The following is a 64,932-nucleotide window of genomic DNA, read 5'->3' as shown; positions in this document are numbered from 1 at the left end:
CGCCCCCAGCCCCTGCCAGGGGCTTTGCCCTGCCCCCCACAGCAGTGGGCAGGGGGTGGGGGTTGGAACTGGATGATCTTCCAGGCCCCCTCCAGCCCTGGGAGATGCCAGCAGTGGGGGGAAGCTGTTGGCAGGAGCTGCAGGGGGGAGGTGGGAAAAGCCCAGGGGAAGCTTCATCCAAAGTCCCACCCCGGGGTGTGGGGGGGTCTCATTCTGCTCTCCACTTGCTCAGCATCAGGACTTGCATCTCCCCCAGGCCCTTGGTGTGGGGCTGAGGCACAGCTCTGGCCCTGTGTGTGTGGCTCCCCCCTTCCCCTGCTGCCACCTCCTGCTTTCTGGGGGGGGGGGAGGGGGCTGGTGGGCAGCAGGGGGAGCGTGGTGGGGGCTGGCCAGGGAAGCAGCTATTGTGTGGAGGCAACAAGGCATAGTGGTGAAGCCAAGCAAGCAAATGGGCTGGGGCCAGGAGGTGCCTCCAGTTCCCAGGCTGTGGGCATCCCCCCCCCTGGTGCTGCTGTGGTGCCAGAGGACACCTGGCATGGGCAGAGCCTTGCTGCCAGCTCCCCTCCCTGGGCTTCCTGGCAGGATGGGGTGAAGAGAATGGGAGCTGCCCAAGGGGAAAGGAGCTGGAGGGGGATTTGGTGCCAGGGGGGTGCCCAGGTGGCACCAGAAGGGCACCCAGAAGCCTGGCTTGGAGCGGGGCAGGGGTTGGGCACTGGGGGAGGGCACAGCTTGGGGAGCTGGGGTGAGGTTTGGGCTCCTCACTGCCAGGAGGACCTTGAGGAGGTGGTGCAGGGCCAGAGCCTCACTTCAGGCTGGGGCTGATTTCCTTGCTCTGGAGCTGGCCTCAGCCCCGAGCTGGAGCTGGTCTCAGCCCCAAGCTGGAGCTGGTCTCAGCCCCAAGCTGGAGCCGGCCTCAGCCTCCAGCTGGCCTCAGCCCCAAGCTGGAGCTGGCCTCAGCCTCAAGCTGGAGCCGGCCTCAGCCCCAAGCTGGAGCCGGCCTCAGCCCCGAGCTGGAGCTGGCCTCAGCCCCGAGCTGGAGCTGGCCTCAGCCCCGAGCTGGAGCTGGCCTCAGCCCCGAGCTGGAGCTGGTCTCAGCCTCAAGCTGGAGCTGGCCTCAGCCCCGAGCTGGAGCTGGTCTCAGCCCCAAGCTGGCCTCAGCCCCGAGCTGGAGCTGGTCTCAGCCTCAAGCTGGAGCTGGCCTCAGCCCCGAGCTGGAGCTGGTCTCAGCCTCAAGCTGGCCTCAGCCCCGAGCTGGAGCTGGCCTCAGCCTCAAGCTGGAGCTGGCCTCAGCCCCGAGCTGGAGCTGGCCTCAGCCTCAAGCTGGCCTCAGCCCCAAGCTGGAGCTGGTCTCAGCCTCAAGCTGGAGCTGGTCTCAGCCTCAAGCTGGAGCTGGCCTCAGCCCCAAGCTGGAGCTGGTCTCAGCCTCAAGCTGGCCTCAGCCCCAAGCTGGAGCTGGTCTCAGCCTCAAGCTGGCCTCAGCCCCGAGCTGGAGCTGGCCTCAGCCCCGAGCTGGAGCCTCTCTGATCTCCTCCAGCATGGGTGCAGATGCCTCCAGCCCAACCTTCCTGGCCAGGCCTGATGCTGCTCAGTCCTGGCTGTCTCTCTCTGCCCTTGGCTGGGAGCTGGGCTCCCCCCAGCCCAGTCCTGAGGCTCTGGTGCTGGGTGGGACAGGGAGGGAGCCCCATGAAGGGGGTTGGCAGTTTGCTGCCCCATCCAGAGAGCCTCTCCTGACCTCCCCAGGGGATCTGGAGCTGCTTGGAGCCAAGAGAGCTTTCTCTCACCTCAACCCCCCCTTGGATGTCTTCTTCTGCTGGGTGTTCCCTTGGAGCATTTGAATGCCCAGGAGCTGCTTTGTGTTTGAGGTTCCTGCTCTCAAAGGCAGCAGGGGGAGGGCAGCAGAGGCTTCCCTGCCCTCCCCAAAGCCTCACTCAGCTCACAGCTGCTTTTGAACCCCTCTGATGTTCTCCAGCAGCACCCCAAGAGAGCATCCAGTCTGGACTTGAAGATGTCAGGGAGGTGGCAAATCCTCTCTCCTCCTTCCCCCTGGGGAGGTTTTGTTCTGCTCTTCACCTTCCCCCCTCCCCTCCTGCTCCTTTGCATGTGGCTGGCTCCGGCTGCCAGCCCTCAGAGCCTCTCCCTGGGCCCTGGGAAGCTGAAGCTGCTTCCCCTGCTGGGTTCCAGGCTTCCCTTTGCAGCTTCTCCCCCTCCCTCCCTGCTGCTGAACCTGCTCTTCCCCCACTCTGCTGGGCTCCAAACCAAGCCCTCTTCTACCTGGGGGCTGCAGGGTGGCCAAAGCCACCTGGGGGGGGAGCAGCTGGGGGCTGTGTGTGTGTCCCCCTCCTCCCCCCCAGCTCCACTCACTCCCTGGTTTGCTATGAACAAGGTTGGGACCAAGCCTTGGTTTGGAGGGGGGGTGGGATGGAGGTCACCCTGTGCTTCATCCATGGGGCAGGCTGCTGCAAACCTTCCTCCTCCTCCTCCTCCTGGGGTGGCCAAGCCAGGAGCTCTCCTGGGGCTTGCAGATGGGACAAGGCCTTTGCCTGGCAGCATCCTTGTGCCAGAGGGGGGCACACACAGCCCCCTCACATCCTTCTCTCTCTTCCTTCCTCCAGCTCCCCCCTGGACCCCCAGCCTGGCCACCCAGCCCTTGAGGGCAGCCTCCCTTCCCTCCTCCCCCCCTCCCCCCCAGTGGCCACCACCTGGATGGCTCCGGCTGCCCCCAGCCCCTCGCCGAGTGCCCCAGCAGCAGCCCCCAGCAGCAGCACCCAGCCAGCCCCAGCAGCACCCAGCAGCAGCACCCAGCCAGCCCCCAGCAGCAGCACCCAGCCAGCCCCAGCAGCAGCCCCCAGCAGCAGCACCCAGCCAGCCCCAGCAGCAGCACCCAGCAGCAGCACCCAGCCAGCCCCAGCAGCACCCAGCAGCAGCACCCAGCCAGCCCCAGCAGCACCCAGCAGCAGCACCCAGCCAGCCCCAGCAGCACCCAGCAGCAGCACCCAGCCAGCCCCAGCCTCCTGCAGTGCCCAGCTGGTGAGTGCCTTTGGCTCCATCCCTCCCCTGCCCCCCCTCCAGTGTCCTCCTCCTCCTCCTGCTGGTGCTGATGGTCCGGGGTGGGGAGCAGCCCAGCCCCCTGCCCCAGGCATTGTTCCAGGGGGAAACCTGATCCCAGCCCACAGACAAAGCCCCAGGAGAAGGGGGCTGGCAGGAGGCTGTTTGAAGGGGGGGGACACACACACACAGAGACACAGGGGGGTCCTTTCTTCCCCAACCCCTTCCCCCCCCCTGCCCCAGCCCTCGCTGGGGCTGCTGGGACGAGCTCCTGGCCCCAGTGCCATCTCCTAGACAACCAGCACAGGGTAGGGGGGGGGGGAGGAGAAAGGGGGGGGGGGGGTCCTGTTGCCATGGTGATCAATGGGGGAGCATCCAGCAGCTGGGACAAAAGGACACCACCAACACCACCCCCCCACCCCCCAGCCTCTCCTGGCTCCTTTTCTCCTCCTCGCCCCCCCCCCCCCCCCCCCAGCTCCCCCTCCCTTCTTTGAGGCTCTGCAGAAGAGGCCACAAGACAATTGGGGGGGGGGGGGGGGGCTTGGGTTGGGTCAAAGTGGCATCTCCCTGGGAGCCCAGAGTGGTGGCAGCATGCCACAGCCTTCCCCCCCAGCCCCTTAGCAGCTGCTGGGGAGGGGGATGTGGGGCTCTGGGTGATGCCTGCAGCCCCCCCCCCCCCCAAAAAGACCTTTAGGTTGGGTTTGGAAGGCCCCCAGCAGGGCTCAGGCAGCACCTGGTGGCTCCAGCCCCCATCCCTGCTGGCAGCACAGGCCCAGCCAAACCAGCTCCATGCTCAGGGAGGTCCCCAGACCCCGGTGGGGTGACCCCCAGCAGGCCACCAGTGCCACCCCCAAGCCCTTCCCTGAGCTCCCAGAGCCTCCTGCTGCCCAGCTGGCATCTTCCTTGCCCATCCCAGCAGCTCCCCAGCCCCTTGGTGGCTACAGGCTCCTGGAGGGGTTGCCCCTCCAGCTGGCCACTTGGGGGGCTGCTGGTAAGGATGTGGTGGCCACAGGGTCACTGCCCAAGGCCTGCTCCAAGCCCCCCCCCTGCAACCCTGGCCCAGTCCCTTGGATGCTCCTGGGCTTGACCCAACCCAACCCAATGATCCCCTTCAACTCCTCAGTGGCTCCAAGGCAGCCTCCCCCTTCCCCCTCCCCTGGCAGCCCTGAGCTCTTGCCCACCTTGGCTGGGAGCTGGAGGTGGGGGGGTTGGAGAGATGCTCCTGGAGGAGCTGGGAATCATCTCCCTGGGTGTGAGATTCCCAGCTCCCTGCTGGGGGAGGGGAGGGGGGAACGTGCCCAGGCAGAGCCCTGTGCTGCCAGCTGGGCCTCAGACCTTGCCTGCACCTCAATTATTCATCCCTGGCTTTGGTTGGGGCTTTTTATGGGCTCCCTCCTGGCCCCCACCCTTGGCACTCTCTGAACTGAACCCTGGTGGCTCCCAGCAGCAGCTGCTGGTGGGGGTCCCCCTGGGGAGGGAAGGGGAAACCACAGAGCCAGCAGAGAAAAATGCCCCCCAGGTGCCCCCCAGGGTCTCTTCCCCTCCTGGTCTGCTGGGCTGGCTGAGGGGATGCTCCCTGTGGCCTCTCAGCAGAGAAAAATGCCCCCAGGAGCCCCCCAAGGTCTCTTCCCCTCCTGGTCTGCTGGGCTGGCTGAGGGGATGCTCCCTGTGGCCTCTCAGCAGAGAAAGATGCCCCCAGGTGCCCCCCAGGGTCTCTTCCCCTCCTGGTCTGCTGGGCTGGCTGAGAGGATGCTCCTTGTGGCCTCCCAGCAGAGAAAAATGCCCCCAGGAGCCCCCCAGGGTCTCTTCCCCTCCTGGTCTGCTGGGCTGGCTGAGAGGATGCTCCTTGTGGCCTCCCAGTAGAGAAAAATGCCCCCAGGAGCCCCCCAGGGTCTCTTCCCCTCCTGGTCTGCTGGGCTGGCTGAGGGGATGCTCCTTGTGGCCTCCCAGCAGAGAAAAATGCCCCCAGGAGCCCCCCAGGGTCTCTTCCCCTCCTGGTCTGCTGGGCTGGCTGAGAGGATGCTCCCTGTGGCCTCCCAGCAGAGAAAAATGCCCCCAGGAGCCCCCCAGGGTCTCTTCCCCTCCTGGTCTGCTGTGCCTGCAGGGCTGGGCTGGCTGAGGGGATGCTCCCTGTGGCCTCCCAGAGTCTAGCAGGAAGCTGGGGAGGGACTTCTGAGGGTGTCAGGGAAGGGTAGGACTAAGGGAGGGTGGAGCAAAACCACCTCCAGAGCATCCCAAGGGGAGGGTGAAGGACTTGAGGGACCCAAGCAGAGGAGGGGGGGGGGGGGGGGCACCCCAAAAGCAGCCAACCCACCCCAGGGGCTGGGAACAAACCACTTGCAGGACCTGCTGAGCCAGCTTGAGACCTTGCTGGGCAGCCTTGGGTGGGCCATAGGAAGGAGACCTTCTCCTCTGCTCTGAGGATAGGTTGAGAGGGTTGGGGTTGTGCAGTCTGGAGAAGAGGAGGCTCCAAGGAGACCTTCTGGTGGCCTTGCAGTGTCTGGAGGGGGCTCCAGGAAAGCTGGGGAGGGACTTTTGAGGGTGTCAGGGAGGGGTAGGACTTGGGGGAGGGGGGGCTGGGATGGAGCAAAACCAGAAGTGGGGAGATTCAGGTTGGGTGTGAGGAAGAAGTTCTTCCCCAGCAGGGTGGTGAGAGCCTGGCACAGGCTGCCCAGGGAGGGGGTGGAAGCCTCCTGCCTGGAGGTGTTTGCAGCCAGGCTGGAGGTGGCTGTGAGCAACCTGCCCTGGGCTGAGCTGTCCCTGCCTGTGGCAGGGGGGCTGGAGCTGGATGAGTCTTGAGGACCCTTCCAAGCCTAACAGTTCTCTGACTCTGTGACTCTGATTCTGTGATCTAGCAGGGGGTGTCCATGGCCACAGCAGGGGGTTTGGAGCTGGATGAGCCTTGAGGTCCCTTCCAACCCTGACCACTCTCTGACTCTGTGATGATCTTTGAGGTCCCTTCCAACCCTGACCACTCTGTGATGATCTTTGAGGTCCCTTCCACCCCTGACCACTCTCTGACTCTGTGATGATCTTTGAGGTCCCTTCCAACCCTGACCACTCTGTGATGATCTTTGAGGTCCCTTCCACCCCTGACCACTCTCTGACTCTGTGATGATCCTTGAGGTCCTTTCCAACCCTGACAGCTCTATGATCTAGCAGGAGGTGTCCCTGCCCATGGCAGGGGGTTTGGAGCTGGATGATCCCTGAGGTCCCTTCCACCCCTGACCACTCTCTGTGACTCTGATTCTCTGCTCTGCCCTGAGCTGTCCCTGCCCATGGCAGGGGGGTTGGAGCTGGATGATCCTTGAGGTCCCTTCCACCCCTGACCACTCTCTGTGACTCTGATTCTCTGCTCTGCCCTGAGCTGTCCCTGCCCATGGCAGTGGGGTTGGAGCTGGATGATCCTTGAGGTCCCTTCCACCCCTGACCACTCTCTGTGACTCTGATTCTCTGCTCTGGCCCTGAGCTGTCCCTGCCCATGGCAGGGAGTTTGGAGCTGGATGATCCCTGAGGTCCCTTCCACCCCTGACCACTCTCTGTGACTCTGATTCTCTGCTCTGCCCTGAGCTGTCCCTGCCCATGGCAGGGAGTTTGGAGCTGGATGATCCTTGAGGTCCCTTCCACCCCTGACCACTCTCTGTGACTCTGATTCTCTGCTCTGCCCTGAGCTGTCCCTGCCCATGGCAGGGGGTTTGGATCTGGATGATCCTTGAGGTACCTTCCACCCCTGACCACTCTCTGTGACTCTGATTCTCTGCTCTGCCCTGAGCTGTCCCTGCCCATGGCAGTGGGGTTGGAGCTGGATGATCCCTGAGGTCCCTTCCACCCCTGACCACTCTCTGTGACTCTGATTCTCTGCTCTGGCCCTGAGCTGTCCCTGCCCATGGCAGTGGGGTTGGAGCTGGATGATCCTTGAGGTCCCTTCCACCCCTGACCACTCTCTGTGACTCTGATTCTCTGCTCTGCCCTGAGCTGTCCCTGCCCATGGCAGGGGAGTTTGGAGCTGGATGATCCTTGAGGTCCTTTCCAACCCTGACAGTTCTATGACCCAGCAGGAGGTGTCCCTGCCCACGGCAAGGGGGTTGGCTCTGGATGCTCCCCGAGGTCCCCTCCACCCCTGCCCCACTCTCTGACTGCATGCTCACCCCAGCTGGCCCCCGCTGGGCTGTTGCCCCCCACGCCCACCCTTGATCCCACTCCCTCCCCCTCTGCTTTGCCTCCCCCCGCAGGTGGCCCAGCCCTTTTCTCCTGAGAAGAGCCCAGCCAGGTGATCAAAATAGAGTCCCTCAAGGTGACAGTCGACTTCCTGAAGGTGCCCTTGGGCCTGAAGAAGCCACCGGTGAAGGAGGCGCTGGCGGCGGCGCCGGGGCCGGGCCGGGGGCAGGGCTGCGGCGCCGAGCGGCACCGGGGGCGGCGCTCGGACGCCATGGACAATGAGTCGCAGTACTCAGGCTACTCCTACAAGTCCGGCCACTCCCGCAGCTCCCGCAAGCACAGGTGAGGGGCCAGCCTGCCCTGGCCCAGCCCTGCCCCCCAGACCCCCAGCCAGCCTGGGAAGAGCCCCCCAGAATGCAGCCTGGGTGAGCCCAGCCTCCCTCGATGCAGCCCTCCCCCTCCCCGCCAGCTCCTGCCTGCGGCGTCCCTGCGGCATCCCCGGGCTGGGATCTGCTTCTGCTACCCCTGCAGGTGGTCAGGGCCAGGCTGGGTGAAGCTGGTTGTGTCCCTCAAGCCCTTGCCCTCCTCCCTTGGGATGCTCTGAGGTGGTGGTGGGGAAGTCACCAACCCAAACCCTCAGTGCTGTGGTCCAAGCTCATGGACCCATCCCTGGAGGTGCTCAAGGCCAGGTTGGATGAGGCCCTGAGCAGCCTGGGCTGGTGGGAGGTGTCCCTGCCCATGGCAGTGGGGCTGGAACTGGATGCTCTTGAAGGGCCCTTCCAACCCAACCCATTCCATGATTCTCCTCTGCCTCCTCCCTGGAGGTGCTCAAGGCCAGGTTGGATGAGGCTTGGAGCAGCCTGGGCTGGTAGGAGGTGTCCCTGCTTGGGGCAGTGGGGCTGGAACTGGATGCTCTTGAAGGGCCCTTCCAACCCAACCCATTCCATGATTCTCCTCTGCCTCCTCCCTGGAGGTGCTCAAGGACAGGCTGGATGAGGCTTGGAGCAGCCTGGGCTGGTGGGAGGTGTCTGCCCATGGCAGTGGGGTTGGAACTGGAAGCTCTTGAAGGGCCCTTCCAACCCAAACCTCTCCATGATTCTCCTCAGCCTCCCTCCACAGAGGCTTCCCCTCTGCCTCCTCCCTGGAGGTGCTCAAGGCCAGGTTGGATGAGTCCTGGAGCACCCTGGGCTGGTGGGAGGTGTCCCTGCCCATGGCAGTGGGGCTGGAACTGGATGCTCTTGAAGGGCCCTTCCAACCCAACCCATTCCATGATTCTCCTCTGCCTCCTCCCTGGAGGTGCTCAAGGCCAGGCTGGATGAGTCCTGGAGCACCCTGGGCTGGTGGGAGGTGTCTGCCCATGGCAGTGGGGTTGGAACTGGATGCTCTTGAGGGTCCCTTCCAACCCAAACCTCTCCATGATTCTCCTCAGCCTCCCTCCACAGAGGCTTCCCCTCTGCCTCCTCCCTGGAGGTGCTCAAGGCCAGGTTGGATGAGGCTTGGAGCAGCCTGGGCTGGTGGGAGGTGTCCCTGCCCCGGGGCAGGGGGTTTGCACCTCGCTGATCTTCGAGGTCCCTTCCAACTCAACCCATTCCGTGGATGCCAGCCGAGCCCCTAGCCAGCTGTAGGTGGGCAGGGTGGGCACAGGTCTTTGGAGGAGCTCCCCCACCCCACTCCCTCCTTCTTGCCTGCCAGGGACCGTCGGGACCGGCACCGCTCCAAGAGCCGCGACGGGAGCCGCGGGGACAAGTCGGTGACCATCCAGGCGCCGGGAGAGCCCTTGCTGGACAATGAGTCCACCCGGGGGGACGAGAGGGTGAGCTGGGCACGGGCTTGGCATCTCTGCAGCCCCTCCACCCCTCTGCTGCCGAGGGCAGGGCGCGGGGGGGGGGGGCCCGGGCACGCCTGCCGTGTCCCGGTCGAGCCGGTTGGGCTGGCCCCTGGCCGGGCTCCTGCGCGGTGCCCGCGGGCAGGGCGGGCAGGCGGCGCCGGCTGCAAATGAAAGCGGCTGCCACGGTGCCCTGGGGATGCCGCCGGGGTGGGCACAGGGCTGGAAAACGCCCTGGGGGGATCCAATCCTTAGGGACGAGCTCTGCCTGCTCCGCCGCAGCCCCAGCCCGGCTGCCGGCGCCATCGGCGGCTCCTGCGCCGCGTCCCTCCGGTGCCAGCCTGCCACCGGGGACCCCCGGCGTGGGTGCCAGCAGCCCCCTACCCTCCACGCTGGGCACTGGCACTCCTCGGGCTGCCAATCCGCAGCTCCCGGCGGCTCCCAGCCGCCCACGCCGGCGGCTCCCTGGCTCCTTTCATCTTCCCCCCCCCTCCCCCTGCGGAGCCGGCGGCGGCTGCTGGCTCGACCTGCCCGGGCCACCAGCTGATGGCAGCCTTGGGGTCACCTGGGGATGGGCTGGGGTCCTCCCGGGCCCTCCTTCCCTTCCCATCCCTCCGGAGAGCCCCCAGCCCGGCTTTAGTTTGCTGTTGGGAAGGGAATTGCTGGAATCTGGTGGGGGGTGGAGAGGGGAAATGAATCCCAAAGTCTGAGGGACGTCAGAGGTTCATGGAAGGGGTTGGGTTGGAAGGGGTTGGGTTGGAAGGGACACTCAGGACCATCCAGTTCCAACCCCCCCCCTGCCACCTCCCACCAGCCCAGGGTGCTCAGGGCCTCATCCAGCCTGGCCTTGAACGCCTCCAGGGATGGGAAAAGAAGATCCCAATTGGGATCACCCTGCAGGAGTGGTCAGGGTCTGGCCCAGGCTGCCTGGGGAGGTGGTGGAGTCCCCATCCATGGAGGTGTTCCAGAACCCTGTGGCCACTTGGGGCTGTGGTTTGGTGGCCATGGTGCTGCTGGCTTGCTGCTTGGCCTGGATGCTCTCAGAGGGCTTTTCCAACCCAAACCATTCCATGTTTCCATGTGTCCAAGGCTCTGAGCTCCCTGTCTGGGTGCTGGCTGGAGGAGGCAGCTCCCTCCCTCCCTCCCTCCCTCCCTCCTGCACGGTGGTGGTTGGGGTGTGTTGGGCTGGGCATGTCCCTTCTGGCCCTGCTAATGAGGGGGTTTGACTGGGAGCTGGCAGCTTCCCACTTCCAGAGCTGGGGCTGGAGAGCTGGAGAGCACAGCACAGAGCCACCAAGGAGGCTTTCCTGGAGGGTCCTGGGCCGAGTCGTTGTCCCCAGCCCACCCCAGGCTGAGGTCTCCACCGGCTGGATGGGGGTGATGGTGCCAGGCAGTGCCCCGGGCTTGGAGGTTTGGTGGAGGGGAGATGTTGGAGCTGGGGTGGGATGGGAGGGTCCTGTGAATCCAGCAGCTTCCCCCCCACCCCAGGGTGCTGGGGATGGGAGAGACCTGGAGCCAACCCCCTCCCCCACCCCGTGGTGAAGGAGCAGCCCCAGAGGGGGTCTGAGCAACGCTCAGCAGGAGCTAAAGGCTGGGGCAGGGGGCAAGAGGCTGGGGGCACACTCTGCTCAGTGGTGCCAAGGGGGCACAAAGTGGAGGCCAGGAGGGAGAAAGCTGTTTGGAGGGAAGCTGCTGGAGGCCTGGAGCAGGCTGGAGAGAGTCCAGGGGAGGCTGGGAAGGTGCTGAGGGGCCTGGAGCAGCTCTGGGAGGAGCACAGGCTGAGAGCTGCCTGAGGCAGCCCCAGAGGGCATCTGAGCAACGCTCAGCAGGAGCTAAAGGCTGGGGAAGGGGAGGGCAAGAGGCTGGGGTGCTCAGTGGTGCCAAGGGGGCACAAAGTGGAGGCCAGGAGGGAGAAAGTTGTTTGGAGGGAAGCTGCTGGAGGCCTGGAGCAGGCTGAGCCCAGAGAGAGTTGTGGAGAGCTTCCGACCCCCACCCCTGGGCACTGTGCCTCCCCTTGGGCGGGGGAGCCCTGCTGGGGCAAGGGGAGGAGGAGGAGGAGGAGGGGGTACAGGAGCTGCCCTCCAGAGCTTCCCTCCCATGCCTCCCTGTGTCTCCCCCTCCTCAGGACGACAACTGGGGGGAGACCACCACGGTGGTGACGGGGACCTCGGAGCACAGCATCTCCCACGATGACCTCAGCCGCATCGCCAAGGACATGGAGGACAGCGCCCACCTGGACTGCTGGCGGCACCTGGGGGTCACGCTGGCGGGGGCCCTGGCCCTGCTGGCCTTCCTCACCCCCTTGGCCTTCATGCTGCTGCCCCAGCTGCTGTGGAGGGAGGAGCTGGAGCCCTGCGGCACGGCCTGCGAGGGGCTCTTCATCTCGGTGGCCTTCAAGCTCCTCATCCTCCTGCTGGGCAGCTGGGCGCTCTTCTTCCGCCGCCCCAAGGCCTTCTTCCCCCGCGTCTTCGTCTTCCGCGCCCTGCTGATGGTCCTGGTCTTCCTCCTGGTGGTCTCCTACTGGCTCTTCTACGGGGTCAGGATCCTGGACTCCCGGGACAGGAACTACCAGGGGGTGGTGCAGTACTCGGTGTCGCTGGTGGACGCCCTGCTCTTCGTCCACTACCTGGCGGTGGTGCTGCTGGAGCTGCGGCAGCTGCAGCCGCAGTTCACCCTCAAGGCCGTGCGCTCGGCCGACGGCGCCAGCCGCTTCTACAACGTGGGGCACCTCAGGTACCCGCCCCACCCCCACCCCCGAGGGCGGGGCAGGGGGGCGGGGCCGGCAGGGGGAGGCGCCCCGGAGGGGAGCGAGGATGGGGGGAGTCCTAGAGGGGAGCTGGGGAGATGGGGAGGGGACGCTCAAGAAGCGCAACCAGGGATGGGTTCTGCTGGGGGAGGTGGAAAGGATGGGGAGAGGAAGCTCAAGAAGCTCAGCCAGGGATGGGTTCTGCTGGGTGAGATGGGCAGAAGAAGCTCAGGAAGTTCAACCAGGGTTGGGTTCTGCTGGGGGAGGTGGAAAGGGTAGGGAGAGGAACCTCAAGAAGTTCAACCTCAAGAAGTTCAATCTCAAGAAGCTCAACCAGGGTTGGGTTCTGCTGGGGGAGGTGGAAAGGATGGGGAGAGGAAGCTCAAGAAGCTCAGCCAGGGATGGGTTCTGCTGGGTGAGATGGGCAGAGGAAGCTCAGGAAGTTCAACCAGGGTTGGGTTCTGCTGGGTGAGATGGGCAGAGGAAGCTCAAGAAGCTCAACCAGGGATGGGTTCTGCTGGGTGAGGTGGGCAGAGGAAGCTCAGGAAGTTCAACCAGGGTTGGGTTCTGCTGGGTGAGATGGGCAGAGGAAGCTCAAGAAGCTCAGCCAGGGATGGGTTCTGCTGGGTGAGATGGGCAGAGGAAGCTCAGGAAGTTCAACCAGGGTTGGGTTCTGCTGGGTGAGATGGGCAGAGGAAGCTCAAGAAGCTCAACCAGGGATGGGTTCTGCTGGGTGAGGTGGGCAGAGGAAGCTCAGGAAGTTCAACCAGGGTTGGGTTCTGCTGGGTGAGATGGGCAGAGGAAGCTCAAGAAGCTCAGCCAGGGATGGGTTCTGCTGGGTGAGATGGGCAGAGGAAGCTCAGGAAGTTCAACCAGGGTTGGGTTCTGCTGGGTGAGATGGGCAGAGGAAGCTCAAGAAGCTCAACCAGGGATGGGTTCTGCTGGGTGAGGTGGGCAGAGGAAGCTCAGGAAGTTCAACCAGGGTTGGGTTCTGCTGGGTGAGATGGGCAGAGGAAGCTCAGGAAGTTCAACCAGGGTTGGGTTCTGCTGGGGGAGGTGGAAAGGGTAGGGAGAGGAACCTCAAGAAGCTCAGCCAGGGATGGGTTCTGCTGGGGGAGGTGGAAAGGGTAGGGAGAGGAACCTCAAGAAGTTCAATCTCAAGAAGCTCAACCAGGGTTGGGTTCTGCTGGGTGAGATGGGCAGAGGAAGCTCAGGAAGTTCAGCCAGGGATGGGTTCTGCTGGGTGAGGTGGAAAGGATGGGGAGAGGAACCTCAAGAAGTTCAACCTCAAGAAGTTCAATCTCAAGAAGCTCAACCAGCGTTGGGTTCTGCTGGGGGAGGTGGAAAGGATGGGGAGAGGAAGCTCAAGAAGCTCAGCCAGGGATGGGGGTTCCTGGGTGAGGAGTTGGGGAGAGGAAGCTCAAGAAGCTCAACCAGGGATGGGTTCTGCTGGGGGAGGTGGAAAGGATGGGGAGAAGAAGCTCAGCCAGGGTTGGGTTCTGCTGGGTGAGATGGGCAGAGGAAGCTCAGGAAGTTCAGCCAGGGTTGGGGGTTCCAGGGTGAGGAGCTGGGGAGAGGAAGCTCAGCCAGGGATGGGGGTTCCTGGGTGAGGAGTTGGGGAGAGGAAGCTCAAGAAGCTCAACCAGGGATGGGTTCTGCTGGCTGAGATGGGCAGAGGAAGCTCAGGAAGTTCAAGCAGGGTTGGAGGTTTTAGATGAGCTGGGCCCCGGTGAGGAGCTGGGGAGAGGAACCTCAAGAGGTGCAGCAGGCTGGGTTCTTCTGGGAGGGATCAAAAGGTTGGAGAGAGGACCCTGGTAGGGTCAGACTCTGTTCAGTGGTGCCCAGGACCAGGCCAAGGGGCACAGAGTGGAGCCCAGGAGGGAGAAAGTTGTTTGGGGTGAGGCTGCTGGAGGCCTGGAGCAGGCTGAGCCCAGAGAGGTTGTGGAGAGCTTCCAACCCCCCCTGGGCACTGTGCCCCCTGGGGGAGTCCTGCTGGGGCAGGGGGGGTGCAGGAGCTGCTCTCCAGAGGTTCCCTTCCCACCCCTCCAGGCTGGGCTTGGGGCACTCTGGCTGCCCACTCAGCTGCCCCACGCTGGGCACAGCCTCTCTGCCTCCCTGGGCCGAGCTGTTCCCGCAGCCCTCCTCCATCCCTCCCTCCCTCCTCTCCCTCTGTGTGTCCCCAGCCCCTGAGCTGCTGCTGACAGCCTCCCCTGTGTCCCCCCCACCCCCTGCCCCCCACCCCCACCCCTGGCTGTGTCTCCCTTGCAGCATCCAGCGAGCAGCTGTCTGGATCCTGGAGAACTACTACCACGACTTCCCGGTCTACAACCCTGCCCTGCTCAACCTGCCCAAGTCTGTCCTGGCCAAGAAAATGTCTGGCTTCAAAGTCTATTCCCTTGGCGAGGGTGAGCTCCCCAGCCCCTGCCTTCCCCTCTTCTCCTCTCCCCCTTGCTCCTTTCCCCCTTCCTCCCTTCCCCCCCTTCCCCCTCTCCTTCTCTGGATCAGCACAGCTTGGCCCTGGGGAGCATCAGGCAGCCCCCAGCACCTCAACTGCTTCAGGGGTCTGGAAGAAAGGGCTTCAGGGCTGGGGTTGGACCTCTGAGGGCTTCAGGGCTGGAGAGTGGATCTCTGAGGGCTTCAGGGCTGGGGAGTGGACCTCTGAGGGCTTCAGGGCTGGGGTTGGACCTCTGAGGGCTTCAGGGCTGGGGAGTGGACCTCTGAGGGCTTCAGGGCTGGGGTTGGACCTCTGAGGGCTTCAGGGCTGGGGAGTGGACCTCTGAGGGCTTCAGGGCTGGGGAGTGGACCTCTGAGGGCTTCAGGGGGGACCTTTAAGGTCTGTAGGGGCTAAGGTCAAGCTTTATGAATGTTGAAGGTGTCTCCAACCCAACCCAATCCATAACTCAATGACTCTTTGGAGTCTTCAATTCAACCTCTATGACCTTGGAAGGTGTCTCCAACCCAATCCATAACTCAATGTCTCCTTGGAGTCTTCAATTCAACCTCTATGACCTTGGAAGGTGCCTCCAACCCAATCCATAACTCAGTGCCTCCTTGGAGTCTTAAAGTCAACCTTTATGACCTTGGAAGGTATCTTCAACCCAATCCATAACTCAATGACTCCTTGGAGTCTAATCTCAACCTCTATGACCTTGGAAGGTGCCTCCAACCCAATCCATAACTCAATGACTCCTTGGAGTCTAATCTCAACCTTAATGACCTCGGAAGGTGCCTCCAACCCAACCCAATCCATCCCTCCCTGGGAGCCCAACCTCAACCCTCCTGCCCAGGCAAAGGCAGCTCCAACCCCAACCCCTTCCACCCTTCTGCTGGGCCTGGGGAGGCCTAACCTGAGCCTTTCTCGGCAGCAGAGAACTCCACCAACAACTCCAGCAGCCAGTCGCGGGCGGTGATCGCGGCGGCCGCGCGCCGCAGGGACAACAGCCACAATGAGTTCTACTACGAGGAGGCCGAGCACGAGCGCAGGGTGCGCAAGCGCCGCGCCAGGTACCTCCCCCTGCCGCCCCCTGCCCCCTGCCCCCTGCCCTGCCCGTGCCAGGACCCCCCCCCCAGCGGCCACCCAAGGGCGCTAGGGAGCTCCTTGGCTCCCCTCCGCTGGGGGCTTGGGGAAGAGCAGCCTGGTGGTGGAGGTTGGGTTGGGTTGGGTTGGGTTGGGTTGGGTTGGGTTGGGTTGGAAGGGAGCTTCAAGAGTGGCTGCCACCAGAGGTGGTTGCTCAGCCAGGGCCAAGGGAGCTGGAAGGTTATCCAGTCCCAGCCTGGGGATCGTCCAGGCCCAGCTTGAGGATCATCCAGTCCTAGTTTGGGGAATATCCAGTCTCACCTTGAGGATCATCCAGGCCCAGTGTGAGGATTATCCAGTTCCAACTTGAGGATTATCCAGTTCCAACTTGAGGATCATCCAGGCCCAGCTTGAGGGCCGTCTAGTCCCAGCATGAGGATTATCCAGGCCCAGCATGAGGATTATCCAGGCCCAGCATGAAGATTATCCAGGCCCAGCTTGAGGAATATCCAGTTCCAACTTGAGGATCATCCAGGCCCAGCTTGAGGATTATCCAGTCTCAGCTTGAGGATCATCCAGGACCAGCTTGAGGAATATCCAGGCCCAGCTTGAGGGTCATCCAGTCCCAGCTTGAGGATTATCCAGTTCCAACTTGAGGATTATCCAGTCCCAGCTTGAGGAATATCCAGTTCCAATTTGAGGATCATCCAGGCTCAGCTTGAGGAATATCCAGTCCCAGCTTGGGGATCACCCAGTCCAAGTGTGAGGAATATCCAGTTCCAACTTGAGGATTATCCAGTCCCAGCATGAGGATTATCCAGTTCCAATTTGAGGATCATCCAGTTCCAACTTGAGGATCTCCCAGGCCCAGCTTGAGGAATATCCAGTCCTACCTTGAGGATCATCCAGTCCCACTTTGAGGACCATCCAGGCCCAGCTTGGGGATCATCCAGTCCCAACTTGAGGATTATCCAGTCCCAGCTTGAGGATCATCCAGTCCCAGCTTGAGGAATATCCAGTTCCAACTTGAGGACCATCCAGTCCCAGCTTGAGGATTATCCAGTCCCACTTTGAGGATCACCCAGTCCCAGCTTGGGGATCATCCAGTCCCACCTTGAGGATTATCCAGGCCCAGCTTGAGGATCACCCAGTTCCAGCTTGGGGATCATCCAGTCCCACCTTGAGGATTATCCAGCCCCAGCTTGAGGCTCATCCAGCTCCAAGCCTGTGAGGAGCAAAGGCAGAGAGCCCTGGGGGCAGAGAGCCCTGGGGGCAGAGAGCCTTGGAGAAGAGCAGCCCCAGAGGGGCTCTGAGCTGTGCTCAGCAGGGTGGGGGGCAAGAGCCTGGGGCCAGACCCTGCTCAGTGCTGCCCAGGTACAAGTTGGCTTCCTGCTGCCAAGTGGCTGCTCAGCCACCCTTGGAGACCCCCTGCCCCTCAACCTGCCCCTCAACCTCCCACCCCCCAAACCTCTCCTGTGGTGCAGGTTGGCTTCCTGCTGCCAAGTGGCTGCTCAGCAACCCTTGGGGACCCCCTGCCCCTCAACCTCCCACCCCCCAAACCTCTCCTGGGGTGCAGGTTGGCTTCCTGCTGCCAAGTGGCTGCTCAGCAACCCTTGGGGACCCCCTGCCCCTCTACCTGCCCCCCTCCCAGACCTCTCCTGGGGTGCAGGTTGGCTTCCTGCTGCCAAGTGGCTGCTCAGCCACCCTTGGAGACCCCCCTGCCCCCCATGGCCTGCTGCAGCAGACACCTCCCTGCCTCCCCTCCCCCACAGGCTGGTGGTGGCAGTGGAAGAAGCCTTCACCCACATCAAGAGGCTGCAGGAGGACGACCAGAAGAACCCCAGGGAGATCATGGACCCCAGGGAGGCAGCTCAGGCCATCTTTGCCTCCATGGCCAGGGCCATGCAGAAGTACCTGAGGACCACCAAGCAGCAGCCCTACCACACCATGGAGAGCATCCTGCAGCACCTGGAGTTCTGCATCACCCATGACATGACACCCAAGGTGTGTGGAGCTGGGAGGCCTGGAATGGGTTGGGCTGGAAGGGACCTTGAAGGGCATCCAGGTCCAAGTTGAAGATCATCCAGTCCCAAGCCCCCTGCCCTGGGGCTCTGATCCTTGAGGTCCCTTCCAGCCCTGACCATTCTGTGACTCTGATTCTCTGCTCTGGTGTGAGCTGTCCCTGCCCATGGCTGCAACTGGCTGAGCCTTGGGGTCCCCTCCAGCCCTGACCATTCTGTGACTCTGATTCTCTGATCCAGTCTGAGGGGTCCCTGCCCATGGCTGGGGGGCTGCAACTGGCTGAGCCTTGGGGACCCTTCCAACCCTAACAATTCTGTGACTCTGTGACTCTGACTCTATGATTCTCTGATCCAGCCTGAGGTGTCCCTGCCCATGGCTGGGGAGGGCTGGAGCTGAATGATCCTTGAGGTCCCTTCCAGCCCTGACTGTTCTGTGACTCTGATCCAGTCTGAGGGGTCCCTGCCCATGGCTGGGGGGCTGCAACTGGCTGAGCCTTGGGGTCCCTTCCAACCCTGACAGTTCTGTGACAGAGATCTCTGACTCTGATTCTCTGACTCTGTGACTCTGACTCTGTGATCCAGTCTGAGCTGTCCCTGCCCATGGCTGGGGAGGAGGGAGGACTGGAGCTGAACGACTCCTTGAGGCCCCTTCCCACCCTGACAGCTCTCTGACTCTGTGACTCTGACTCTCTGACCCAGTCTGAGCTATCCCTGCCCATGGCTGGGGGGGGGGGGGTGGAGGGAGGACTGGAGCTGAACGACCCCTTGAGGCCCCTTCCTACCCTGACAGCTCTCTGACTCTGTGACTCTGACTTTCTGACCCAATCTGAGCTGTCCCTGCCCATGGCTGGGGGGGGGGGGGAGGACTGGAGCTGAACGACCCCTTGAGACCCCTTCCCACCCTGACAGCTCTCTGACTCTGTGACTCTGACTCTCTGACCCAGTCTGAGCTATCCCTGCCCATGGCTGGGGGGCTGGAGCTGAACGACCCCTTGAGGCCCCTTCCTACCCTGACAGCTCTCTGACTCTGTGACTCTCTGACCCAGTCTGAGCTATCCCTGCCCATGGCTGGGGGGGGGGAGGGGGAGGGAGGACTGGAGCTGAACGACCCCTTGAGACCCCTTCCCACCCTGACAGCTCTCTTGCTTCTCCTCCCCTCCCTCTCCTCCCCCCCCACCCCCAAGGCCTTCCTGGAGCGCTACCTGAGCGCCGGCCCCACCATCCAGTACCACAAGGACCGCTGGCTGGCCAAGCAGTGGACGCTGGTCAGCGAGGAGCCGGTGACCAACGGGCTGAAGGACGGGGTGGTCTTCGTGCTGAAGAGGCAGGACTTCAGCCTGGTGGTCAGCACCAAGAGGATTCCTCTCTTCAAGCTCTCCGAGGAGTTCGTGGACCCCAAGTCGCACAAGTTCGTCATGAGGCTGCAGTCGGAGACCTCGGTGTGAGCCGCGGAGAGGCCTGCGAGAGGGGCTCAGGGCTGGGGCTGTGGGCAGCACCTCTGCTCCCCCCTCCCCTCCTCCTCCTGCTGCTCCTCCTCCTCCTCCTCCTCCCCGGCTCCACCTCAGGGAGGCCACAGCTCGAGGGCAGAGCTGTGGTGGGCACCGGGGAGCTCCGGCGCCAGCGCCGCCGCCTGTGGCCGCCTGCCCTCCGCGCCCCGGCTCCGGCCCTCCTTGGGGGTGGGCTGAGCACCTTCCTCCCCCTCCTCCTTCTCCCCCTCCTCCTTCTCCCCCCTCCTCCTTCTCCCCCTCCTCCTTCTCCCCCTCCTCCTTCTCCCCCTCCTCCTTCTCCCCCTCCTCCTTCTCCCCCTCCTCCTTCTCCCCCTCCTCCTTCTCCCCCTCCTCCTTCTCCCCCTCCTCCTTCTCCCCCTCCTCCTCCTCCCTGGCTCCACCTCAGGGAGGCCACAGCTCGAGGGCAGAGCTGTGGTGGGCACCAGAGAGCTCCAGCACCAGTGCCGCTGCCTGCCCTCCATGCCTCAGCTTGGGCCCTCCTTGGGGGTGGGCTGAGCCCCTTTCTCCTCCCTCTCCTCCTCTTCCTCCTCCCTCTCCTCCTCCCTCTCCTCCTCCCTCTCCTCCTCCCTCTCCTCCTCCCTCTCCTCCTCCCTCTCCTCCTCCCTCTCCTCCTCCCTCTCCTCCTCCTTCTCCTCCTCCCTCTCCTCCTCCCTCTCCTCCTCCCTCTCCTCCTCCCTCTCCTCCTCCCTCTCCTCCTCCCTCTCCTCCTTCCTCTCCTCCTCCTTCCTCTCCTCCTCCTTCCTCTCCTCCTCCCTCTCCTCCTCCCTCTCCTCCTCCCTCTCCTCCTCCCTCTCCTCCTCCCTCTCCTCCTCCCTCTCCTCCTCCCTCTCCTCCTCCCTCTCCTCCTCCCTCTCCTCCTCCCTCTCCTCCTCCCTCTCCTCCTCCTCCTCCCCAGCTCCACCTCAGGCAGGCCACAGCTCGAGGGCAGAGCTGTGGTGGGCACCAGGGAGCTCCAGCGCCGCCGCCTGCCCTCCGCGCCCCGGCTCAGGCCCTCCTTGGGGGTGGGCTGAGCCCCTTCCTCCTCCCCCCTTAAACCCAGGTCCTTGTAGCATCCCCCCCCTCACCCCCCCCAGCTGGCAGGGGGGCAGCAGGAGACTGTTTTGGTGCCATCACTCAAGGGCTAACTCCAGATGTTCTTCACCAGCATCTTCGAGGCACCACCAGGTGCCAAGGACCTTCGGACCTGGCTCTGGCCTTCAACCACTGCCCAGTGCCTGGGCCTGGGGGGAGGGGGTTTCAGCTTGGGGGCTGGGGGGGGGGGAAGGGAAGGAAGTGGTTTCCAAACCCCTCTGTGACCTATGGCTGCTATGAAAACCTCCCCCCCGCCCCCAGCACCCCCCCCCAGGGACCCCAGCGTGGGCACAGAGCTGGCTTCTGGCTGCAGGCAGCTCCCCCTCCTCCTCCTCCTCCTCCTCCTCAGCTCTTGCCACAACCCAGGGAGAATCTGGCCCTGAGGAGCAGCAGAAAGGTTGAGTTCTTCCCTCCCCACCCCCCCCACCCCAAGAGTGCTTCCCCAGCTGCCAAGCTGTGCCCCAGGCCCCCCCTCCCCCCCTCCAGCAGCACCTCCAAGGGGCTCTGCCCCACGCTGCTCAGGGCTGGGGGGCTGTGGCTTGCAGGCAGAGCAGCTTCAGAGGTCCCTCAGGGTCCCATCCTGCACCTGCAGCCAGCTTTGGGGGGGGGGGAGGGAGGGAAAGGACTTGAGGGGCTTGGGGGGGGGGTCAGGGAGGCTCTGAACTAAGGTCCCGTTGGGAGCTGGTGGTCCCCAGGGGGGGGCTGCAGAAGCTTTTGCCCTCCCTTGGCTTTGGTAAGGTCACAAAATACCTCCTGGAATCCCTCTGAAGTCTCTTTTGTGTCCCTCGGGGTCTTCCTGCTGAGCTGGGGGGGTCGAGGAGGGGGGGGGAGTTGGTCTCCTAGGGTCCTGAAGTTGGGGGAGGGCAAGGTTGGGGGCCCAGGGGCTGCCAAAGGTCACCCCCCAGGGGCTGGGTGGGCAAGGGGGGGTCCAAACCTCACCCTAAGGAGCTGGGTAGGCAAGGGGGGGTCCAAACCTCCCCCTAAGGAGCTGGGTGGGCAAGGGGGGGGGTGTCCAAATCTCACCCCCAAGGGGCTGGGTGGGCAAGGGGGGGTCTGTGAGTGACTGAGCAGCACCAGAAGCTCCTTCCCACCCCCTCCCCGCCCCCCCCAGCATAGTTTGGCCTCCAGCTCAGCGTTGAGGCACAGGGGAAACAGTGATGAGTGGCTGGGGGGGGTCAGATCCCGGTGGAGAAAGTCCAAGGGGGGGGGGGGGGGGGGGGAGAGGGTTTTGGGGTGAAATTCAGCTTTATTGGCTCAGCCAAGTCCTCCTCCTGGCAGGGGGGGGCAGCAGGCACCGAGAGTGGGGACCCCTCCTGCTCCCCCCAACCCCGGCGCCACGCAGGTCCTGGCTCCCGGCGGGAGCTGGGCACAGAGCCCCCCCCAGGAAGGAGCCAAGGAGGGGGAATTGGGGGGGGGGAGGGGGGAGCCTGAGGCTTGTGGCCCTCAGCTCCGTGCTCCTGGGGCCCCGGCTCGGGCTCCCAAGCTCTGCCCGGGGGTCCCTGCCGGCCCCGCAGCGCCCCCCCGCGGAGCCCTCAGTCACCGCCGGCGGCTGGGCTGGAGGCAGCCTGCGGGGAAGCAAAGCTGAGAGCTGGGAGGGCTCCGACCCCCCCCCAGCCCCCAGGGAGCTGCAGCTCAGCTGGCAGCACCCCCGGGCCCGGGGCTGGGGCTGGGGAGGGGAAGGGAGGCAAATAGCTGGGGGGAGGGGGAGGCTGGCTGGCAGAAGCTGCTCTCGGTGACCTCCAGGCCGGGCAGCTGCTTGGAGCCCTTCCTCTGCTCCTGCAGGGGGCAGAGCTCAGCCCAGCGGAGCCCCAGCGGCTCAGCAGATCCCCCAGCAGATCCTCCGGGTTCTCAGCAGATCCCCAGCAACTCAACAGAACCCCCAGCGGCTCAGCAGATCCCTAGCAGATCAGCAGATCCCCAGCAGATCCCCCAGCGGCTCAGCAGGTTCCCCCACAGCTGAGCAGATCCCCGGCAGCTCAGCAGATCCCCAGCAGATCCTCCAGGTGCTTGGCAGACCCCCAGCAGCTCAGTAGCTCCCCATAGCGGCTCAGCAGCTCCCTCAGCAGCTCCCTCAGCAGCTCAGCAGATCCCCAGAAGATCCTCCAGGTGCTCAGCAGATCCCAAGCAGCTCAGCAGAACCCTAGCAGAGCAGTAGATCCCCCCTGCAACTAACAGGATCCCCCAGCAGCCCAGCGGATCCCCAGCAGCTCAGCAGATCCCCCAGCAGCCCAGCAGATCCCCCAGCAGCCCAGCGGATCCCCAGCAGCCCAGCGGATCCCCGGCAGCTCAGTGGATCCCCCAGCAGCTCAGCGGATCCCCAGCAGCCCAGCAGATCCCCAGCAGCTCAGTGGCTCCCCAGCAGCCCAGCGGATCCCCAGCAGCCCAGCAGATCCCCAGCAGCCCAGTGGATCCCCAGCAGCCCAGCAGATCCCCGGCTGAGCTGACCTGGGGGGCAGGGATCATGGGGGTGGTGTCCTGGGCAGGGCAGTGCAGGGCTCCCAGGTCTGGAAGCAAGGAGCTGAGCTCAGGGCTGCTGCCAGGGAGGGCTCCAGGCCAGGGGGCACAGAGTGCCCTTCCCTTTCCCCTTCCCTTCCCCCTTCCCTTCCCCCCCTTCCCTTCCCCCCTTCCCTTCCCTTTCCCCTTCCCTTTCCCCTTCCCTTTCCCTCTTCCCTTCCCCCCTTCCCTTCCCCCCTTCCCTTCCCTTTCCCCTTCCCTTCCCTCCTTCCCTTCCCTCCTTCCCTTCCCCCCTTCCCTCTCCCCCGTCCCACTCCCCCCGTTCCCGTTCCCTTCCCTCTCCCCCTTCCCTTTCCCCTTCCCTTCCCCCCGGGGCAGGGGGATGCAGGAGCTGCTCCCCAGGGCTCCCTTCCCCTGCTCCCGGCTGGCCTTGGGGCTGGCCCTGGCTCACCGGAGGAGTCGCTGGCGGCGGCGGCTTGGTCCTGGCTGCCTGCGGGGCCAGGGCAGAGGTGGGAGGTGAGGGCGGGGGGGGGCTCCGGGGGGCTTCACTGGAAGCCCAGGGAGACCCTCCCGGGGCAGGGGGAGGTGGGGTGGGGGGTCCGGGTTAGAGCAGAGAAGCAGTCATTGAGGGGGGGAGAGGGCAGAGGTGGCACTAGGGGGGCAGGGGTGGCACCGGCAGGGGCAGAGGTGGCACCGGGAGGGGCAGGGGTGGCACCAAGGGAGGCAGGAGTGGCACCAAGAGGGGCAGGGGTGGCACCAAGGGGGGCAGGGGTGGCACCAAGAGGGGCAGGGGTGGTACTGGGAGGGGCAGAGGTGGCACCAGGAGTGGCAGAGGTTGCACCAGGGGGGCAGAGGTGGCACCAGGAGGGGCAGAGCTGGCACCAAGAGGGGCAGGGGTGGCACCAAGGGGGCAGAGGGGGCACCAGGAGGGGCAGGGGTGGCACCAGGAGGGACAAAGGTGGCACCAGGAGGGACAGAGGTGGCACCAAGGGGGCAGAGGTGGCACCAAGAGGGGCAGGGGTGGCACCAGGGGGGGCAGAGGTTGCACCAGGGGGGCAGAGGTGGCACCGGGAGGGGGGGAGGTCCGGGTGGGGGAGGGTCCTGCTGGGGAAGGGTCCTGCTGGGTCTCACCTCTGCCCTTGCTCCTCCTGTACCTGAGGAAGAGCAGCAGCAGGGCTGGCAGCACGAAGAGGGCAGGGGCCCAGTACCTGATGGGGACCCCTGAGGGGGGCACAGAGAGAGAGGAGCTGGGGGGGGGGGCGGTGGGCACCCGGGGGTGGGGGGGTGCTGGGGTGGGGAGGGGGATTCGGCCCCTCCCGAGGCGCCGGCAGCTCCCTGCCACTCACCGGCTGTGTGCCCCGGGGCTGGCCGGGGGCTGGGGCCGGGGTCCCCGCTCCGGGGGGGGCTCGGGGGGGCTGCTGGCAGCTCGGCCTCACGGCCGGGGGCCGCGGTGGGGTCTCCCCTGGGGTCTCCCCCGGGGTCTCCCGTGGGCTCCGGGCCCTGGGGGTGCTGGGCGGTGCTGAGCTGCCCTGGATCCTCCCCCCTGCAGGCCGAGGGCTGGGGGGGGGGGGGGGGGGGGGGCAGGAGGGGCTCAGGTCCTGCCCCCCCGGGGGGCGCAGAAGCGATGCGGCCGCGGGGCTGGGGGCTGCCCCACCCCGGAGCCACGCCCGGGGCGGGGCCGCTGCCCTGCGGGCTGAGAGCTGGGCTCGGGTGGGCACAGCCCAGCAGCCACCCAGGGCTGGGGGGCACTGGGGGGGCGCAGCACGGCTCGGGGGGGCATGGCACTGGGGGGCACAGCATGGCACTGGGGGGCACAGCACAGCTCGGGGGGGGCACAGCATGGCACTGGGGGGCACAGCACAGCTCGGGGGGGGCACAGCATGGCACTGGGGGGGCAGCATGGCACTGGGTGGCACAGCACCGCTCGAGGGGGGGCACAGCATGGCATTGGGGGGGGCAGCATGGCACTGGGTGGCACAGCACAGCTCGGGTGGGGCACATCATGGCACTGGGGGGGCACAGGATGGCACTGGGGGGGCACAGCACCGCTCGGGGGGGGCACAGCATGGCACTGGGGGGGCACAGCACGGCTCGGGGGGGGCACAGCATGGCACTGGGGGGGCACAGCACCGCTCGGGGGGGGGCACAGCATGGCACTGGGTAGCACAGCACCGCTCGGGGGGGGGCACAGGATGGCACTGGGGGGGGCAGCATGGCACTGGGGGGCACAGCACCGCTCGGGGGGGGGGCACAGGATGGCACTGGGAGGGGGCAGCACGGCACTGGGGGGGCACAGCATGGCATAGGTGAGTCCAGTCCCCCCCCCCCCCGGCAGCCCCAGCCAAGGAATCTTTGCCCCCTTCCCCCCCCCCCATCCTGCCCTCCCTCCAAGCCTCCCCCCGGGACGGCTCCAGGGGCCTCCACCTTCCCCCCGACCCTTCTTCCTCTTCCTTCTCCTAGCCCCGGAGGTGGGGAGCAGCCCCCAGCCCCCTCCTCCCCAGCTCCCCCTCACTCAGCAGCCCCCTCCCCAGCCCTCCCCCCCCCCTCACCAGCCCGGGAGCAGAGCACCGCGATGCAGATCCAGCCCCTGCCGGCAGCTCCTGGCTCCATCCTCTGCCTCCCCAAACCTTCCCCGGACCCCCCCCCCGGACCCCCCCTCCCCGACCTTGCGATGGTTTCCTTCCCCTTTCTGCCTTACCAACGGCCTCCAGGGGGGGTGCTGAGCGGGCAGGATCCAACCCCGGGCAGGGGGGGGAAGGGGCTGCCCGGCCCGGGGGGGGGGGGGAGAGACCCCCAGCCCTGGAGGTCTCTTCCCCAGCCCTGCGGCCCTGGCACTTGGGGGGCAGGGTTTGGTTGCCCCCCCCGGGCGGGGGTTGGGTTGATGTGGGAGAGGAGGAGCCCAGAAGGCTTTTCCAGCCCAAACAGCGCCAGGAGCCCAGGGCTGGAGACCCCTCCCCACCCCCCACCCCCCACCCCCCCACCCCGGGGTGGGTGCAGGAGGAGCTGCTCCAGCCCTGCCCCCAGCTCCCTGCGGGCTGCTCCCGGGGGGGGGCAGCACCGCGGCCCCAGAGCCTGGCCCCGGCTGGAGAGGGGGCTGGAAGGGACCTCCAGAGATCCACTCAGCTGCTGGGGATCTGCTGGGGATCTGCTGAGCTGCTGGGGATCTGCTGAGCTGCTGGGGGAGGGTGCAGGAGGAGCTGCTGCTCCCTGGGGCCAGCAGCACTGCCCCAGAGCCTGACCCAGGCTGGGGAGGAGGTTTAGAGTCCCAGGATGCAAGGAGCTGGAAGGGACCTCCAGAGATCCACTCAGCTGTTGGGGATCCACTTAGCTGCTGGGGGTCTGCAGGGGAGCTGCTGAGCTGCTAGGGAGCTGCTGAGGATCCACTCAGCTGCTACAGATCTGCTCAGCTGCTGGGGATCTACTGAGGGGCTAGGGAGCTGCTGAGCTGCTGGGGAGCTGCTGGGGATCCACTCAGCTCCTGGGGATCTGCTCGGCTGGTGGGGATCTGCTGGGGATCCACTCAGCTGCTGGGGGAGCTGCTGAGCTGCTGGGGATCTGCTGGGGATCTGCTGGGGATCAGCTGAGCTCCCGGGGATCAGCTGAGCTCCCGGGGATCTGCTGGGGATCCACTCAGCTGCTGGGGATCAGCTGAGCTCCCAGGGATCTGCTGGGGATCCACTCAGCTGCTGGGGGTCTGCTGAGCTGCTGGGGGATCTGCTGGGGGATCTGCTGAGCTGCTGGGGGATCTGCTGAGCTGCTGCCCAGAGCCTTGCCCAGGCTGGGCAGGGGAGTTGTAGTCACCAGCTGGGAAGGGCTGGAAGGGATCTCCAGCGATCCTCCACTCCCCGAGCCCACCACAGCCATCAACCCTCCCCCCCCGGGCCCCCCTCCCCCCGGGCTCCCCTCCCCCCCCCCCGGGCCGGGCTCGCAGGTTCCAGCTCCAGAGGGCTCTGCGGAAGGAGGCTGCAGGACAGAGTCGCCGCCAGGGGAAGCCCTGGGCTGGGTTTGTGCCCTGCTGAGGGCTCTGCTCTCCCCCACACCAAGCTCCTCAGCCGGCTGCAAACCTCCACCAGCAACCCCAGGACCCCCGGGAGGGGGCTGGGGAGGGGGCTGGAAGGGCATCGATGCCAGGCTGGGTTCCTCCGCGGGGAGCTGAGCTGCAGCCCGGCTCCAGCAGCCCCCGGAGGGCTCTCCGGGGCCAGGCAACATCAAAGGCAGCTTAGGTTTCAGCCCTGAATTATTCACCAGCGGTGCAGGAGAGACAAAGAGCAGGGGGGGAGGGGAGGGGGGGAGGGGAAGCAGCTCCCCCTGGCTGCCCCCTGGCACTGCCAGGCTGCTGCCAAGCTGAGGACTCAGAGCTGCCCCTCCAAGACCTGCAGGGAGGCTGCAGAGGGTCTGGGACAGGAAAGGGTTGGGAGCTGAGGCAGAGGAGGGACAGAGTGGAGCTGAGGGAGAAGTTGTGCAGTGCCAGGGTGGGTGAGAGCCTGGCACAGGCTGCCCCAGGGCAGGCTGGGGATGGCTCCTCCCTGGGGGGTGCTCAGGGCCAGGCTGGATGAGGCCTTGGGCAGCTGAGCCTAGCTCAGAGGCGTTGGAGGTTGGAGCAGAGGAGCTCTGAGCTCCCTTCCACCCTGAGCCTTCCTGTGCTGGTCTGGAGCCCATCCTGGCCCAGGAGCACCTTGGGACTGGCACCTCCAGGGCATCCTCCAGGAAGGATGCTGAGCCCCAAGCCCTCCCTGCCCCCTCCCCAGGCAGGCCAGGGGGCAAAGGAGCTGCTTCCCTCTCTGCTCTGCCCTGGGCAGCTCTGTGGTGCTGCAGCCCAGCTGGAAGGGGATGGGGGGAGGGTTGGAAATGTGCTTGGAGCAGCCTGGGGAGGGGCTTGGAAAGAGCTCCAAGGATGGAGCTGGGGCTGCTGCCCTCCCCCCACCCAGTGCTGGGAGGCTGAGAGGGGAGCCAGCAGCACCAGGGACCAAGGGCTGAGGGAGGTGGAACTCCTGAAGCCAGGGAGGGAAAGCAAGGGGGAGGGAGAGGAGGAGGAGAGGAAGGAAGGGAGGGAGGGGAGGAGGAGAGGAAGGGAGGGAGGGAGGGGAGGAGGAGAGGAAGGAAGGGAGGGAGAGGAGGAGGAGAGGAAGGAAGGGAGGGAAAGGAGGAGGAGAGGAAGGAAGGGAGGGAGAGGAGGAAGAGAGGAAGGAAGGGAGGGAGAGGAGGAAGAGAGGAAGGAAGGGAGGGAGGGGAGGAGGAGAGGAAGGAAGGGAGGGAGGGGAGGAGGAGAGGAAGGAAGGGAGGGAGGGGAGGAGGAGAGGAAGAAAGGGAGGGAGGGGAGAGGAGAAGGAGGGAGGGGAGAGGAGAAGGAGGGAGGGGAGAGGAGAAGGAGGGAGGGGAGAGGAGAAGGAGGGAGTGAGGGGAAAGGAAAAGGAGGGAGGTCACAGCAGTGCTGGGGCAGGGCTGGAAGCTCTCTGCTGGGAGGCTCCAGGCTGGCAGAGTTCAGCCTGGAGGAGCAGAAGGCTGCAGGGAGACCTCCTGGAGAGCTTCCAGAGCTGAGCAGAGAGCTGGGGACAGAGCTGGGAGCAGGGCAGGAGCAGGGGAGATGGTTTGGAAGTGCCAGAGGGGAGAGGGAGAGGGCAGAGGAGGAGCAATTGGTGCTGCTGAGGCTGGGCAGAGCCTGGCCCAGGCTGCCCAGGGGGGGTTGGGAGCTGCCCCCCAGGGCTGTCCCCAGCCCAGCTCAGCCTGGCTTGGGGCTGCCCCTGGGGGCTGCTCTGGGTGGCCCTTTGGAGCTGCCTTGAAGCCCCTCCAGGACTCTCTGAGCAGCACAGGGAGCAGCAGGCTCCACCCTGCAGCAGGCTGCAGCCCTGGGGAGCTTGCAGGACCCTTTTTGGGGGGGGGGGGGGGGAGGAGGGCCAAGGGCAGAGTGACCTTGCCCTGGCCTGGGCCTTGCTCCTGGGGGTGGGGGTTGGGGGGGAGGTGGTTTGGTTGCATTGCAGCAACTCTTCCCTGCAAGCAGCTGAGGCAGGTTGCCCTGCAGCACTGAAAGGAGGAAGCTGGGCTGGGGGTGACACCAACTCTGCTCTCTCTCTTCCCCTGCCCCAAGGCTGAGCCAGCTCCTGGCAGCAGCCTTCCCCCCTCGCTGCACCTTTATCTCCCTGCCCCTCAGCCTCAGCAGCTCAGCCCAGTTAGGCTGGGACTATAAAGCACTTCCCAGCTATGGGAAGGGGCTTGGGAAAGCTTTCCCAGCCCTGAGCCTTTGTCCAGGGCCACCTCCAGCAGCCCCACGCTGGGGATTGCTGCAGGGGAGCTGCCCTGGGCAGGGGGTGGCCAGGGGCTGCCTCACCCCCTCCCCAAAATCCACCTCTAAATGGTCCTGCAGGGGCAGCTCCAGCTCCTTGCAGCAGCAGCAGCAGGGGACAAGGGGGCGGAAAAGTCTGAGGGGGACAGGGGCAGGGTCCTGAGCTCCCACTGGCACCAGTGCAAGGCTGGGGCTGGGGCTGGGGTCAGGGCTGGGGCTGGGGTTGAGGTTAGGGATGGGCCTGGGGCTGGAGTTGGGGCTGGGCCTGGGGTTGGGGATGGGGCTGAGGCTGGGGTCAGGGTTGGGGCTGGGTTTAGGGTTGGGGCTGAGGCTGGGGTCAGGTTTGGGGCTGGAGTTAGGGATGGGGCTGAGGCTGGGGTCAGGTTTGGGGCTGGGGTCAGGTTTGGGGCTGGGGTTAGGGTTGGGGCTGAGGCTGGGGTCAGGTTTGGGGCTGGGGTCAGGTTTGGGGCTGGGGTTAGGGTTGGGGCTGAGGCTGGGGTCAGGTTTGGGGCTGGGGTCAGGTTTGGGGCTGGGGTCAGGGATGGGACTGGGGTTGGGGTTGGGGTTGGGGCTGGGGCTGAGGCTGGGGATGGGGCTGGGGTCAGGGCTGAGGCTGGGGTCAGGTTTGGAGCTGAGGCTGGGGTTAGGGCTGGGGCTGAGGCTGGGGTTAGGGCTGGGCTCAGCCCCGAGGGGATTGCAGAAGTTTCTTCACCCCTTGGGCCAGAGCAGAGGTTTTGTAACCAGCTCCAGGGCAGAGGTTGCCACTTCCACCCCTTCTGGTCCTTTCCCCCTGCTGCTGAAGCCATTGGGTCACCAGCTGGGGACTCTGGTGGCCACAGGATGAGGCTCAGCTCCATCACGAGGGGATGGGGCAGGGGGATGGCTGCCTGGGATGGGGAGAGGGGAGAGAGGAGAAGGGCTGAGAGCCACCCAGAGCTCTGTGCTCAGCCCAGGGCTGCCTGGGATGGGGAGAAGGCAGAGAGGAGAAGGGCTGAGAGCCACCCAGAGCTCTGTGCTCAGCCCAGGGCTGCCTGGGATGGGGAGAAGGCAGAGAGGAGAAAGGCTGAGAGCCAGCAGAGGTTGCCATTTCCACCAGTTCTGGTCCTTCCCCCCTGCTGCTGAAGCCATTGGGTCACCAGCTGGGGACTCTGGTGGCCACAGGATGAGCTCAGCTGCTTCAGGAGGGGATGAGGCTGGGGTCCATCAGGAGGGGATGAGGCTGGGGTCCATCAGGAGGGGATGAGGCTGGAGGCCATCAGGAGGGGATGAGTCTCCCCTGGGGTCCACCAGGAGGGGATGAGGCTGGGGTCCATCAGGAGGGGATGAGGCTCAGCTCCATCAGGAGGGGATGAGTCTCCCCTGGGGTCCCTCAGGAGGGGATGAGGCTGGAGGCCATCAGGAGGGGATGAGGCTCCCCTGGGGTCCCTCAGGAGGGGATGAGGCTGGGGTCCATCAGGACGGGATGAGGTTCCCCTGGGGTCCATCAGGAGGGGATGAGGCTGAGGGCCATCAGGAGGGGATGAGGTTCCCCTGGGGTCCCTCAGGAGGGGATGAGGCTGGAGGCCATCAGGAGGGGATGAGGCTCCCCTGGGGTCCATCAGGAGGGGATAAGGCTGGAGGCCATCAGGAGGGGATGAGGCTCAGCTCCATCAGGAGGGGATGAGGCTCAGCTCCATCAGGAGGGGCTGAGGCTGGGGCCCAGTCCTGCTCCAGGGACCCCTCCCAGAGCTGCCCCAGGGCTGCTGGGCTCCTTGCCCTCCTCGGTGCCAGTCCTGTCTCCACTCCTCGTGGCCAGCTGGGGGGTGGTGGCCAGAGCCCTTCTGCTCCCCCCTGACTCCTTCAGCCTCTGCCTGGCCCCCGGCAGCCACAGCCTGGGGAGGCTTCTTGCCTCGCTCCAGCGCCGCTCTGGGCTCCAGCAGCCCTCAGCTTGCTGCTGGGAAGGCTCAGGACCTGCCCCAGGGCTTTGCTGCCACTCCTCAGGGAGCTCTCTGCAGCTGGGGCAGGTGGCACTGGGTCCCTGGTGAGCAGCAGCCTGGCCTGGGCTGCTGCCCTCTGCCTGGGGAGGCTCAAGCCTTGGGCAGCATCACGCTGGCATAGACTGTGGTGGGCTCCTTGCTGGGGCTCTGTGGTGGAGGACAAAGGGGTCAGGGAGGAGGGGGAGGGAAGGAGAGGGTCCTGGGGGTGCCCCATGGCGAGGCCCAGCCAGGCTGAGGACCCTGGGAGGGCAACCACCTCACCTGAGAGAGGGTTGGGTGGCCCTGGGCTGCTGCTGCTGGCTGTGGTGGGAGGTGAGGAGCTCGGGGGGGGAGGGCTGTGGCCAGGGGCTGCCCGGTGGCTGCAGCGTAGATGGTGGTGCAGGAGGGGAGCTTGGCCGGGGGGAGACCTCTCTGCTTCTGCAGGGGGAGGAGAGAGGGGGGAGAGGGGGAGGAGAGGGTGGGGAGGGGGGAGGGAGAGGGTGGGGAGGGGGGAGAGAGAGGGTGGGAAGGGAGTAGGGTGAGGAGTGAAGAGAGGATGGGGAGAGGATGGGGAGAGGGTGGGGAGAGGGTGAGGTGAGGATGAAGAGAGGGTAAGGAGAGGGTGGGGAGGGGGGAGGGAGAGGGTGGGGAGGGAGTAGGGTGAGGAGTGAAGAGAGGATGGGGAGAGGGTGGGGAGAGGGGGAGGTGAGGATGAAGAGAGGGTAAGGAGAGGGTGGGGAGGGGGTGGGGAGGGGGGAGGGAGGGGGGAGGGTGGGGAGAGGGTGGGGAGTGAAGAGAGGATGGGGAAAGAGTGGGGAGAGGATGAAGAGAGGGTAAGGAGGGGGTGGGAAGGGGGAGGGGGGAGGGAAAGGAGTGAAGAGAGGATGGGGAGAGGGTGGGGAGAGGGTGAGGTGAGGATGAAGAGAGGGTAAGGAGGGGGTGGGGAGGGGGGGAGGGGGGAGGGTGAGGAGTGGGGAGTAAAGAGAGGATGGGGAGAGGGTGAGGTGAGGATGAGGAGAGGGTAAGGAGAGGTCAGGGTAAAGAGAGGGTGGGAAGAGGGTGGGGAGTAAAGAGAGGATGGGGAGAGGGTGGGGGCAGGGTGAGGAGAGGGTAAGGCAAGGATGAGGAGAGGGCAGGGAGAGGGTGGCAGCTCAGCAGGGGATGTCCTTCCCTTCCTCCACCCAGGCTCTCAGAGCTCTTTTCCCCCTGAGCAGTGCCAAGGGCCTGGAGCAGCTCCTCTGAGCCAGCCCCAGGGCAGCCTGGGGTCTCCCTGGGGTCTCCCTGGGACCTCCCTGGGCTCTCCCTGGGGCCTCCCTGGAGCCTCCCTGGGGCCTCCCTGGGCTCTCCCTGGGCTCTCCCTGGGACCTCCCTGGGCTCTCCCTGGGCTCTCCCTGGGACCTCCCTGGAGCCTCCCTGGGCTCTCCCTGGGACCTCCCTGGAGCCTCCCTGGGCTCTCCCTGGGACCTCCCTGGAGCCTCCCTGGGCTCTCCCTGGGACCTCCCTGGAGCCTCCCTGGGCTCTCCCTGGAGTCTCCCTGGAGCCTCCCTGGGCTCTCCCTGGGCTCTCCCTGGGACCTCCCTGGGCTCTCCCTGGGCTCTCCCTGGGGCCTCCCTGGGCTCTCCCTGGGCTCTCCCTGGGCTCTCCCTGGGACCTCCCTGGGACCTCCCTGGGGCCTCCCTGGGGCCTCCCTGGGCTCTCCCTGGAGCCTCCCTGGGGCCTCCCTGGGCTCTCCCTGGGCTCTCCCTGGGCTCTCCCTGGGGCCTCCCTGGGGTCTCCCTGGGGTCTCCCTGGGGTCTCCCTGGGCTCTCCCTGGGGCCTCCCTGGGCTCTCCCTGGGCTCTCCCTGGGGTCTCCCTGGGCTCTCCCTGGAGCCTCCCTGGGCTCTCCCTGGGCTCTCCCTGGGACCTCCCTGGAGCCTCCCTGGAGCCTCCCTGGAGCCTCCCTGGGACCTCCCTGGGGTCTCCCCGGGGTCTCCCCAGCTGTGGCTCACCTCTGGGCGCTGCACCTGGGAGTAGATGGTGTGACCCACGCTGTCCTCTGGGGGGGTCAGGCAGGGGTCCTGCTGCTGCCTGCCTGTGGGGGGGGGGAGGAGAAATCACCAAGCAGTGAGGGGAAGGCAGAGCCTTCCCCTCCCCCCTCCCCTCCCCCCTCCTGGGACCCCCTCTGGGCTCCCCAGTTGAAGGCTGGGAGCTACTGGAGCCTGGAGGAGCTGCAGGGGTCCCTCCCAGCTCCCTGCCCCCCACTCCCTGGGGCTGGCTGAGGGCAGCTCCTGTCCTGCAGGGCTCAGCAGCGCCCTCCCGTGGCCAATCCGGCACCCCACGGCCCCCCCCCCCGCGGCACTCACCCACGGGCACGGCCGAAGGGGTCGCCAGGAGGAGCCCAGAGATCAGCAGCACCACCAGGAGGGGCACCAGCACCACCAGCAGCACCAGGAGCCAGGTGCTGAGCCCAGAGCTGCCTGGGGATGGGGAGAAGGGAGAGGGGAGAAGGGCTGAGAGCCACCCAGAGCTCTGTGCTCAGCTCAGGGCTGCCTGGGGATGGGGAGAAGGGAGAGGGGAGAAGGGCTGAGAGCCACCCAGAGCTCTGTGCTCAGCCCAGGGCTGCCTGGGATGGGGAGAGAGGAGAGAGGAGAAGAGCTGAGAGCCACCCAGAGCTCTGTGCTCAGCCCAGGGCTGCCTGGGGATGGGGAGAAGGGAGAGAGGAGAAGGGCTGAGAGCCACCCAGAGCTCTGTGCTCAGCCCAGAGCTGCCTGGGGATGGGGAGAGAGGAGAAGGTAGAAGGGCTGAGAGCCACCCAGAGCTCTGTGCTCAGCCCAGGGCTGCCTGGGGATGGGGAGAGAGGAGAGAGGAGAAGGGCTGAGAGCCACCCAGAGCTCTGTGCTCAATCCAGGGCTGCCTGGGGATGGGGAGAGAGGAGAGAGGAGAAGGGCTGAGAGCCACCCAGAGCTCTGTGCTCAGCCCAGGGCTGCCTGGGGATGGGGAGAAGGGAGAGAGGAGAAGGGCTGAGAGCCACCCAGAGCTCTGTGCTCAGCCCAGGGCTGCCTGGGGATGGGGAGAAGGGAGAGAGGAGAAGGGCTGAGAGCCAGCAGCAGCATCCAGAGCTGGGCAGGAGGAGCTGCTTGGAGGGAGAGCCTGCAGCTCTTCACCTAATTTGGGGCTGATTGTTTTGGTAGGGCAGGAAATGGGGGCAGGAAATGCCTCCAGCCAGCCAAAGAGAGTGAAACCCTGCTGGGGGGGGGCAGATAAAAGGCCTCAGAACATCTCTGGAGGCTCTGTGGGTGCCCTGCAGGAGGGGCAGCAGCCCCTGGGCACAGCACCCTGGGCCCTGGGCCATGGATGGAGGGGGGAGAGGTTTGGGGGACCCCAGCCCCCCCCTCTTGGAGCAGCTCCAGAGTCACAGATTGGGTTGGGAGGGACCCTCCAAGGCCTGGGGCAGGCAGCAGGGGCAGCCCCAGCCGGAGCAGGCTGCTCAGGGGCCACATCCATCCAGGTGTGCAGGGAGAGGGAGGCTCAGCACCCCCCTGGGCAGCAGCCAAGAGAGCTCAGAGGCTGCCCAGGGAGGTGCTGCAGTCACCACCTCTGCAGCCAGCTGCAGGATGTGGGGGGAGGAGGTGCTGGGGGGGATGTGGTTGAGTGGTGCTGGCTGAGCTGCAGGGAGGAGGTTGGGAGCTGCAGGCTGCACCCTGGGTGACCTCTTTGGGAGGCTGCACCCTGGGGGATCCCTTTGGGAGGCTGGGCCCTGGGTGACCTCATTAGGGGGCTGCACCCTGGGGGATCCCTTTAGGGGGCTGCACCCTGGGTGACCTCTTTGGGGGGCTGCACCCTGGGGGATCCCTTTAGGGGGCTGGGCCCTGGGTGACCTCTTTGGGAGGCTGGATCTTGGGAGATCCCTTTGGGAGGCTGGAGCCTGGGGGACCCACAGGCTTGGGGGGGGTGAGGAGGTGTCAAGTGGGACCCACAGGCTCTGGGGGAGGGGGACACAAGTGGGACCCACAGGCTCGGGGGGGGGGTGGGAGGGGGGACCCACAGGCTCCATGGCAGGGGGGGGGACACAAGTGGGACCCACAGGCTCCGTGGGAGGGGGAGGGGCAGGAGCCAGGGCTGCTGCTGTGGGGGCAGGGGAAGTCCTCCTGCAGGGCTGGAGCCAGCTGAGCGCAGCCCAAGCAGCCCCTGGGGGGGAGGAGGGAGAGGGGGAGGGAGGGAGGGAGGGAGAGGGGAAGGGAGGGAGTGAGGAAGGGAGGGACAGAGTGAGGGAGGGAGGGAGTGGGGGAGGGACAGAGGAAGGGAGGGACAGAGTGAGGGAGGGAGGGAGTGGGGGAGGGAGGGAGTGAGGGAGGGAGGGAGAGAGTGGGGGAGGGAGGGAGAGAGGGAGGGAGAGAGTGGGGGAGGGAGGGAGAGAGGGAGGGAGGGAGGGAGAGGGGGAGGGAAGGAGTGGGGGAGGGAAGGAGTGGGGGAGGGAGGGAGGGAGAGAGGGAGGGAAGGAGTGGGGGAGGGAAGGAGTGGGGGAGGGAGAGAGGCAGAGAGGGAGGGAGGCAGAGAGGGAGGGAGGGAGGGAGAGGGGGAGGGAAGGAGTGGGGGAGGGAAGGAGTGGGGGAGGGAAGGAGGGAGGGAGGGAGAGAGGCAGAGAGGGAGGGAGGCAGAGAGGGAGGGAGGGAGGGAGAGGGGGAGGGAAGGAGTGGGGGAGGGACGGAGTGGGGGAGGGAAGGAGTGAGGGAGGGAGAGAGGCAGAGAGGGAGGGAGGCAGAGAGGGAGGGAGGGAGGGAGAGGGGGAGGGAAGGAGTGGGGGAGGGAGGGAGTGAGGGAGGGAGAGAGGCAGAGAGGGAGGGAGGGAGGGAGAGAGGGAGGGAAGGAGTGGGGGAGGGAAGGAGTGGGGGAGGGAAGGAGTGAGGGAGGGAGAGAGGCAGAGAGGGAGGGAGGGAGAGAGGGAGGCAGAGAGGGAGGGAGGGAGGGAAGGAGTGGGGGAGGGAGGGAGCCCGAGGCGGCGGCCAGGGACCGACCTGCCGGCTCCTGGGCGCAGCTGGAGGCGCTGAAGCTGACGCGGAGGCTGCTGACAGGGTTGGTGGCCCTGCAGGAGCAGCTGAGGCTGGAGTTGTGCTGGGGGTAGGAGAGGTGCAGGAGGCTGCCCCGGGGGGAGCAGAGCCCCGGGGGGGTGCAGAGCCCCGGGGGGGTGCAGGCCCAGCCGTAGGAGACGCTGTCCCCCCGCGCCGAGCAGTTCAGGGTCAGGCTGCAGCTGCCGTTGGCCGGCGCCCGGCTCAGGACCTCGATGCTGGGCTGGGACACAGGCTCTGGAGGGAGGGGGAGGAGGAGGAGGAGGAGGAGGGAGAGGGTGGAAGGGGTTGGGCCCCGGAGGGGGAGGAGGCTGACCTCGCCCTGGGGAGTCCCTGCCGGCCTCTCCTGGAGCCGGGGAGGGGGAGAAGGTCTCTGGGGAGTTCTGCTGTGGCCACCTCCCCCCTGCTGTGGCCATCTCCCTCCTTGCCCTCCTGCCGTGGCCACCTCCCCCCTGCTGTGACCATCTCCCTCCTTGCCCTCCTGCCGTGGCCACCTCCCCCCTGCCGTGGCCACCTCCACCCTGCCGTGGCCACCTCCCTCCTGCCGTGGCCACCTCCACCCTGCCGTGGCCACCTCCTCCCTGCTGTGGCCACCTCCCCCCTGCCATGGCCATCTCCCTCCTGCCCTCCTGCTGTGACCATCTCCCTCCTGCTGTGGGCACCTCCCCCCCTGCCGTGGCCACCTCCCCCCTGCCGTGGCCACCTCCCCCCTGCCGTGGGCATCTCCCCCCTGCCGTGGGCACCTCCACCCTGCTGTGGCCACCTCCCCCCTGCCGTGGGCCACCTCCCCCCTGCCGTGGCCACCTCCCCCCTGCCGTGGCCACCTCCCCTCTGCCGTGGCCATCTCCCCTCTGCCGTGGCCACCTCCACCCTGCTGTGGCCACCTCCCCCCTGCCATGGCCACCTCCCCCCTGCCGTGGCCACCTCCCCTCTGCCGTGGCCACCTCCCCCCTGCCATGTCCACCTCCCCCCTGCCATGGCCACCTCCCCCTTGCCGTGGCCACCTCCCCCCTGCCGTGGGCATCTCCCCCCTGCCGTGGCCACCTCCCCCCTGCCGTGGGCCACCCCCTCCCCCCCTCCCCCCTTTTGCCAGGCCTGCTCCCACCCTCCCCCCGGGGGCCGGAGCCTCACCGTAGACCTCCAGCTGGATCTGCCAGACCTCCTCCTGCTGGCCCCTGCTGGTGGCATACTCGTAGAGCTGCCCATCCTGCCTGCTGGTGTTGAGGAGCTCCAGGGAGAAGTCTCTGCTGTGGAACTGAGCCCTGCCCTGCAGGTAGTTGTGGGGCCGGCCCCCGGCGTAGCGCAGCAGCACCTCCTTGCGCCGGGGGTCCCCCGTGTCCCGCTTCCAGGTGGCCTCCCCGAAGCTCAGGCTCAGCTGCTGCAGCTCCAGGGGGATCCTCAGCCTGGTGGCCTTGCCCAGGGTGCCCAGCACCCTCTCCCTCAGGCCGGGAGCTGTGCCTGGAGAGAGGGCGGGGGGGGGGGGAGAGAAAGGGGGGAGGTGGGGGGAGGGAAGAGGTGGGGAGGGAAGGAAGAGGGAGGGAAGAGGGAGGGAAGGAGGGAAGAGGGAGGGAAGAGGGAGGAAGAGGGAGGGAAGAGGGAGGGAGGGAAGGAAGAGGGGGGAAGAGGGAGGGAGGGAAGAGGGGGGGAGGGAAGGAGGGAGGGAAGAGGGAGGGAAGAGGGAGGGAGGGAAGGAGGGAGGGAAGGAGGGAGGGAAGGAGGGAGGGAAGAGGGAGGGAGGGAGGGGTGGAAGGGGGAGAGAGGGAGGGAGGGAGGGAAGGGTGGAAGGGAGAGGGAGGGAGGGAAGGGTGGAGGGGAGAGGGAGGGAGGGAAGGGTGGAAGGGGGAGGGAGAGAAGGGAGGGAGAGAGGGAGGGAGGGAGGGAAGGGAGGGAGGGAAGGGTGGAAGGGGGAGAGAGGGAGGGAGGGAAGGGGGAGGGAGGGAGGGGTGGAAGGGGGAGGGCAGGAAGTGTGACTCCTCTGTGCCCTCAGCCCCGGGCACAGGAGGCTGCTGGTGGCAGGAGGGAGCTGTGGGGGGCGCTGCCAGCCGGGCAGGGACCTCCCTGTGCCGCCCCCAGGGCTTCCCAGCCAGGGATTTCCGTCCCAGCAAGAGTTGGTCTGGGGAAGCCCTCGGAGCTCATCCACCCAAACCCAGCCCCAACCCCTGGCCCCAGGGCTCCAGAACCCCCTCCAGGGCTTGGGGACTCCACCACCTCCCTGGGCAGCCTGGGCCAGGCCTGGGGAAGCCTTCCAGGGGAGAAGTTTCCCCTCGTGGCCAAGCTGAACCTCCCCTGGGGCAACCTGAGGCCATCTCCTCTCCTCCTGGCCCTTGCTCCTTGGGGGAAGAGACCAAACCCTGGCTCCAGCCTCCTCTCAGGGAGGTCTCCCCTCAGCCTCCTCCCCTCCAGCCTCCCCATCCCCAGCTCCCTGTGCTGCTCTTCCCCAGCCCTCTTCCCCAGCCCCTTCCCCACCTTCCTTGCCCTTCCCTGTCCCCTCCACCTCCTCAATGCCCTCCTGGCTCTGAGGAGCCCAACCTTGCCCCCCAGGACTGGAGCTGTGGCCTCCCCAGCCCTCCTCTCCAGCCCCCCTCCCCACCTTCCTTGCCCTTCCCTGCCCCTTCCCCATCCCCAGCTCCCTGTGCTGCTCCTCTCCAGCCCCCTCCCCACCATCCTTGCCCTTCCCTGCCCCTTCCCCATCCCCAGCTCCCTGTGCTGCTCCTCCCCAGCCCTCTTCCCCAGCCCCTTCCCCACCTTCCTTGCCCTTCCCTGTCCCCTCCCCACCTCCTCAATGCCCTCCTGGCACTGAGGAACCCAACCCTGCCCCCCCCCAGGACTGGAGCTGTGGCCTCCCCACCCCCAGGCTGCTCAACCTTTGCCTCTGAAGGGAAACAAAAAGAGGAGGAGCAACCACCAGAAGCTTTGGGGGAGCCCCAGGTCAGCCCTCATGGCTCCAGCACCAGCCCCCACTGTGCCCCCTCTGCCACCCCATCCCTCTCCCTCTCCCTGCAGGTCCTGAGAGCTGCCCCTTGTGGACCCCCAGCAGCTGGGGCTGCCCCACAGCCAACCCCCAACCCCCCCTGGGGGCCGTTTCTGGCTGCCAGCTTCTCAGCCCTGGGTGCTGCTGAGGCAGCTGGAAATGCCCTGCTCAGGTCATGGGAGAAAACCCTGCTGAGAGCCTCCCCTCTGCTGGGAAGTTGACTCAGCTGCAGCAAGGCTGGGGCTGGAAGGGTCCTCAGAGACCTGCCAGAGGTCCTCAGAGGTCCTCAGAGACCTTCCAGAGGTCCCCAGAGGTCCTGAGAGGTCCTCAGAGCCCAGACAGAGGTCCTCAGACCCCTGCCAGAGATCCTCAGAGCCCTGCCAGAGGTCCTCAGAGGTCCTCAGAGACCTTCCAGAGGTCCCCAGAGGTCCTGAGAGGTCCTCAGAGCCCTGCCAGAGGTCCTCAGAGCCCAGCCAGAGGTCCTCAGAGCCCTGCCAGAGGTCCTCAGAGATCCTCAGAGCCCTGCCAGAGGTCCTCAGAGATCCTCAGAGCCCTGCCAGAGGTACTCAGAGCCCTGCCAGAGGTACTCAGAGGTCCTCAGAGCCCAGCCAGAGGTCCTCAGAGCCCAGCCAGAGGTCCTCAGAGCCCTGCCAGAGGTCCTCAGAGCCCTGCCAGAGGTCCTCAGAGATCCTCAGAGCCCTGCCAGAGGTCCTCAGAGCCCTGCCAGAGGTCCTCAGAGCCCTGCCAGAGGTCCTCAGAGATCCTCAGAGCCCTGCCAGAGGTCCTCAGAGATCCTCAGAGCCCTGCCAGAGGTACTCAGAGCCCTGCCAGAGGTCCTCAGAGATCCTCAGAGCCCTGCCAGAGGTCCTCAGAGATCCTCAGAGCCCTGCCAGAGGTACTCAGAGCCCTGCCAGAGGTCCTCAGAGCCCTGCCAGAGGTCCTCAGAGATCCTCAGAGCCCTGCCAGAGGTACTCAGAGCCCTGCCAGAGGTCCTCAGAGTCCTGCCAGAGGTCCTCAGAGCCCTGCCAGAGGTCCTCAGACCTTCAGGCAGGTCTCAGATCATCTGCTCTGGAAGGGCTGGAGGGGGGGAGGTGATCTGCAGCAGCATGGAGAGAGGTCTGGAGGTCGTGAAGACCTGGGGACAGCTCTTGGCTCCCCCCCCCCCAGCTCAAAGAGGGCCTGGGGGCTGCTGGGGAGGGTCCAGGGGAGGCTGGGAAGATGCTGAGGGGACCTGGAGCAAAGGCTGAGAGCTGCCTGGGGCTGAGAGCCTGGAGGAGAGCAGCCCCAGAGGGGAGCTGAAGGCTGGGGGGGGGGCAAGGGGCTGGGGCTGGCAGCTGCCCAGGGGTGCCCAGGGCCAAGGGGCACAGAGTGGAGCCCAGGAGGGGGAAAGCTGTTTGGGGGGAGGCTGCTGGAGGCCTGGAGCAGGCTGAGCCCAGAGAGGTTGTGGAGAGCTCCCAACCCCCCCTGGGCAAGCTGGGGGCAGGGGGGGGGGGGGGGGTGCAGAGGATGCTCTCCAGGGGTTCCCTTCCCACCTCACCTTGCTGACCTCCTGGGTACCACCTCCCAGCCCTCTGCCACCTTGGTGTCCTCCACCCCAGGTCCTCCTCAGCTCCTGAACTCTTTTGCCCTCCCCTCCCGCAGCTCTGTGGCCATCACCTCCCCCTTTGGTCCTCCTCCTCCTCCTCCTCAAGGCTGCAGCACAGCAGGGATGCTCCAGGCAGTCCCCAACCATTCAGCTCCACAGCTTGGGACCTCTCAACTCCCCCAACCCCCCCCCCAAAAACGCCCAAATCACCCCCAAACCCCCCCCCCCCTCCCCCCCCCACAACCTAAACCCTTCCTTACCCCAAAGGTGGCCAAGAGAGAGCAGCAGCCCGAGGCAGACCCTGCAGGCCATGCCGTGGACCACCCCCTCCCCACCGGGAGCTCCTCCTGCTCCGAGCTTGCTCTGTGTCCTGCCGGGGACGAGCTGGGGAGCAGGTGGAGGCAGAGCAGAGAGGCTGCCCCCGGCCGCCTGCTTCCTGTTTTGGGGCAGAATCAGCCTTTTTTTTTTTGGGTCGGGCTCTCGACTTTTCTTTGCCGCCTCCTCGAGTGGGAAGATTCAAAGCAGCAGCTCCGGGGGCAGCCGGCAGGAAGCGGAGAGCTGAGCCGCGGCGCAGCGGCGTCGGAGCGGCCGCCGGGGGAAAGGGCTCCCGGGGGCTGCAGGACATCGCTTCGCCCCTCCCCCAGGGGCAGCCAACCCCCCCCACCCATCAGCCAGCCCCCCCACCCATCGACCAGCCCCCCCACCCATCAGCCAGCCCCCCCACCCATCGACCAGCACCCCCACCCATCGACCAGCCCCCCCCCCCCATCGACCAGCCCCCCCACCCATCAGCCAGCCCCCCCACCCATCGACCAGCACCCCCACCCATCGACCAGCCCCCCCACCCATCGACCAGCCCCCCCCACCCATCAGCCAGCCCCCCTACCCATCGACCAGCCCCCCCCACCCATCGACCAGCCCCCCCACCCATCGACCAGCACCCCCACCCATCAGCCAGCCCCCCCCACCCATCAGCCAGCCCCCCACCCATCGACCAGCACCCCCACCCATCAGCCAGCCCCCCCACCCATCAGCCAGCCCCCCCCACCCATCGACCAGCCCCCCCCCACCCATCAGCCAGCCCCCCCACCCATCGACCAGCCCCCCCCCACCCATCAGCCAACCCCCCCCACCCATCGACCAGCCCCCCCCACCCATCGACCAGCCCCCCCACCCATCGGCCAGCCCCCCCCACCCATCAGCCAGCCCCCCCACCCATCGACCAGCCCCTCCACCCATCGACCAGCCCCCCACCCATCGACCAGCCCCCCCACCCCATCAGCCAGCCCCCCCCACCCATCAGCCAGCCCCCCCACCCATCGACCAGCCCCCCCGCCCATCGACCAGCCCCCCCACCCATCAGCCAGCCCCCCCCACCCATCGACCAGCCCCCCCCACCCATCAGCCAGCCCCCCCCACCCATCGACCAGCCCCCCCACCCATCGACCAGCCCCCCCACCCATCGACCAGCCCCCCCCACCCATCGACCAGCCCCCCCACCCATCGACCAGCCCCCCCACCCATCGACCAGCCCCCCCCCACCCATCGACCAGCCCCCCCACCCATCAGCCAGCCCCCCCCCACCCATCGACCAGCCCCCCCACCCATCAGCCAGCACCCCCACCCATCGACCAGCCCCCCACCCCATCGACCAGCCCCCCCACCCATCAGCCAGCCCCCCCACCCAGCAAGCCAGCCCCCCCACCCATCGACCAGCCCCCCCACCCATCAGCCAGCCCCCCACCCATCGACCAGCCCCCCAACCATCAACCAGCCCCCCTACCCAGCAAGCCAGCCCCCCAACCATCAAGCCAGCTCCCACCCATCAGCCAGCCCCCCCACCCATCAGCCAGCCCCCCCACCCATCGACCAGCACCCCCACCCATCAGCCAGCCCCCCCCATCGACCAGCCCCCCCCACCCATCGACCAGCCCCCCCACCCATCGACCAGCCCCCCCACCCATCAGCCAGCACCCCCACCCATCGACCAGCCCCCCACCCCATCGACCAGCCCCCCCACCCATCAGCCAGCCCCCCCACCCATCGACCAGCCCCCCCCCATCGACCAGCCCCCCATCAAACCAGCCCCCCAACCATCAACCAGCCCCCTACCCATCAAGCCAGCCCCCAACCATCAACCAGCCCCCACCCATCAAGCCAGCCCCCTACCCATCAAGCCAGCCCCCAACCATCAACCAGCCCCCTACCCATCAAGCCAGCCCCCAACCATCAACCAGCCCCCACCCATCAAGCCAGCCCCCTACCCATCAAGCCAGCCCCCAACCATCAACCAGCCCCCACCCATCAAGCCAGTCCCTAACACCAACCCAGCCCCCCACCATCAACCCAGCCCCCCATCAAACCAGCCCCCACCCAGCAAGCTCAGCCCCCCACCCAGCAAGCCAGTCCCCCAGCAAGCCAGCCCCCCACCCAGCAAGCTCAGCCCCCCAACCAGCAAGCTCAGCCCCCCACCAACCCAGTCCCCAACACCAACCCAGCCCCCACCCATCAAGCCAGCCCCCCAACCATCAACCAGACCCCACCCATCAAGCCAGCCCCCCACCCATCAACCCAGTCCCCAACACCAACCCAGCCCCCCCCCCATCAAACCAGCCCCCACCCAGCAAGCTCAGCCCCCCACCCAGCAAGCCAGCCCTCCATCAACCCAGTCCCCAACACCAACCCAGCCCCCCAACCATCATGCCGGCCCCCCAACCATCAAGCTCAGCCCCCCACCCATCAAGCCAGCCCCCCCACCATCAACCAGCCCCCACCCATCGAGCCAGCCCCCCAACCATCAACCTTGAAGGTCATCCAGCTCCAAGGGACCTTGAAGCCTCTCCTGAGCACTCCAGAACCTCTCCTGAGCACTGCACAGCCTCTCCTGATCACCTCAAAGCCTCTCCTGAGCTCTCCAAGCCCCTTCTGAGCTCTCCAAGCCCCTTCTGAGGACTCCAGAGCCCCTCCTGAGCACCCCAGAGCCCCTCCTGAGCACCCCACAGCCTCTCCTGCAGCTCTCAGAGATCCCCTGGAGCCCTCCCTTGCAGCTCCACCGACCTGGTCCCCCTCTCTTTCCCCCTCTCCACACCATCCCCAGGTGGAGAGCCCAAGGCTGGGGCCAGTCCCCTCCCCCTGCAGGGGGTGAGGAGGGGGCAGGGACCCCAACCTTCCAGGCTCAGCCCCTGAGCAGCACTCATTCGTTCCACTGCTGGAAGGAAGGGCTCAGGGGAGGCTCAGCAGGGGCTGGGCTGGGGGTTGGGGGATTTTGGTTAGTGGAAGGAATTGTTCAGCAGCTCTGCACTGGGACATTCCTCTTCCTCCTCCTGTTGTCTTCTTCGAGGTCTTGTGGCTTCTTTTTTAACCTCCTCGGTCCCCTGGGGGCTGCTGGAGGGGGAGGGGGGGGCTGAGGGCACAGCGTGAGGCAGTGACTCCTCCGCTCCTCTCAACCCACTTGGAGAGCCCCAAAGCGAGGGGGGGGAGAAAGTGAGCGCAGCCTCCCCCTGCTTCTGAGGGAGCTGGGAGGGGCCCCTGGGGGAGGGGACAGAGGGGAGGTGGAGAGCATCCCCCTGGGGGTCTGTGGTGAGCTGAAAGGGTTGTGGTCCCCACTGGGGGGAGGGGACACAGGGGACGTGGAGAGCATCCCCCTGGGGGAGGGGACAGAGGGGAGATGGAGAGCATCCCCCTGAGGGTCTGTGGTGAGCTGGGAGGGTCGTGGTCCCCCTTGGGGGGAGGGGACACAAGGGAGGTGGAGAGCATCCCCCTGAGGGAGGGGACAGAGGGGAGGTGGAGAGCATCCCCCTGGAGGTCTATGGTGAGCTGAGAAGGTTGTGGTCCCCATTGGGGGGAGGGGACACAAGGGAGGTGGAGAGCATCCCCCTGAGGGTCTGTGGTTAGCTGAGAGGGTCGTGGTCCCCCTTGGGGGGAGGGGACACACGGGAGGGGACACAGGGGAGGTGGAGAGCATCCCCCCGGGGGATGGGGACCCAGGGGAAGTGGAGAGCATCCCTCTGAGGGTCTGTGGTGAGCTGAGAGGGTCGTGGTCCCCCTTGGGGGGAGGGGACACACGGGAGGGGACACAGGGGAGGTGGAGAGCATCCCCCCGGGGGATGGGGACCCAGGGGAAGTGGAGAGCATCCCTCTGAGGGTCTGTGGTGAGCTGGGAGGGTCGTGGGCCCCCCTGGGGGAGGGGACACAGGGGAGGTGGAGAGCATCCCCCTGGGGGTCTGTGGTGACCTGGGAGGGTCGTGGTCCCCCTTGGGGGGAGGGGACACAAGGGAGGTGGAGAGTATCCCCCTGGGGGTCTGTGGTGAGCTGGGAGGGTCGTGGGCCCCCCTGGGGGATGGGGAGACAGGGGAAGTGGAGAGCATCCCCCTGGGGAAGGGGACAGAGGGGAGGTGGAGAGCATCCCTCTGAGGGTCTGTGGTGAGCTGAGAGGGTCGTGGTCCCCCTTGGGGGGAGGGGACACAGGGGAGGTGGAGAGCATCCCCCTGGGGGTCTGTGGTGAGCTGGGAGGGTCATGGTCCCCCCTGGGGGAGGGGACACAGGGAGGTGGAGAGCATCCCCCTGAGGGTCTGTGATGAGCTGAGAGGGTCGTGGTCCCCCCTGGGGGGAGGGGACACAGGGGAGGTAGAGAGCATCCCCCTGGGGGTCTGTGGTGAGCTGGGAGGGTCGTGGTCCCCCCTGGGGGAGGGGACACAGGGGAGGTGGAGAGCATCTCCCTGAGGCTCTGTGGTGAGCTGGGAGGGTCGTGGTCCCCCTTGGGGGGAGGGGACCCAGGGGAGGTGGAGAGCATCCCCCTGAGGGTCTGTGGTGAGCTGGGAGGGTCGTGGTCCCCCCTGGGGGAGGGGGAGACAGGGGAAGCCAGGATCTGAGACCTCCCATGGGTGACAGCTGTGGGAGGCTTGCTGTGCCCACCAAGAGTGCTGAGGGGCAGCATGCAGCCCCTTCCCTCACCCCCCCTCCCCTGCTCCTCAGGTGCCTGCTGTGGCCAAAGCCCAGGGGAGAATGCAGAGCAGAGAGGGTTCAAGGTGAGAAGTTTAATGCCCAGCCAGAGACCCTGCTGGGGGCAAGAGACCAAACCTCTCCTGCTGAACCCTTGCCAGGAGGCTAACCCAGAGCTGCCACCTTGGCTCTTGCCCACTCCTGGGGGGGGTCTCTGCTGGCTCAGGCCTGCAGGGCTGGGCAGCACCCAGCTGCACCCACCCCAGGGCCACCCACTTCAGGCTGGGCACCTCCTGCCCTGCCCTGCCCTGCCTGCTCTGGGTCCCACCAAAGGTCTTGCTGGCAGCAGCTGCTGGCTGAGGACCTCCCAAGTCCATGTGGGGAGCCCCCAGGAAGGGCTCAGCTTGCCCCCTCCCAGGTCCCAGGTTTGAAGGTGGGAGGGGGGGGGAAGGGAAGGAGGATTTCCAAGCAGTTAATCCTCCATGAAGCATTTTAGGTCCTGAAGCATTTTAGGTCCTGAAGGTCCTCAGAGCACCAAGGCAGCAGATTTCATCCCCAGGTCTGCAGGAGGGGGCCCCTGGTGAGAGCAAAGCAGAGGAGGTGAGGAGGGAAACCGAGGCACAGAGGCTGGGGGGGGGGAAGCTGAGCCCAGCAGGGTGCTGGTGGAGCAGCCCCTGGCTGTGGGATGGTTTCCCCTTGAGCAACCACTCTGCACCCAGCCTGGCTGGGGGGCAGGAGGAGGAGGAGGGGGCCTCATCCTGGTGCTGGGGCCAGGGTGCAGACACCAACCCTGGAGCATCCTCAGGCAGGAGTGAGGAGGAAGAGGAGCAGCAGGAAGGGTCCCAGGGCCAGCAGCAGGGCGGTGGTGGAGCAGGATGCAGCAGCAGCAGCAGAGGAGGACTCACCTGGGGGGAGGGGAGGGGTGGGGAGGGGAGGGGAGGGGAGGGGAGGGGAGGGGAGGGGAGGGGAGGGGAGGGGAGGGGAGGGGAGGGGAGGGGAGGGGAAGGGAAGGGAAGGGAAGGGAAGGGAAGGGAAGGGAAGGGAAGGGAAGGGAAGGGAAGGGAAGGGAAGGGAAGGGAAGGGAAGGGAAGGGAAGGGAAGGGAAGGGAAGGGAAGGGAAGGGAAGGGAAGGGAAGGGAAGGGAAGGGAAGGGAAGGGAAGGGAAGGGAAGGGAAGGGAAGGGAAGGAAGGGAAGGGAAGGGAAGGGAAGGGAAGGGAAGGGAAGGGAAGGGAAGGGAAGGGAAGGGAAGGGAAGGGAAGGGAAGGGAAGGGAAGGGAAGGGGTTAGCCCTTGGCCACCCTTGAACCCCTTCCTCAGCTTGGGCTTCCCTCCCCAGCCCAGAGGAGCAAAGGCAGCCTGGGGTCAGCTCCAGCCTGGCACAGCCCTGCTGCCCTGCCCTGCCCTGCCCTGCTCCAAAGCCACTTCCAAGCCCCTCTGGCGTGGGCAGGGGGTGGGGGGGTGGGGGTTTACCTGCCCAGGAGCAGGGGGGCCTGAAGGTCAGGGAGGCATTGCTGGAGGACACAGGGTTGCTGGCCCTGCAGGTGTAGGTCTCCAGCGAGGGGTTGAAGGCCACCTGCAGCTTGGCACCGGCCAGCAGCGGCCGCCGGGGGGACAGCCACTCGTAGGTCACCCCCCCCAGCTCCTCCTCCGGCTCCACCTCGCACTCCAGGGTGGCTGAGCACAGCTCGGGCTCGGCCTTGCTCACCCTGACCCTCAGCGAGGGCTTCGGGACTCGATCTGCGGGGGGCAGGATGAGGGCAGAGCCTCCCCGGTGTCCCCTCCCCTCAGGGGGATGCTTTCCACCTCCCCTGGGTCCCCTCCCCCGTGTCGCCTCCCCCAGAGGGACCACGACCCTCCCAGCTCACCACAGACCCCCAGGGGGATGCTCTCCACCTCCCCTGTGTCCCCTCCCCGGTGTCCCTTCCCCAAGGGGGATGCTCTCCACCTCCCCTGGGTCCCCTTCCCCGCGTCCCCTCCCCCCAGGGGGGGCCCACGACCCTCCCAGCTTATCACAGACCCCCAGGGGGATGCTCTCCACCTCCCTTGTGTCCCCTCCCCCGTGTCCCCTCCTTAAGGGGGACCACGACCCTCCCAGCTCACCGTAGACCCTCAGGGGGATGCTCTCCACCTCCCCTGGGTCCCCTCCCCAAGGGGGCCCACGACCCTCCCAGCTCACCGTAGACCCTCAGGGGGATGCTCTCCACGTCCCCTGTGTCCCCTTCCCCATGTCCCCTCCCCCCAGGGGGGGCCCACGACCCTCCCAGCTTACCACAGACCCTCAGGTGGATGCTTTCCACCTCCCTTGTGTCCCCTTCCCCCAGGGGGATGCTCTCCACCTCCCCTGTGTCCCCTCCCCGGTGTCCCCTTCCCCAAGGGGGATGCTCTCCACCTCCCCTGTGTCCCCTTCCCCGCGTCCCCTCCCCCCAGGGGGGGGCCCACGACCCTCCCAGCTCACCGTAGACCCTCAGGGGGATGCTCTCCACGTGCACCTCGCCCTGCTCTTGCTCCAGGTACACCTGGTAGGTGCTGCTGTCGTTCTTGCGCAGGGGGCTGATGCGGAGGCTGTTGTTGGGGAGCAGCTCCAGGCGGCCCCGGTAGTCTTTGCTGGGGTACTGCACCTCGCTGCCGCGGTCCCTGACGGCCACCTTCAGCTCCCGGCCTCGCCTCCAGTGCACCCGGTGCAAGGCGGAGAGGTTCTGCCGGCTGGGGCTGAGCAGAGCCGCCCCCTGGACGGCCCCCAGCACCTCCTCCCGGCCTCCCCCTGCCCAAGCTGCCCGGGGGAAGAGGAGGACCGAAAGCTGCTCGGCCGAGCAGGCTGCAGCCCCAGAGCCCTTCCCGCAGCTGCTCCCAGCTCCCCCCTCCCCGGGAGATGCAATTTGCCCTCTCCTCACCTCGGAGATGTGTGCCGAGGTCACAGGGTGCCCAGCGCGGGCTCAGCACCCACCCTGAGCTTCCCTCCCCCCCCCCCAAGTTTGGTCTTCTTTTGCTTTCCGTTTTGGGTCCACTCTCCCCTCCCCCCCTCCCCCCCCCCCACCACCTCCAGGCTCACCCAGAGCAGCCCTCAGCCCCCAGGCTCGGTGGTGACCGCTCCAGGGGGGCTCCCCTCGTGGGGATGGAGCTGGTTGGGTCCCACCTTGGGCACAGCCCCGGGGTGGGGAAAGCCAGGGATGAGAGCAGGAGGGGGGGAAAGGGCTCCCCAGAGGCTCACCCCCAAGGTCCTCCCCAGAGGTTCACCCCCAAGGTCCTCCCCAGAGGCTCACCCCCAAGGTCCTCCCCACAGGCTCACCCCCAAGGTCCTCCCCACAGGCTCACCCCCAAGGTCTTCTCCAGAGGTTCACCCCCAAGGTCCTCCCCAGGCTCACCCCCAAGGTCCTCCCCAGAAGCTCACCCCCAAGGTCCTCCTCAGGCTCACCCCCAAGGTCCTCCCCAGAGGTTCACCCCCAAGGTCCTCCCCAGAGGTTCACCCCCAAGGTCCTCCCCAGAAGCTCACCCCCAAGGTCCTCCCCACAGGCTCACCCCCAAGGTCCTCCCCAGAGGTTCACCCCCAAGGTCCTCCCCAGAAGCTCACCCCCAAGATCCTCCCCAGAAGCTCACCCCCAAGGTCCTCTCCAGAGGTTCACCCCCAAGGTCCTCCCCAGAAGCTCACCCCCAAGATCCTCCCCAGAAGCTCACCCCCAAGGTCCTCCCCAGAAGCTCACCCCCAAGGTCCTCTCCAGAGGTTCACCCCCAAGGTCCTCCCCACAGGCTCACCCCCAAGGTCCTCCCCAGAGGTTCATCCCCAAAGTCCTCCCCACAGGCTCACCCCCAAGGTCCTCCCCAGGCTCACCCCCAAGGTCCTCCCCAGAGGTTCACCCCCAAGGTCCTCCCCAGAGGTTCACCCCCAAGGTCCTCCCCAGGCTCACCCCCAAGGTCCTCCCCAGGCTCACCCCCAAGGTCCTCCCCACAGGCTCACCCCCAAGGTCCTCCTCAGGTTCACCCCCAAGGTCCTCCCCACAGGCTCACCCCCAAGGTCCTCCCCAGAAGCTCACCCCCAAGGTCCTCCCCAGGCTCACCCCCAAGGTCCTCCCCAGAGGTTCACCCCCAAGGTCCTCTCCAGAGGTTCACCCCCAAGGTCCTCCCCAGAAGCTCACCCCCAAGGTCCTCCCCAGAGGCTCACCCCCAAGGTCCTCCCCAGAAGCTCACCCCCAAGGTCCTCCCCAGAGGTTCACCCCCAAGGTCCTCTCCAGAGGTTCACCCCCAAGGTCCTCCCCAGAAGCTCACCCCCAAGGTCCTCCCCAGGCTCACCCCCAAGGTCCTCCCCAGAGGTTCACCCCCAAGGTCCTCTCCAGAGGTTCACCCCCAAGGTCCTCCCCAGAAGCTCACCCCCAAGGTCCTCCCCAGAGGCTCACCCCCAAGGTCCTCCCCAGAAGCTCACCCCCAAGGTCCTCCCCAGAGGTTCACCCCCAAGGTCCTCCCCAGGCTCACCCCCAAGGTCCTCCCCAGAGGCTCACCCCCAAGGTCCTCCCCAGAGGGTCACCCCCAAGGTCCTCCCCAGGCTCACCCCCAAGGTCCTCCCCAGACGCTCACCCCCAAGGTCCTCCCCAGAGGTTCACCCCCAAGGTCCTCCCCACAGGCTCACCCCCAAGGTCCTCCCCAGGCTCACCCCCAAGGTCCTCCCCACAGGCTCACCCCCAAGGTCCTCCCCACAGGCTCACCCCCTAATTCCTCCCCACAGGCACATCTCCATGGTGCTCCACCACCCCCCCCCCCCCACAACCCACCACCCTCCCCCACCCCTGCCCCCCTGCCCCGAGGAACCCCCCCCCCTCCCCCTCCCCCCACCTTGCACAACGAAGAGGAGGAAGAGAAGCAGCGCCGGGAGCTCCGCTGCCGTCTCCTCGTGGTGCCCACCCCCAGGGCTCATGGTGGGAACCTTCCTCACCGGGCAAGCTGCTCCCTGAGGACCCCCCACCCCCAGACCTGCACCCCTCTGCCAGCACCCTTGAAGTGAAAGCAGGAAGGGGGCTGGGGGGGTGGCAGCTGCGTGGCTGGAGGCGGCGGGGTTCCGCTTCCGTGTCGGAGGGGGAACCCCAAAGCCTCTGTTGCTGCCCCCCTCCTCCCCCCCCCAGATAATGACTGAGGGCAGGCAGCAGCTCCAGAGCTCTGTGGGGACACCCACAGGCCCCTGAGCCCCCCCCTTTACCCCCCATCCCCCCCTCATTCTGGTGGTGAATGGTGCCACAGCCAGCTGGCAGCCAGGCACCGGGGGGAGGGATCAGTGCTGGGCCCCAGCCTGATCAATATCCTCATTGATGAGCTGGAGGAGGGGATGGAGTCAGCCAGCAGCACATTTGCAGCTGACCCCAAGCTGGGAGCAGTCAGGGGGCAGAAGGGCTCTGCAGAAGGACCTGGCCAGGCTGGGCAGAGGGGCAGAGGCCAACAGGATGGCACCCAACAAGTGCCAGGGGCTGCACCTTGGCCACAGCAACCCCAGGCAGAGCTACAGGCTGGGGGCAGAGTGGTGCTGAGGGCCAGGAGGGTGGTGAGAGCCTGACCCAGGCTGCTCAGGGCAGTGCTGGAGTCTCCATCCCTGGAGGAGGCTTCCCCCAGCCCCGGAGCTGTGGTGCTGAGGGCCCTGGGGGGGTGGTGAGAGCCTGACCCAGGCTGCCCCAGGGCAGTGCTGGAGTCTCCATCCCTGGAGTCTCCTTCCCCCAGCCCCAGAGCTGTGGTGCTGAGGGCCAGGAGGGTGTTGAGAGCCTGGCCCAGGCTGCTCAGGGCAGTGCTGGAGTCTCCATCCCTGGAGGGCTTCCCCAGCCCCGGAGCTGTGGTGCTGAGGGCCAGGAGGGTGGTGAGAGCCTGGCCCAGGCTGTCCCAGGGCAGTGCTGGAGTCTCCAGCCCTGGAGGAGGCTTCCCCCAGCCCCAGAGCTGTGGTGCTGAGGGCCCTGGGGGGGTGTTGAGAGCCTGGCCCAGGCTGCTCAGGGCAGTGCTGGAGTCTCCATCCCTGGAGTCTCCTTCCCCCAGCCCCAGAGCTGTGGTGCTGAGGGCCCTGGGCTGGTGGTGCCCTGGGGCAGTGCCAGGGCAGGGTTGGACTCCGGGACCCTGAAGCTCTTCTCCACCCCACAACAACTGCAGGAGAGGGGAGGGCAGAGCCCTGCTCCGACCCCCAGCTCGCTGCCCTCCCGGCGGGGGGGAGGGGGGGGCAGAGCTTTCCGAGCCGGGAGATGAATCCCGGCCTGGATTCCTTCCCCCAAAGTCATCTCCGGGGGCTTCGGTCGGCAGCGGCCGAGGGCTGCACGGAGCGGAGCGACCCCCGCGTCGGGGGGGGGGGGGAGGAAAACGGCCGTCGGAGTCTTCCCACGCAGCCCCCTCCCCACCCCCCCCAGCCCCGGGGCCGACCCCAGCCCCGAACAAAAGGGAGCCGGCGGCGCCCGCTGAGCCCTGACCCAGTTTAATGCCAGCCCCTGGCGCTGGAGCGCTGATGGCACCGCGGCAGGGGCCGGAGTTGGGGGGGGAGAGGTTGGCAGGGGGTGGGGGGAGACGTCGGTAGGGGGTGGGGGGAGACGTCGGCAAGGGGTGGGGGGAAACGTCGGCAGGGAGTGGGGGGGAGACGTCGGTAGGGGATGGGGGAGACGTCGGCAGGGGGTGGGAGGGAGACGTCGGCAAGGGGTGGGGGGAGACGTCGGCAAGGGGTGGGGGGAGACGTCGGCAAGGGGTGGGGGGAGACGTCGGTAGGGGGTGGGGGGAGACGTCGGCAGGGGGTGGGGGGGACGTCGGTAGGGGGTGGGGGGAGACGTCGGCAGGGGGTGGGGGGAGACGTCGGCAAGGGGTGGGGGGAGACGTCGGTAGGGGGTGGGGGGGAGACGTCGGTAGGGGGTGGGGGGAGACGTCGGTAGGGAGTGGGGGGAGACGTCGGCAGGGGGTGGGGGAGACGTCGGCAGGGGGTGGGGGGGGAGACGTCGGCAGGGGGTGGGGGGAGACGTCGGTAGGGGGTGGGGGGAGACGTCGGCAGGGAGTGGGGGGAGACGTCGGTAGGGGATGGGGGGAGACGTCGGTAGGGGGTAGGGGGGAGACGTCGGTAGGGGGTGGGGGGAGACGTCGGTAGGGGGGGGGGGGGAGACGTCGGTAGGGGATGGGGGGAGACGTCGGTAGGGGATGGGGGGAGACGTCGGTAGGGGGTGGGGGGGAGACGTCGGCAGGGGGTGGGGGGAGACGTCGGTAGGGGGTGGGGGGAGACGTCGGTAGGGAGTGGGGGGGAGACGTCGGTAGGGGGTAGGGGGGAGACGTCGGTAGGAGCTCACCGCCCCCACCGCCGCCGCGGCTGGATCACCGGCGAGGGATCCAGCGGATCCCCAGCCCCCTGCGCGGCCCGGGGCGGGGGGCGGGGGGCGGGGGGCTGCTGGAGGGCAGCCGGGAGAGGGCGAAGCAGCTCCCGGGCAGGGAGCGAAGGGCTGCGCAGGAAGCCCGCGAGCAGCAGCTCATTAGCATAAATTAAGGCAGCCCAGCGGCGGGGGGGGGAGGGTGGGGAGGTGGGGAGGGGGAGGGGCTTGTTGCCCACCCCCTCCCCCTCCCCCCGCCCCCTCCCGGGGCTCTCTGGTGTCTCCTTCAGACCTTTCCCCTCGGCCGGGGTCCGGCTCCTGCTTTAAGCCCTGGCAGCAGCCTGGCTGAGGAGGGAAGGGCTTGGGGCTGGGTCTTGCCCGCACCTCAAACCCGTGTGGGACCTTCTCCATCCTGAGCAAGCCCCCTCCCCAAAGCCCCCTCCCCCCCCCCAAAGTTTTGTTCAGCTGAGGTCTGGGTGGTCTCTGGGTGCTGGCAGAAGAGGTCCCCCGGGGGGAGGGGAAGGTCCTGGGGAGGCTCTGGGAGAGGTGGTGGCGGCCAGCAGGAGCTGGAGGTGAGGTCTGCAGAGGGCATCAAGGAGCTCCTGGTGCCTGCAAGGGGATGGGTGAGGCTCAGGACCCCGCCAGCAGACCCCCACAGCCCCCTCCCCCCACCCAGGGTCTCCCCCTCCCCATGCCCAGTACCTCTGTGTAGGCAGTGGAGACCAAAGCTGGGTTCAGCCTCTTCCTCCTCAGGGAAGGAGACTGCAGGGGGTCGAAGCTGCTGTTAGCCCAGGAGCAAGGGGGTGGGGGGGAGTGAGGAACCCACCCCCGGGGGCTGGGGGGGGTCCTGTGCCCACTCTGAAGGGATCTGAGGTCCCACCAGCTCCACCTCACCTTCCTGGTGGCCTGAACTGTGGCATAGATGGTGGAGCTCTGGGGGTCCTGAGGTCGGTTGGGGTCCTGCTGGGGGGGGGGAAAGGCTCAGGGTGGAGGTGGAAAAACAACCCCCAAGTGTGGGGGGAGGGGGAGAGGGGAAAGGGGGAGAGGGGAAGGGGAGAGGGGAAAGGGGGAGAGGGGAAGGGGAGAAGGAGGGGAGGGGGAGAGGGGAAGGGGAGAGGGGAAGGGGAGAGGGGAAGGGGAGAGGGGAGGGGGAGAGGGGAAGGGGAGAAGGAGGGGAAGGGAAGGAGGGGAAGGGAAGGAGGGGAAGGGAAGGAGGGGAAGGAGAGGGGGAGAGGGGAAAGGGAGAGGGGAAGGGGGAGAGGGGAAGGGGAGGAGGGGAAGGGGAGGAGGGGAAGGGGAGAGGGGAAGGGGGAGAGGGAGAGGGGAGAAGCCCCTACCTGTGCCTTGGTGGAGACCAGGGCGTAGATGGTGCTGCCTGCCGCGGGGCTCTGGCTGCTGCCGTTCTGGGGAGGGGGCAGAAAGCAAACCCAGGCTGGTGAGAGGACACAGCTGGGGGGGTGGGGGACACCCTGCCAGAGGCCACATCCCTCTGGGCAGCACGGGGGAGGGGGACAGCCAAGGGACATCCCTCCCTCCCCTCCCCTCCCCCAGCACTCACCAGGGCTTGGCTGGCTCGGGCTTTGCCTACCTCCTCGTAGACAGTCAGCATCTGCTCGTCGTGCCCTGGGGAGGGGGAGTCAAGGGGGGGACATTCCTGAGCTCCCCTAAGCTGAGGAAGGGGTTCAGGCCTCAAGCAAAGCAAAGCAGGAGGAGGAGGAGGAGGAAGGAGGAGGAGGGAGGAGGAGAAGGAGGAGGAGGAAGGAAGAGAAGGAGGAAGGAGGAGGAGGAAGGAAGAAGAAGGAGGAAGGAGGAGGAGGAAGGAAGAGAAGGAGGAGGAGGAAGGAGGAGAAGGAGGAGGAAGGAGGAGAAGGAGGAGGAGAAGGAGGAGGAAGGAGGAGGAGAAGGAGGAGGAGGAAGGAGGAGAAGGAGGAGGAGGAAGGAGGAGAAGGAAGGAGGAGAAGGAGGAGGAGGAAGGAGGAGAAGGAGGAGGAAGGAGGAGAAGGAGGAGGAGAAGGAGGAGAAGGAAGGAGGAGAAGGAGGAGGAGGAAGGAGGAGAAGGAGGAGGAGGAAGGAGGAGAAGGAGGAGGAGGAAGGAGGAGAAGGAGGAGGAGGAAGGAGGAGAAGGAGGAGGAGGAGGAAGGAGGAGAAGGAGGAGGAGGAAGGAGGAGAAGGAGGAGGAAGGAGGAGAAGGAGGAGGAGGAAGGAGGAGAAGGAAGGAGGAGAAGGAGGAGGAGGACGGAGGAGAAGGAGGAGGAGGAAGGAGGAGAAGGAGGAGGAGGAAGGAGGAGAAGGAGGAGGAGGAAGGAGGAGAAGGAGGAGGAGGTGGAGAGAAGGAGGAGGTGGAGGAGAAAGGGAAGAGGAGAAGGAGGAGGAGGTCCCCTGGCGACTGGGCCGACCTGCATCACCGGCAGGGGGGAGGGAGGGAGGGATGGGAAGAGCTGAGGACCATCCAAAGAGGTCTCCCCAGATCCCATGGGATGAGACCTCCAGGTTGGGACACAGGTGCCCGGGCTTGCTGGGGGGGCTTCATCCTGCTCCTCAGCCTGCAGCACCCTGCACCAGCAGAGGCTTGGTGGCCTCTGCAGGGCCTGGCAGGGGAGGGGGGGGGTCAGGGTGAGAGGGTCCCAAGGCTCATCCCACCTCACCCTGGCAGAAGGGAGAAGCCCAGGGTCAGGGTGGAGGAGGTTAGGAGCAGGGCAGCAGGCAGGAGGAGGGCAGGGCAGGCAGAGCCAACCCCCCCCACAGCTAACCCCCCCCCCCCCAAACCCCCTCACCCAGGGACAAACCTTCTGGGAGGTCCTTCTGTGGCTTCCTCCTCCGGCAGCAGAAGGCTCCAAGGGCTATGGAGATGGCCAGCAGCAGAGCCAGGGGCACAGCCAGCATCCACCAGCGCCCTGGGAAGGGAGGAGAGGAGGAGGGAAGACCTCTGATGGCCCAAAGCTGCCCAGGGCAGTGGTGGAGGCCCTGCAGGGCTGTGGTGCTGAGGGCCACGGCTTGGTGCTGCCCTGGCAGGGCTGGGTCCAGGCTTGGCCTCCAGGACCTGAGAGGTCTCTGCCAGCCAAACCCATTCCAGGATTCCACACATTCTGCTGGCACCACCATGCCCCCCACAGCTCCCCCTGCCCCAGGAGGGGGGCACCAGAGGCCGTGGAGGCTGCTGGGACCCCAAACCTCTGCTTGGCTGGGGAGCAAACTACCTGAGGCTGCAGCTTGGCAGGCAGCTGAGACATCAGTGCTGGCCACCACCCAGCTCACAGGGTTGCTGGCATTGCAGTGGCACAGGACGGCCTCAGCACCTTCCTGGACCTCCAGGTGCAGCCAGGATTGGTTCCCAGCCAGGGCAGCCCCGGGGCAGGACCAGCTGTAGGAGATGCTGCCGGCAGCAGGCAGGCTGCAGAGCAGGGAGAGGTTGCAGCAGCCCTGCTCCCGGTGCACGATGTGGGTCTCCAGCAGGGGCTGGGGGAGAGGCTCTGGGGGGAGGGGACAGCCGGTGAGAGGGGGACGGTGGGGATGCAGCAGGGGGGCTTGGGGGAGGGTGTGGGGGGGTCCTGGTGACTCACCCCACACCACCACCTGGAAGCAGAAGGTGGTGACAGCCCCTGAAGGGTGCCCGAACTCCACCAGGTAGAGCCCGGAGTCGGCTGCGCTGGTGGGGCTGAGCTGCAGGGAGGGCTCTGGCCACTGGAAAGTGACTCTGCCGGCGAAGGGACTCGGGAAGGAGGTGGCAGTTCCGTTCCGGACCTCCAGGATCCGCTGCTGCCGTTCCTTGTCCAGATTCAGCTTCCACGCAAGCTCCTGCCACGGCTCCCGAGGCTCCTTGGGCAGCAGCCGCAGAGCTCCAGGGGCAGCCACAGCTTGTTCCTGGCACCCCTGGTGCCCTGCGGCTGAGGAGGGGCAGGGAGGGAGCTCAGGGCCGGGCAGATGCTCCCTCCGTGCGGCACCACCGCTGCGGGGTCCCTCGGCCCCCAGCCCAGCGCCTGGGGATCCCTCTCTGGGAGCCTCAGACAGCGAAGGGCAGGAGGAACCCGACCCCAGCCCGCCCCCAGGCTGCAGAGCTGGCTGCCTGCTCCTCGGCAGCCCCAGGGAAGTGGAGCTGCAGGGTGGCAGAGGAGGAGGAACTGGAACTGGCTCCCCCAGAGCCTGCTCAGGGCTGGCTGCAGGCACGGAAAGGAGCAGGGCAGGGCTGGGGCCCCCCCGGGCTGGGCGCTGGGGGCAGCCCACAGCTGCGATCCTGGGGGCAGCCAACCTCCACCCACCCCTCAGGACCCTCCCTGGGCAGCAGCTGCAGAGCTCCAGGGGCAGCCACAGCTTGTTCCTGGCACCCCTGGTGCCCTCTGGCTGAGGAGGGGCAGGGAGGGAGCTCAGGGCTGGGAGATGCTGCATGGCCTCTGCAGCTCCCCCTCCCCCCGGCCCCACTGCCCCTCCTGCTCCCCAGGGCTGAGCTCAGCCTGGCTCTCGGGGCTCAGGCTTGGGCTCCTCACTGCCAGCAGCACCTTGAGGCCTGCAGCAGGGCCAGGGAAGGGCAACAGAGCTGGGGAAGGCTCTGGAGAAGAGGGCTGGGGGGGGAGGAGCAGCTGAGGAGGCTGAGGGGAGACCTTCTGCCTCTCCACAGCTCCCTGAGAGGAGGCTGCAGCCAGGCTGGGGGTTGAGCTCTTCTCAGGAGAGCAGAGGAAATGGCCTCAAGATGCCCCAGGGCTGCCCATGAGAAGAAGCTTCCCCCCTGCAAGGCTGCCCCAAGCCTGGCCCAGCCTGCCCAGGGCGCTGCTGGAGCCCCCAAGCCCCGGAGGGCTCCCAGGACCCTGTGGCCACAGCCCCTGGGGCCAGGGGTCGGTGCCCAGCCTGGGGTTGGGCTGCTGCTTGGCCTGGATGCTCTCAGGAGGCTTTTCCAGCCCAAACCATTCCAGGACCCCAGGGAACTCTCCCACTCCTCCCTGCAGCCCCCCCTGCAGGACCCCACTCTCGGGGTCCCCCTGAGCACCCAGCCTTCTGCTTTCAGTTTTGCTTTGGGGGAGGGGGGAGGCAGGGGAAAAGGGGGAGGGGGGAAGGCAATTGTTTCCTCCCCCCCAGCCCCCAGAGACTGCTCTGAGCCCAGGCCAAGTCCTTGCCTTGCTCCTTGGGGGTGGCAGAATGAGACCCAGCCCAGCCCAGCCCTGCAGGTTCCCAAAGCAAACCTCAAGCCCAAGCTGCTGGGGCAGAGGCTGGGCACAGCTCACTGCAGGGCTGCCTGCCCCCCACCCCAGGAGCCCCAGGGAGGCTTCCTCCACCAGCCCCATGGATGCCCAAACCCCTCCAGCCCCATGGATTCCTCCTCCACCAGCCCCATGGATACCCAAACCCCACAGCCCCTAAGGATTCCTCCTCCACCAGCCCTATGGACACCCAAACCCCTCCAGCCCCAAGGATTCCTCATCCCTATGGATACCCAAACCCCACAGCCCCCAAGGATGCTTCCTCCCTGTGGACACCCAAACCCCACAGGCCCAAGGATGCTTCCTCCACCATCCCTATGGATGCCCAAACCCCTCCAGCCCCAAGGATTCTTCATCCCCATGGATACCCAAACCCTACACCCCCCAGGGATGCTTCCTCCCTATGGATCCCCAAACCCCTCCAGCCCCAAGGATGCTTCCTCCACCATCCCTATGGATACCCAAACCCCCCCAGCCCCATGGATTCCTCCTCCACCGGCCCCATGGATGCCCAAACCCCTCCAGCCCCATGGATTCCTCCTTCACCATCCCTATGGATACCCAAACCCCTCCAGCCCCATGGATTCCTCCTCCACCAGCCCCATGGATGCCCAAACCCCTCCAGCCCCATGGATTCCTCCTTCACCATCCCCATGGATCCCCAAACCCTTCCAGCCCCAAGGATTCCTCCTCCACCATCCCCATGGCTCCCCAACCCCCAACCCTTCCATGGCTCCATGGAACTCTCCCATCCCTCCCTGCACCTCCACCCCTGGAGGACCCCACGCTGGGGCTCCCCATCCCCATCCCCACTGGAATGGGTGGTGCAGAGAGGTTGGAGGTGCTCCAGGCAGGGCTGGAAGAGCTCCTGAGCCACCTTGGGAGGGGGGATGGGAGGGGGGGAGATGCCTGTGGCCACACCAAGGAGGTTGGAACTGGCTGAGCCTCAGGCTCCCCCCCCCCCAACCCCAACCCATCCCCAGGGGGCTCAGCCATGCCCCAAGCTCCTTCCTCACCCATCCAGCCTCAGGTCCAGGAGGAATTTTGCCCTCTGGGCCCCCTCTGTGCTCTGTCTCCCTGCTGGCCCTGCAGCCCTGGCAGCCCAGGCCGGATGCTGAGGGCTCTGCAGGAGGAGAGATAAAAGCCAAAGCCCCTGCACCACCCCCACCCCCCACCCCCCCGGGGGCCCCACTGCTTCCTCAGGGCTGCCTGTGGTGGGACCCTGCACAGCCCCAGCCCTGCAGCTGCTCTGCACAGCCAGCGAGGCAGGAGGGCTGGGCTGAGCCCCCCCCAGCCCCCCAGCAGGGCTTTGCCTGCCCCCAGCCAGCCCTGACCCCCACCCATGCCTGGGGGTCACCCCCAGACCCCCTCCAGCTCCTGGAACACCTCCTCCCAGCCAGCCCTGACCCCCATCCATGCCTAGGGGTCACCCCCAGACCCCAGAACACCTCCTCCCAGTCACCCCTGACCCCCACCCATGCCTGGGGGTCACCCCCAGACCCCCTCCAGCTCCTGGAACACCTCCCCCCAGCCAGCCCTGACCCCCACCCATGCCTGGGGGTCACCTCCAGACCCCAGAACACCTCCTCCCAGTCACCCCTGACCCCCATCCATGCCTAGGGGTCACCCCCAGACCCCAGAACACCTCCTCCCAGTCACCCCTGACCCCCATCCATGCCTGGGGGTCACCCCTCCAGACCCCAGAACACCTCCTCCCAGTCACCCCTGACCCCCATCCATGCCTGGGGGACCCCTCCAGACCCCCTCCAGCTCCTGGAACACCTCCCCCCAGCCAGCCCTGACCCCCACCCATGCCTGGGGGACCCCCCCAGACCCCCTCCAGCTCCTGGAACACCTCCCCCCAGCCAGCCCTGACCCCCACCCATGCCTGGGGGTCACCTCCAGACCCCCTCTAGCTCCTGGAACACCTCCCCCCAGCCACCCCTGACCCCCACCCATGCCTGGGGGTCACCCCCAGACCCCCTCCAGCTCCTGGAACACCTCCCCCCAGTCACCCCTGACCCCCACCCATGCCTGGGGGTCACCCCTCCAGACCCCAGAACACCTCCTCCCAGTCACCCCTGACCCCCACCCATGCCTGGAGGACCCCCCCAGACCCTCTCCAGCCCCTGGAACACCTCCCCCCAGCCAGGGAGCATCCAGGCTGGGGACCCCAGCCCCTCTTCCACCCCCTGCCCTCCCAGCAGAGGTCCCTGGGCTTAGGAGGAAGCCTCTCAGCCCCCAGCAGCTGCCCTGGGAGGCTGGGGGGGAGGTGCTGAGCTGGCTCAGAGGGCACCCCCGGGGCGGGGGTGGGGGGCAGCAGGAGGGGGGCAGGGCAGGCCGTGGCTGCTGCTGTGCCAGGGCTGTGCCCTCCTCCGGCCCAGGCTGCCCCCCGGTGGCACCGCCTGGGAGCCTCTGCCCAGCTCTGCCGGCTCCACCTTCCCCCGGGGCAGGGCAGCTGGAAGACCCCCGCCCCAAAGACCCCTCCCCTCCCCACCCCCCAAACCCCACCCCCGACCCCCCCCCACGCCCTGCCCTGCTCCACCTCCCCAGGGCCCCTGCAGCCTGAGCTCAGCTCCCGTGGCCGCCCCTGGCACCCAGCCCCTGGCACCCAGCTCCTGGCACCCAGCCCCTGGCACCCAGCCCCTGGCACCCAGCCCCTGGCACCCAGCCCCTGGCACCCAGCCCCTGGCAGCTCCTGACCCTGTGGCACTCCCCCTGCCCAGCAGGGCTCACCCAGCACCACCACCCAGCACCACCCCCAGCACCACCAACCCCCCCTCTGTGCAATGAGGCTGAGCAAACCCAGTGCCCCCCCAGCCCTCCCAGTGCCCCCTCCCAGCCCTTTCAGCGACCCCCCCCCAAGCCCTCTCAGTAACCCCCCCCAAGCCCTCCCAGGGCCCTTCAGCCCTCCCAGTGCAACCCCCCAGCCCTCCCAGTGCCCCTCAAGCCCTCCCAGTGCCCCTCAAGCCCTCCCAGTGCCCCTCAAGCCCTCCCAGTGCCCCCCAGCCCTCTCAATGACCCCCCCCAGCCCTCCCAGCGACCCCCCCAGCCCTTTCAGTGACCCCCCCCAAGCCCTCCCAGTGGCCCCCAGCCCTTCCCAGTGCCCCCTCCCAGCGCACCCCCTAGCTCTCTCAGTGACCCCCCCAAGCCCTCTCAGCGACCCCTCCCCAGCCCTCCCAGCGCCCCCCAGCCCTCCCATCGCACCCCCCCCCCGTCCCCTTCCTCACCTCGGCCACCTGCAGCCAGCAGCCCCTGGCACAGCAGCAGCAGCCAGGCCGGGGGGCAGCGGCAGCCTCCCCCCAGAGGCATCTCCAGACGCCCCCCGCCCCCCCCGGAGGAGCCTCCTGCGCCCAGCACGGTGCCCGAAGACCAACTTCCTCCCCGGGCAGGGCTCCTTGCCCCCCTCCTCCTCCTCCTCTTCCTCCTCTTTGGGATCTCCCCACCCCCCTCCCTGCTCTCCTCCAGCCCAGGGTGGGCTCCGGGCTGGCTTTGGGGTCCCCGGGGGGGGGGGGGGGGGGCCGGGCCGGCTGCTGGCCGCCCCTGCGGTGCTGAGCCGGCTGTGGCCCCGCAGAGGAAGCTGATTCGAATCACCCAGGGCCCCGGGGGGGGGGGGGGGGGGGGTGGGGAAGGTTTTTAATGTGGGGGGAGGTTGGTCAGGAGGGGGAAGCTGCACCCAGGCACAGCCTGCCCGCGGTGGGTGACGTGGCCAGCACCACAGCCACGGGGCAGGGCAGGCTCCCAGCAGCAGGATTTGGCCCCCCCGGGGTGGAGGGAGCAGTGCCAGCCTCAGGGACCCCCTCCCCACTCAAGCTCAGGGGGGAGAGGGCAGCAGCACAGCCTCAGGGAGGAGGCTCCCAGTTGATTCTAGGGAGGGGCAGCTGGGGTGGATCCTGCTCCCCCCACCCTGTGCTTCCCACCCCAATTCCCTTAGCACAGCCATGCAGACCATCCTCATCCTCCTCCTCCTCATCTCCTCCTCCTTCTTCTTCCTCACCCAAGGTAAGCACGGGGGGGGGAAGAAGAATCCTTGGGGGCTGTGGGGTTTGGGTGTCCATGGGGCTGGTGGAGGAGGAATCCATGGGGCTGGAGGGGTTTGGGTGTCCATGGGGCTGGTGGAGGAGGAATCCATGGGGCTGGAGGGGTTTGGGTGTCCATGGGGCTGGTGGAGGAGGAATCCTTGGGGGCTGTGGGGTTTGGGCATCCATGGGGATGGTGGAGGAGGAATCCTTAGGGGCTGGAAGGGTTTGGGCATCCATGGGGCTGGTGGAGGAGGAATCCATTGGGGCTGGAGGGGTTTGGGTGTCCATGGGGATGGTGGAGGAGGAATCCTTAGGGGCTGTGGGGTTTGGGTGTCCATGGGGCTGGTGGAGGAAGCCTCCCTGGGGCTCCTGGGGTGGGGGGCAGGCAGCCCTGCAGTGAGCTGTGCCCAGCCTCTGCCCCAGCAGCTTGGGCTTGAGGTTTGCTTTGGGAACCTGCAGGGCTGGGCTGGGCTGGGTCTCATTCTGCCACCCCCAAGGAGCAAGGCAAGGACTTGGCCTGGGCTCAGAGCAGTCTCTGGGGGCTGGGGGGGAGGAAACAATTGCCTTCCCCCCTCCCCCTTTTCCCCTGCCTCCCCCCTCCCCCAAAGCAAAACTGAAAGCAGAAGGCTGGGTGCTCAGGGGGACCCCGAGAGTGGGGTCCTGCAGGGGGGGCTGCAGGGAGGAGTGGGAGAGTTCCCTGGGGTCCTGGAATGGTTTGGGCTGGAAAAGCCTCCTGAGAGCATCCAGGCCAAGCAGCAGCCCAACCCCAGGCTGGGCACCGACCCCTGGCCCCAGGGGCTGTGGCCACAGGGTCCTGGGAGCCCTCCAGGGCTTGGGGGCTCCAGCAGTGCCCTGGGCAGGCTGGGCCAGGCTTGGGGCAGCCTTGCAGGGGGGAAGCTCCTTCTCATGGGCAGCCCTGGGGCATCTTGAGGCCATTTCCTCTGCTCTCCTGAGAAGAGCTCAACCCCCAGCCTGGCTGCAGCCTCCTCTCAGGGAGCTGTGGAGAGGCAGAAGGTCTCCCCTCAGCCTCCTCAGCTGCTCCTCCCCCCCCAGCCCTCTTCTCCAGAGCCTTCCCCAGCTCTGTTGCCCTTCCCTGGCCCTGCTGCAGGCCTCAAGGTGCTGCTGGCAGTGAGGAGCCCAAGCCTGAGCCCCGAGAGCCAGGCTGAGCTCAGCCCTGGGGAGCAGGAGGGGCAGTGGGGCCGGGGGGAGGGGGAGCTGCAGAGGCCATGCAGCATCTCCCAGCCCTGAGCTCCCTCCCTGCCCCTCCTCAGCCAGAGGGCACCAGGGGTGCCAGGAACAAGCTGTGGCTGCCCCTGGAGCTCTGCAGCTGCTGCCCAGGGAGGGTCCTGAGGGGTGGGTGGAGGTTGGCTGCCCCCAGGATCGCAGCTGTGGGCTGCCCCCAGCGCCCAGCCCGGGGGGGCCCCAGCCCTGCCCTGCTCCTTTCCGTGCCTGCAGCCAGCCCTGAGCAGGCTCTGGGGGAGCCAGTTCCAGTTCCTCCTCCTCTGCCACCCTGCAGCTCCACTTCCCTGGGGCTGCCGAGGAGCAGGCAGCCAGCTCTGCAGCCTGGGGGCGGGCTGGGGTCGGGTTCCTCCTGCCCTTCGCTGTCTGAGGCTCCCAGAGAGGGATCCCCAGGCGCTGGGCTGGGGGCCGAGGGACCCCGCAGCGGTGGTGCCGCACGGAGGGAGCATCTGCCCGGCCCTGAGCTCCCTCCCTGCCCCTCCTCAGCCGCAGGGCACCAGGGGTGCCAGGAACAAGCTGTGGCTGCCCCTGGAGCTCTGCGGCTGCTGCCCAAGGAGCCTCGGGAGCCGTGGCAGGAGCTTGCGTGGAAGCTGAATCTGCACACGGGACCGCAGCAGCCGATCCTGGAGGTCCGGAACGGAACTGCCACCTCCTTCCCGGGTCCCTTCGCCGGCAGAGTCACTTTCCAGTGGCCAGAGCCCTCCCTGCAGCTCAGCCCCACCAGCGCAGCCGACTCCGGGCTCTACCTGGTGGAGTTCGGGCACCCCTCAGGGGCTGTCACCACCTTCTGCTTCCAGGTGGTGGTGTGGGGTGAGTCACCAGGACCCCCCCACCCCCTCCCCCAAGCCCCCCTGCTGCATCCCCACCGTCCCCCTCTCACCGGCTGTCCCCTCCCCCCAGAGCCTCTCCCCCAGCCCCTGCTGGAGACCCACATCGTGCACCGGGAGCAGGGCTGCTGCAACCTCTCCCTGCTCTGCAGCCTGCCTGCTGCCGGCAGCATCTCCTACAGCTGGTCCTGCCCCGGGGCTGCCCTGGCTGGGAACCAACCCTGGCTGCACCTGGAGGTCCAGGAAGGTGCTGAGGCCGTCCTGTGCCACTGCAATGCCAGCAACCCTGTGAGCTGGGTGGTGGCCAGCACTGATGTCTCAGCTGCCTGCCAAGCTGCAGCCTCAGGTCTGTGGGACCAGAGGGGTTTGGGGGGGAGGCTTTCTGCCCCCACCTCCCAAATGAGGCTGGGGGATTAACTCCATGGGATAGAGGAGGGAGGGGGGCACAGAGCACTGCTGCCACTGGAGGTGGGGACGTGGCAGGGGCAGGGCTCTGTGCCTGCACCTTGGGGACCCCTCAAGGCTTGGGTGTCCCCAGTTTGGGAGTCCCCCAGCCCCTGCCTCCCTTTGCAGATGGTTCCTGGAGCTACTGCCAGGGGAAGGGACTGCTCTGCCTGCTGGTGCTGGGCAGCCTGCTCACTGCTGTGGCCATCACTCACCTCCTGACCCAGCCCCGAGGGACCCCCTCCCAGCCCTCCCTGGGACCCAGGCAGAGACCCTCAGGAGCGGCCCCCGACCCCCCAGCCTGCTCTGGGCAGCAGGTTGGACCTCCAAACCACCTCACAGAGGAGCAGCTGTGAAGGGTGGAGAGCTGGCAGCCAACCTGAGCAGGAAGGAGGAGCTCCATGCTGGGCTGGATGAGACCTTTGGGCAGCCTGGGCTGGTGGAGCTGTCCCTGCCCGTGGCAGGGGGGGGTGGGGGTTGGAACTGGGAGAGCTTTAAGGTCCCTTCCAACCCAACTCATGCCTTGGATCGAGGACAATTGACTTTATTTCCCTCCCCACCTACCCCAGCATTCTGCATTTGGGGGTCCTGAGCAAGTCCTGGGTGGTTCTGGGGAGAAGAGAGAAACAGCCTTGGAGCTGGAGGGGTTTGGGGATCCATGGGGAGGAAGCATCCTTGGGGCCTGTGGGGTTTGGGCATCCATGGGGGTGAGGAATCCTTGGGGCTGGAGGGGTTTGGGGATCCATGGGGATGGTGGAGGAGGAATCCATGGGGCTGGAGGGGTTTGGGCATC

General features: G+C 66.9%; 4 protein-coding genes across 5 annotated transcripts; 1 reads left to right on the top strand and 3 right to left on the bottom strand.

Annotated features, from left to right (window-relative positions):
- Nucleotides 1-7,301: 7,301 nt before the first annotated feature.
- VANGL2 (VANGL planar cell polarity protein 2) lies at nucleotides 7,302-18,777 on the top strand. Of its 2 annotated transcripts, none has more exons than XM_054177561.1 (7): nucleotides 7,302-7,545; nucleotides 8,896-9,016; nucleotides 11,154-11,761; nucleotides 14,043-14,179; nucleotides 15,140-15,278; nucleotides 17,064-17,295; nucleotides 18,497-18,777. In XM_054177561.1, exons 1-7 carry the CDS (start codon nucleotides 7,475-7,477, stop codon nucleotides 18,755-18,757), a joined length of 1,569 nt encoding a protein of 522 aa, XP_054033536.1. In that variant the 5' UTR covers nucleotides 7,302-7,474; the 3' UTR covers nucleotides 18,758-18,777. The 2 variants fall into 2 exon arrangements, with proteins under 2 accessions (XP_054033536.1, XP_054033535.1); XM_054177560.1 differs by having other exon boundaries at nucleotides 7,433-7,545; nucleotides 15,143-15,278.
- Nucleotides 18,778-30,691: 11,914 nt separating this feature from the next.
- LOC128899173 (signaling lymphocytic activation molecule-like) lies at nucleotides 30,692-40,850 on the bottom strand. The gene is made up of 7 exons (XM_054177517.1): nucleotides 40,829-40,850; nucleotides 40,443-40,472; nucleotides 36,758-37,078; nucleotides 35,576-35,863; nucleotides 32,570-32,652; nucleotides 30,923-31,018; nucleotides 30,692-30,748 (listed from the first exon to the last, which is right to left on the bottom strand). The coding sequence occupies exons 1-7, from the start codon at nucleotides 40,848-40,850 to the stop codon at nucleotides 30,692-30,694; spliced, it is 897 nt and encodes a 298-aa protein (XP_054033492.1).
- A 4,799-nt stretch (nucleotides 40,851-45,649) lies between these two features.
- On the bottom strand, nucleotides 45,650-50,026 carry LOC104302927 (CD48 antigen). The gene is made up of 4 exons (XM_054177516.1): nucleotides 49,945-50,026; nucleotides 47,579-47,893; nucleotides 46,594-46,860; nucleotides 45,650-45,684 (listed from the first exon to the last, which is right to left on the bottom strand). The coding sequence occupies exons 1-4, from the start codon at nucleotides 50,024-50,026 to the stop codon at nucleotides 45,650-45,652; spliced, it is 699 nt and encodes a 232-aa protein (XP_054033491.1).
- A 2,399-nt stretch (nucleotides 50,027-52,425) lies between these two features.
- On the bottom strand, nucleotides 52,426-60,919 carry CD244 (CD244 molecule). The gene is made up of 9 exons (XM_054177515.1): nucleotides 60,838-60,919; nucleotides 55,979-56,302; nucleotides 55,616-55,888; nucleotides 55,205-55,312; nucleotides 53,977-54,041; nucleotides 53,756-53,821; nucleotides 53,313-53,381; nucleotides 53,105-53,180; nucleotides 52,426-52,550 (listed from the first exon to the last, which is right to left on the bottom strand). The coding sequence occupies exons 1-9, from the start codon at nucleotides 60,917-60,919 to the stop codon at nucleotides 52,426-52,428; spliced, it is 1,188 nt and encodes a 395-aa protein (XP_054033490.1).
- Nucleotides 60,920-64,932: the final 4,013 nt, after the last annotated feature.

This window comes from Dryobates pubescens, chromosome 41, assembly GCF_014839835.1.
Source record: "Dryobates pubescens isolate bDryPub1 chromosome 41, bDryPub1.pri, whole genome shotgun sequence".
Taxonomy (NCBI): domain Eukaryota; kingdom Metazoa; phylum Chordata; class Aves; order Piciformes; family Picidae; genus Dryobates; species Dryobates pubescens.
Note: the sequence above shows the minus strand (reverse complement) of the source record. Positions and strands in the feature narration are given on the sequence as shown.

Excerpts from the sequence above, each read along its gene's own strand:
- CD244 (XM_054177515.1), bottom strand. The coding sequence starts at position 60,919 with ATGCCTCTGGGGGGAGGCTGCCGCTGCCCCCCGGCCTGGCTGCTGCTG. Across the intron at positions 56,303-60,837 it reads GCTGGCTGCAGGTGGCCGAG|CCGCAGGGCACCAGGGGTGC; the intron begins GTGAGGAAGGGG and ends GCCCCTCCTCAG. Across the intron at positions 53,181-53,312 it reads CAGTTCAGGCCACCAGGAAG|TCTCCTTCCCTGAGGAGGAA; the intron begins GTGAGGTGGAGC and ends GACCCCCTGCAG.
- LOC104302927 (XM_054177516.1), bottom strand. The coding sequence starts at position 50,026 with ATGAGCCCTGGGGGTGGGCACCACGAGGAGACGGCAGCGGAGCTCCCG. Across the intron at positions 47,894-49,944 it reads CCTCCTCTTCGTTGTGCAAG|CTTGGGCAGGGGGAGGCCGG; the intron begins GTGGGGGGAGGG and ends TCCCCCGGGCAG. Across the intron at positions 45,685-46,593 it reads GCCCCCCTGCTCCTGGGCAG|ACCTGGGGATGAAATCTGCT; the intron begins GTAAACCCCCAC and ends CCCCTCCTGCAG.
- LOC128899173 (XM_054177517.1), bottom strand. The coding sequence starts at position 40,850 with ATGGGTGGGGGGGGTTGGCTGC. Across the intron at positions 37,079-40,442 it reads CTCTCTTGGCCACCTTTGGG|CTCCCGGCCTGAGGGAGAGG; the intron begins GTAAGGAAGGGT and ends CTCCAGGCACAG. Across the intron at positions 31,019-32,569 it reads CCCAGGTGCAGCGCCCAGAG|AAGCAGAGAGGTCTCCCCCC; the intron begins GTGAGCCACAGC and ends CTCCCCCTGCAG.
- VANGL2 (XM_054177561.1), top strand. The coding sequence starts at position 7,475 with ATGGACAATGAGTCGCAGTACTCAGGCTACTCCTACAAGTCCGGCCAC. Across the intron at positions 7,546-8,895 it reads CGCAGCTCCCGCAAGCACAG|GGACCGTCGGGACCGGCACC; the intron begins GTGAGGGGCCAG and ends CTTGCCTGCCAG. Across the intron at positions 15,279-17,063 it reads GTGCGCAAGCGCCGCGCCAG|GCTGGTGGTGGCAGTGGAAG; the intron begins GTACCTCCCCCT and ends CCTCCCCCACAG.